The sequence below is a fragment of the Aythya fuligula genome, chromosome 1 (assembly GCF_009819795.1).
Source record: "Aythya fuligula isolate bAytFul2 chromosome 1, bAytFul2.pri, whole genome shotgun sequence".
NCBI lineage: Eukaryota > Metazoa > Chordata > Aves > Anseriformes > Anatidae > Aythya > Aythya fuligula.
Window position 1 is genome coordinate 115,029,301 of NC_045559.1, and position 64,980 is coordinate 115,094,280.

General features: G+C 42.1%; 3 protein-coding genes across 3 annotated transcripts; 1 reads left to right on the top strand and 2 right to left on the bottom strand.

The window, feature by feature from the left end:
- Window positions 1-473: 473 nt before the first annotated feature.
- On the bottom strand, window positions 474-16,945 carry TMPRSS3 (transmembrane serine protease 3). The gene is made up of 13 exons (XM_032196861.1): window positions 16,928-16,945; window positions 15,713-15,854; window positions 13,789-13,899; window positions 12,849-12,965; window positions 11,619-11,742; window positions 10,373-10,498; window positions 9,355-9,398; window positions 8,464-8,629; window positions 6,773-6,942; window positions 5,250-5,345; window positions 4,003-4,145; window positions 2,832-2,984; window positions 474-494 (listed from the first exon to the last, which is right to left on the bottom strand). Exons 1-13 carry the CDS (start codon window positions 16,943-16,945, stop codon window positions 474-476), a joined length of 1,431 nt encoding a protein of 476 aa, XP_032052752.1.
- Window positions 16,946-18,848: 1,903 nt separating this feature from the next.
- UBASH3A (ubiquitin associated and SH3 domain containing A) lies at window positions 18,849-39,360 on the top strand. Its single transcript, XM_032206506.1, has 14 exons — window positions 18,849-18,961; window positions 21,873-21,926; window positions 23,608-23,794; window positions 25,913-26,111; window positions 27,477-27,646; window positions 28,517-28,725; window positions 29,626-29,752; window positions 31,676-31,784; window positions 33,155-33,277; window positions 33,967-34,059; window positions 35,257-35,401; window positions 37,625-37,731; window positions 38,224-38,330; window positions 39,223-39,360. The coding sequence occupies exons 1-14, from the start codon at window positions 18,849-18,851 to the stop codon at window positions 39,358-39,360; spliced, it is 1,881 nt and encodes a 626-aa protein (XP_032062397.1).
- Window positions 39,361-49,462: 10,102 nt separating this feature from the next.
- On the bottom strand, window positions 49,463-56,990 carry RSPH1 (radial spoke head component 1). The gene is made up of 9 exons (XM_032196978.1): window positions 56,871-56,990; window positions 56,640-56,753; window positions 56,408-56,513; window positions 55,456-55,546; window positions 55,122-55,257; window positions 54,279-54,350; window positions 51,773-51,995; window positions 51,225-51,368; window positions 49,463-49,515 (listed from the first exon to the last, which is right to left on the bottom strand). The coding sequence occupies exons 1-9, from the start codon at window positions 56,988-56,990 to the stop codon at window positions 49,466-49,468; spliced, it is 1,056 nt and encodes a 351-aa protein (XP_032052869.1). The 3' UTR covers window positions 49,463-49,465.
- Window positions 56,991-64,980: the final 7,990 nt, after the last annotated feature.

Consider the following 64,980-nt stretch of genomic DNA (forward strand, 5'->3'; position numbering starts at 1 on the left):
TCCTGTGTGCTTTATGTCTATAAAAAATCCCTGTGCAACACAGTATGGGCCTTATACATGAATACTTTCAGGAAAAAAAAAATCTTTTTGTAGTCTGGTTCTTGGAAGGGAAGTACCAAAATAGTAACAAGCAACCTGATCTGAAGTTCCTGTAGTCTTTTACCCATGGTGCTTGCAAAACTTAATTGCAGCATTCTGGGTTATCAGTCTTAGCACTTCTTCTGTGTGAAATTAGGAGGTGACAGTAAATGCTTGTGTCCATCGTGCAGAATGAAACTGCCTCTTTCATCGAAAAGAAGATGAATGTGCAACAGTTTTCATTAAGTACAGTTACCAGTACCAAAAAGAAATGGTAAAAAGTAGCCCATGAAGGTACACAGCTCAGAACAGACATCCAGATGAGTGCAGTAGGTCCTTCTGTGGGGCTGCGTCTTGATGTGGGTGTTCAGAATCCCAGCAAGTTGCCAGTCCCTTCAGGTCTGCAGCTCTTCTCTCTAGAAAACAAAAGAAATTATGCAGCTATTCAAACATTCACGTTGCTGCCTGTTGAACCCTGGAAGGGAATGGCATTTTTTACTGTACTACAGTCACCAAAGGCACGAGGGGGCTACTGGAGCCAGTTCTGCCTTAGGACTGGCAATGCTTGTTGTTCACAAAAATACACCAGCTCCTCAAAATAGATGTGGTCTAATTCCCGTCATATAGCATTGTGAACCTGAGCGAACGCCATCAGCTTCTGTCACCACTTGGGTTCACTGACTGTCAGCATCACATGGGCTGAGACAGGAATAGATGATTCGTAAAGAAATATGGCTACGGGGGAAGGAGGAATATATTAGTGACTGTGCCAGACACTGCATGTGGGACAAGTGCATACAGGGAACTAAGAAAGCTTTGAAGGAGTATATTTTGTTTCCTCTTAGTTGTTCCATTGCTCTTTCTCTCTCTCTCTTTCTTTTTCTTCCTTCCTTCCTTCCTTCCTTCCTTCCTTCCTTCCTTCTTGCTCTCTTGATCTCTCTCTTTCTCTCTCTCTCATTTTTTCCTTTTTTTCATCTGGGCTGGGAACCTTTCACAGTATATCTCAGTAATGTATGTAGGTCACTGGCACTCCCATTAGCACTATAAACTTTTTTGCTTCCTTCCCTAGTGGTAGATCATCAGAATGGAGACAGGAGAAATTCTGCTCATAATATTGGAGAAACATCTTGTTAAATGACACGAACTAATTTTCACCACCTAGAGGAAAGCAATGAAAAACTTCCCTTTGCACTTAAGGGAAAAAGCCATTAGCAAAATATTATCATGCTCCTGAAAATCTGTGAGACATAAATGTTTTACTCGTTTTTTAAGCCAGGGAACAGAAGATCAGAAAACACAAATACCTCCTCTTTGATCATGCTCTGCATTAGATGACTGGCCCTGAAAAGTGAGTAATTATAAAGCCAATTTCCAGAAAGAAACCGTTTGATGACTAAATTCCTTATCTTGCAGTTTTGCATCCCTTAGATCAAAATGGATCACTTTCTCCTTGTTGAGTCTTAACTACAAGAGCTAATTTAGAGTGAAGAAAGGAGAAGAACTTCTGAAGAGATCAAATGAATCCCAATCCACAGTGAGCAATAGCAGTTAACAGCAGATCAGGACTGCCATTCCCTTGGTCCTGTTTTCAAAGGTATATTACCTTTACTTTCTTTTGGTTTCTTTCATTGTATTAAAAAGTGTCTGTGCTTCTGTGGTACAACTGAAAGTCCTTTTTATGGGGGATAAATAAATGTTTAATCTGAAGGATGTCTTTGTGAAAAATTGTAACGTTAACCTCTAGCTAAACAAAGATTCAGCTGTATTTTTTTTCCCTTGACTACTTCATTAGATGTGACATTTTCATACAAAATTCTTGCACTTCTCTTGCATGTGCAAAATATCAGCCATTTCTACAACCTATGGTTTGATGTGGGGGAACACAATGCCAAAGATATGGGGAGGAACAGGGGTGGGGTGGCAGGACAGGCATGAGAAATAAAAAAGAAAGAAAGAGTATCAGAGCTCTTAAAGCTTTGGGCATATTATCTTGCCTTCTCTAGCTTTGTTGTGTGGCAGATGTGCATGTGATAGCATAGACCTTTGTGTGTAATTTAGGCTGTGAAAACAGTGTGTGTCATACAGTATATAGACAGAGGACTGAACTTTAACTGTGCATGTAATCTCATGGTGGGAATTTCCTTGTCTGTGAGTGCTTGACATTAGCACTTCAGTTTGAGGAGGAAGTCTAACCTATTTCACATACGAGATGAGGGCAGGAGTGATTCCAGCATGTGGCAGCATGGCAGCACAGCTGGGGCTGAGGGCTGTGCTGCTGCTGCTGCTGGCATAGCCCCAGTGCTGTTCATTCATTCATTCATTAATTCACTCATTCATTCCAGCAAATTGGGTGCTGGAATAGCAGTGCTGGATCCTCTGCCTGTGAGGACCAGGGTGGAGGAGGATGGGACATACACTTTAATTGGTGATTAGGATGGTTTTGTCTTGAAGGTAGAATAAAATTTAAGAGCCTGTGCATAGGTGCATACCTGTAAGCTGTGAATCACCTGGGGCAGGTGAAGGTGGCTGTAATGTCCCCCCACTTCCTTCCCTCTGCTTTCCTCTCCTTCCAGCCAACACCCTTCCCCACTCTCCAGTTTATTTCTTCCCCCTCAGCTTCCACAGGACAAATTTGCTCTCAGATCACACATGGCCCTACAGCACCGGTCAGCTATGACAAATAGGAGCTGAACCCTGCATGGCACACATGGAGCAAAGCTACAGCTAGAGATGGAGACAGGGCAAAACCACACCTCCATCTGCTCGTGTATCCAGTCCAGGAAGGAGGTGGTTCGGCTGTAGACGCCTGGCTTGTTCTCTTCTGCACAGCCCACTCCAAAGCTGGTGGTCCCCACCAACTTCCAGATGCTCATATCTTCGCACGCTAAAGGGCCCCCACTATCTCCCTGGAGGACAAAGAATTAAAACAAATGTCAGTGCCCCAGAAAAGGATGGGAATATCTGTTTGGCAGGGTGAGGGGAGAGGCATAGTCCAGTAACTCAAAGTTTCCTATTTCCATTCTGCTCTGGGTCCTAGGATAAGCATATGTTACAGCAGAAATTGGTGACCTTTTAGGGACACTGTTAGATCCTATTTTTCTTTCCCCAGCTAGGATACAGTACAACAGAAACAGCATCCAAGCCACCACAACAACAGAAATTAAAAAGGGAATTCAGAAAGAGCCAAAGAGTAGGACCATACACTGAGCATGCTGCCTTTGGGCAGGTCTGCTGGCAACAGCCATGTTCTGGTATTGGGTACCTTGCTGGGGAAGTTGTGCAAACAGGTGTTTCAAAGACAACCAGTGCACCTCATGCCTTGGTTTCATCTCGTTCCTCATGTAATTGCGACTAGGTAACTCTGGGAACATGAAGTGCCCCACAGACCTTCCCCTTCATCCACAATTAGCTTGGTGATCCTGCATTACTGTGAGTAGGCATGAGTTATTGACAAGCCTCTGAGTTACTCAAACCCTTTCCTCTTCCCCCTGCCTCTACTTTTTCTAAAGTTGCACACTTTGCTTCTCTTCTGATAAATGTTTTGGCTGCTTTTCACCACAGGGTTTCTGCACCTTGCAGTTCTCCAGAGCTGTTCCCAGTGCAATTCAGTGCAGTGCAGAGGCCATAGCCAGGGCAAAGAAAGGATGGTACCACACTGTAGCACATATGAGGAATTAAAAAATATCTTAAGTAAATTTGGCTTCAGAAGTAGCCGATATGGTCCACAGAAGAAATATAAGAAGGGAATTGTAGCATATGAATGTGTGCACAATCAGTGCTATATATTCATGGTGAATGGAGTAAATGGCACAAGAACAAATGTTTGCCCAAGAAAAGCCTGGGAGTGCCTTCTGATAGCTTATCACTCATGTTTTTCCATCGTTGCTGTTAATGAGCACACTTGCAGTTTGGAAACTTTCATACCTGGCAGGTATCTACCCCTCCCTTTAGGAAACCGGCACAAAGCATTGACGGAGTTATGATCCCACCGTAGACATCCCTGTGATTGCAAATTGCGTTAGAAATCAAGGGAACACCTGCATAATTCATTGTGTCGGATGTATCACCTGTTCAAAAACAGAACAAAACCAAAAGCAAACAAACGAGAGCTCTATCTTTGAAAGTAATCTCTAATTATACACAGAAGGTGTTTTAGTATGTGAAGAACTGGCAAGCAAGAATGAAAGAAATGCAGTTAAAATGACAACATACAAGTAAGGCAACCAGATGTCTCATCACTTACAAATTCCAGTAACTAACGACTGCATAGAGCTGGAAATTATCACAGTATGTAATAAAAAACTGCAAGCCATATGTTTCTGCCTCAAACTAAATAAGCAATGACAATAGTGATCTTAAAAGCTAGTTGGGCACTCTCTTCTATTACTAGTGCATAAATTCGACATCTGCAAATATCTGATCTATTTTGTAAGTATTCACGAGAGTCTGAATGACTTCTTCCAATTTAGAACTTTTTTTATGCTGTAAACCTTGCTTTCTGTTTTCTCCCACCTTTTGCTATTATCTGTAGGTCAGGTAATATTGTTCTTGTTCTCTGAACAACGGGAACGTTTTAAATGAGACAAATGAAGAATGAATAGAAAATAATGACCTGAGAATTCAAGCACTTTCAACTGAAAGTGGTTCAATATTTATTATTGACTAACATGACCCGTGAGTCATGCTAAAAATAAAAAAAAAAATCCCTTTTTGTTGTAACATTATTCACAAATCCAATTTCTTTATCATCCAACCTGCCTGAAAATACATACGTGCTTTCACTGGAAAAAAAAAATGAATGTTTGATTCTTGCCTTCATGCTCCGCTTTCAATGCTTGAAGTTATAAACAACACAGCTAGTTTGATTGAGGTCTCAGTACAACACTCTGGATGGTGCTGCTGTCTATTTGTGGTTTTCATCCTTTTCATAGAGCATGCCCATCCATTCCTTGCGATAAGGGTTTGTACAGCACTTTTACCTCATCTGCCCCCATGTAAAAGAATGAATTCCCATTCTAGGATGACCATAAAATTTAGGAATGTCATCTTCCCCCCTCCCCCCCCCAATATTCCACAAAATTGAATGTTGAACAAGGCTCCAGGCAAATCCTCTATTTACTGTATGTGAGATGTTTTAATGTACTGAAATTAACAGCAGACATTTAAAATACCTCCTTCAACAGTTGCTCCCCATCCTGACACCCAACACATTTTCCCTTCTGGGAACTGTTCACCAAAATTAGGCAGACAAATTGGCTCTATGTGACCTATTTAAAAATAGAGAGAGAGGGAGAGAAGAGAGAACAACTTTTAAATTTAATAAAAGTTACATGACTGAGTAAAACTTTCAGGGTTTGTCTTGCCACGAACTTACTATGAAAACCATCCAGTCCCCACATAAAATAGCTTGGCAGTCCTGTAAGTTTTTTGCTTTGTGGCCAAAGTTTGAAACAATACCTACGCCAGGCCTCATTTGTTTCAAGCAGGAAGTAATAAAGAAGGTGTTGGGATGTCAGTAAAATGATGAATGAGCAAACAAGAAATACACCTTGTAATCAGTTGACAGGCACAACGGAGCCCCCATGGCATGCTGCTATGGCAGCAAAAGGTCCCTCGTGTGGTGGTACAGCACCAAAGGGAGGGAAGATACGACATTATAGTGGGTAATTCCTAGCACTTCAGTTCTCCAGAATGCAATGGTCCCAGCTTCAAGCATCAAGCCCCCACAGTGGAGCCTCCCTGGCTGCCCCTAGCCCCCAGCTCAGGTGCAGAGACTTTGCTGTTCTTGGCAGCCTCACAAACTTGACCCTGAGCAAAATTATACAACAATAGCTGAGATTTGAAATAGAATAAATCCAAGCTGAATTTTCATTTAAACTGGATGTTAGAAGGATTTCAAGAGTATTGATTAAGGAATGGACAATCTAGATGTGTCAGAGAGAGCCAGCCTCCCCTTGGTCTTGGTGGGTGATCATTTACATTCACACAATATTATTATTTATAATTTCCATTCACGAGCTGTGTCAGCTATAGGTGGCACTCTGCTGAGTGGTTTTAATTTAAATACATAATTATGTATGAATTGTTTTGACTTCTCTTTGAAATTTAAGTTTGATTTTCTGCTCTGGGTACCGCTGGACCTCCCTGTGCTCACAGGAATAGGGACAGCAAAAACATAAAAATCTCCGTGACGTCCAAAAAAAATGAGGTGGGGCATTTGTTTTAGATAGGCAAAATAATTTAGAAAGACTAAAGTTAATGTTTGCCCATTATTAAATGCCTTCAGCAAGCCAATACCAGAATGGATTGGAAATTTTCTGCAGCACTTGTGATCACGTTCTCCTTCTGTGTGCCTGGAAATGGAGCACAGAGGAGTTCCTGATGCTGGGGTCAGAGAGGGCTTTCTGCTGCCACGTGAGGCTAGCACCTGCTGGGGCAGATGAGACTTGTCCCATGGCTGGGGACGTGGGAGCACTGGGGACATGGCCATGTCGTTTCAACAGGGATCCCTGCCTTGCCACCACAACAGCACTCTTAGTACCTCTTTGCTGCTCTTCTCTCATTGCATTTAGAGGATGCACCCAGCTGGCCTGGGTCAGACCTAAGGAGTTTCCTTTTCTCTTCTAGGAAAGACCCTGCCCACTCTTAGCTAGAGAGGTGAGAAAGTCAAGTGGAAGCTCACAGAAAAAGTTACCGTTGAGAACAAGCGGTGCTGCCAGTTTCATCAGTGCTATATCATTTCCCATTGTCTTGGGTTTATAATTTCGATGGTAGATAATTTTTTCCACTGAATATGGGTGAACCTGGGTGTCCTGCTGAGTCACAAAACCAACTTGCACGCTCCATGAGCTCGGCAAGTACAGGCTGAAACAAAGAGGTAAGAGAGGGTGAGAAACCTTCAAGAAAACTCTCATTTTTTCTGCGTGTCTCCTGAGATTACAAACCACATCAATCTCTGCAGGCAAATAACTACAGTCCACTGCACTGGCTTACTGATCTACTAATATTGGCTATGTTTTGCATCTAATTTCAAAAACACAGAAAAGGTGACTAATATTAGCTTCACAGTGGCTTACTGACATGTTGTCTGTGCAACTTCTTACAAATACATGAGAGCTTTGCATTGGTATACCTTGAAGAAAACCGTCTCTCTTTCTATGTGACCCCACAGCTGCTGATGGTACGACCTGGCATGCCTCTGCTCACCCATTAGACAAACTGAATTGGCACTCATGGCAAGGTATTTTCAAGGCAGAGCCTTTCCTTCTCAAAGGTGCCTCTGTCCCCAGCTCACGAGCAGCCCCATTGTTCAGCTGCCAGCATGTGAGTAGCTCCTCTCCTCTTGGCTTCACCCCACCTATGGTATCTGTAAGTGAGTGGTGGTGCCAGGAAAAGGCCCCAGGAACATGGGCTGTATTGCCAGCTCCCATCTCCATCAGCCTTTGAACACATCACAGCCAACTGGGTTGTGGGGGACAAAGCTGGGGACAAAAGTCCTAAAATGCTTAACACCTAAGTAATTGTTTTAATGGCAGCACATGGCTCTAAACAGAATCTAGGAGTGGGATTTGTCTGTTCTGTATCCGCTCTCCACTGGATATAAAAGCACCCCAGAGGACTTGCTTGGAAGAGGGCATCCATGCTGAGGGCACCTAGAACTGGTCAGATGAATCCCATTTTAGTTGCCTAAATGGTTTCAGTGACAGTGCTCTGGGGCTTGTAAGAACTAGAAGAGCTCACCTGCATCACAGGCAGCAAACAAGACTGCAAAACCAGACAATAGCCCTCACTATAAATAAGATAAGATGATGTGTATTACTACACAGCAAAGGGTCTAAACAATTGTTTAGCATCTATTTATACCTCAAAGACCACCTCAAAGTAGCCTTTCAAAGAATACGTGGTAAAGGGCATTAAGCACACTATAACTCTTAACTACAGCTGTTTGATCCTGTCAAATTGAAAAGAGTCTTGTGATTTAGTTTGGATCTTCTGAGTACCAGAGCAGTCAAGTACAAACCTCCCAAGCTATTAATTCATATGCAATATAGAAAAGTTGCTGATCTAGATTCCTAAAGTCTGGCATTTATGTTTTTTAAGCTGGTTTCCCAGGCAGCTGGGAGTACCCAGAATATTTGAAAACTGGGCCCTTTGATTCAAATCACTTTTTGGTGAGACTCTTTTTCATAAGGATTTGCATTAGTGCAAGAAAAAGGAGAGATGGTTTAAATCTTGTGGAGTAACCCTGTGAAATAAGGATAACCCAGTCTCTCCTGCATTTTTTTAAATGAAGATAATAAAGCACAGTGCTTGAGCCCTTTTCTGTAGTGTGCCCAAAGATATACTGCAAGCAGGGTCAGTGGGACACCACGATTCAGGACTTACTCATAGACGCAGTGGGCAGCCGTGACGATCCAGCGAGGGGTGATGACGGACCCTCCGCAGAGGTGGTGCCCGTGAAACTGCAGGCTGACCTGCCAGGGCCACTGACGGGGGGAGGATGCGTTTCCTCCCACAATTCGTGGCCCATAGCTGGCCCGTGTCCCACATGCTGCCAGAAAGCAAAGGTTATGGTTTATGGGGGAAACACAGACACATTTTTTTGTCACCTTGAGCCTTCCTCCTCCCAGTTTTCCCAAGACCAGGTGGTCTTTGCAGCAGGACCATCCTCAGGCCCATCTCCATCCCCACCCCCTACCCTACAGCCCACATCTTGGTCTGGGGCTGCCCCAGAGGTCTCATCTCCACCCTCCTGTTCCTGCAGCACTGTGCCTGGCATCTGATATGGGACTATGGAGTTCACATCTTCTCTCCTGCAGACATAGTGCTCAGCTGAGCCATGAAACCAACTGCTCTGCCCATGAAATGTATAGGTGCCCAGGAACCCACATAAGCAGGCTGAAGCCTCTCATCTCCCTTGGTGATTTTTTTTGCTGCTGTTTTTTGACTTTTTGTATTGCAATTTGGGGCAGGGGGGGTTGGAAAAGAGTTGGAATTGTGGTATCAGCCCACTGACCGAACTCACAATCCTTAAATGTCTGCTTCCTATTCTGATTCTCACCAAAATGCTCCTACTGCCTAATACTCCAAATCTGCCCTGCCAGCTTATTCAGCTTCCTGAAATTCTTTGAAACATTATGTAAGAAATTCAATATTTTCTTGGGTGTGAAAAACTGATGTTATTCCCCTTTGTATACAATTCTTCCCACCTCTTGCCCTGCAGTAGATGAAGAAGGACAGATTTATTTTCTTATTTTCACTTTTGCTGATGCTTACCCAAACATTTTAAGATGATTACATTGCCAGAAGTACATTCCTCTCTAAGATGAAGAGACAGTGCAGTATTAGTTCCAGTTTAAGAATACCATTTTTTCCTATACAGTTGTATGCACTTAAATATATGTAACCCATATATTAAGAGAGACACAAAGTCATATACTCATCCAATCTACTTAAGACATTTAGCTGGAGTAAGGTAGGAGCTTAGACACCATTGGGAGTCTGCAGATCATATTTTGTCCTGCTGAAGAGTGGTTCACCCTTCTGTGAGGGGAGGCTCATCAGAATGTGATCTGTAGTCTCCTTGGATCCATAGATTGCTTCTCAGAGAAAACTAGCTAAGAAAAGCAAGCAGCTGTCAAGATAAAGAAATGCACCATAAAGGGTTCATATGCCCACTGGGAAGTATCTAGGAATATGTAAACTGAAAGAAACTGCTCTACAGTAGAGAAAGATAAGTGCCTGGTGTCTATCCATTTGCTGTAAAGGAATGATGGGACAACTAGGCTTTTCAAATAGAGCATTATAAAGCCTGTGTTTGAATGTAATGGGCCTTGGATTGGATTTTTAATTAGTATTCCAACTAAACTGCTACTGAACCATGGTCTATGATTCCTGACATCACAAATCATAGCACCACAGTATCAGAGAATATTCCGAGTTGGAAGGGACCCACAAGGATCATTGAGCCCAACTCCTGACTCTACAGAAGACCATACAAAAATCAGATCCTATGTCTGAGAGAATTATCCAACGCTTCTTGACCACTTGCCATGACCACTGACTGCCCTGAGGAGCCTGTCCCGGTGCCTGACCACCCTCTGGGTGCAGAACCTTTCCCTAACCCCCAACCTGAACTGCCTCTGTTGCAGTTTCATTTATGAAGGACTGCATGCCAGAAAAAATAGGCAACAATCTCAAACCGTTAGTAGTTCCCTTTCTATTAATTACTCTCTTCCTGTCATTACAGAAACAGCCTGGTTTTCTGCCATTCAACCAAGAAGATGAAGTGTACCTCAGGTTTGTTGCGTTGTGCAGGGACGTCACTTGATCAGCTGATAACCAGTGGCTGAGGGATACAAAATGTCTTTGAAACTGTTTTTCGACTGCAGTCACTGGCAGGTAACCTGAACTCACATAACTGCAAATAAACCATAAACACAGCTCCGTCAGACAGACTTTCAGTAATCCTTCTGAATAATTCAACACTTCTTCTAGTGAAAATCCAGCTCAGCAACCACAGTGACCGGATTCTGACACTTGGTAAAGCAATCCTACCCTCTCCAAGAAGCCCTTTCTGTAACGTGTGTGTACTATTGACATAATCAGGTGCGGAAGTCACACATACTGAGAGGCATTGAACTGATAGAGAGGGTAAATTTTAATTCTAATATTGTGGTAAAGTTCTTGTTGTAACTGCTTGGCACATTTCCTGAAACACTGCATATTGTCTCCTTTTCCTAGAGTTATATTTTTCAGGAGGAAGGATGATTTTTTCTTGTCTGTTGCACTGAGCAATTGAGACGTACCTTATCACAAAGGCAAAAAGAACATATTCAAAGAACCTTTATATTGCAAATATAATATGCAGAAATCAATGTGACACCACCATAACGCAACTCACAGCTCCAAACTCTTTCTCAGTTGTGTGAAAATTTTTTAAAGAAATGGTGCTTTTTTCCAGGAATCAGGTCAGACCATTGAAAACTATTCAGTGATTCTGTGATAACTGCCTCATCAGGTTCTTCCCTAGTGCAAGGTGGACCTAGCTTGGGCCTCAGTAAGGGAAGTGGAAAACATTTCCTAGCAGATTTAATGACACCAATTCTAAATGCAATTTTTCTGCTGAGGAAGTGAAAGAAATGGTAAATGCTCATACATTGTTCAGTGCTTTTCCAACAGGTTGTAGTTAATAGAGAGACGGGTAGGATTCAGGTACCTGCAACCCATAGGGAAGATTTAACCAAATCATTGTAGTTAGCTGTCATCTAGGATTTATAGGAGTAAATGAGGAGTAAAAGTCATTTTTGATGCACAAATATTAAGGACTATTTCCATATCAACCCAAACCTCCTCAAACATAACCAACTAACCCAACCTCCTCAACTGTGTTGTTGAATACTCAACTATTCACAAAGGCGGATTGTTAAGTCACTTTTTCTTTTATAGCCCAGACCAACACAAGGTTTCATTAGAAAGACTGCAAACCTCAGAGTTTGTTCAGAATGTCAGGAAAAGTTTCTTCTGTTTTACATTCATACCTTGAGAAACCCAGGTGTTTGCAGGTAGTATTTCCATACTCTGCTTTCCAGTCATCCGAGCAGACAGTTCGCCAGGATCCAGAGGTGAACACCTGTAGCACCGCTCTCTTGCCACTCAGCCTGACTTTGAGATGCAGAGAAAGAAAACCCTGAGTGAGCTGCAGAGGATTACCACTGGGTACACAACGTGTACACAGCCATGCAATGCACCACTGTGGCATCCACATTTCTTGGTTCATGCAGTTTTTACTACTTGTTCTTTTTATCACTTGGATCCTTTGATGGAATTTTCCTATGTTTTCTTTTTTTAAAACAACAACAGCCCCTAGGCTCCCATGGAGGTTTCTGCACCCTTCCCACTGCTGCAATGGGGCTGGAACATCTGAGCTGATGGGCAGGTAGGGGCTGGGGAGAGCAAAGATGCACGGGCTGGGAACCCAGCTCGCAGGGACTGTCTGTGCCCCACTGCCAGCAAGTATCCTTCAGGTGGCTCTTTGTGCCAGCCTGGTGGCAGGAGCTGAGCCACGATGGGGAGATAACACCACTTCAAGCCATGCTGCCTCCTCGACAGCAGGTGCAGGACTCACAATTACAAGTACACTGATGTAAAAGTCAGTTCTGCTATTCCCAAACATTGGGATCCTTTCTCTCTGGCTGTTGGAAACACCACAGTCAGGACAAGGAGGGACCATTTTAAATGCCCTGCAATGCCATAAACCATTACAAAGAGAAATTCGGGTGTGGGGAAATACATTCACGCATGCAACAGCAAATGGTACAGTACTCAGCACACAAAAGCCAGTTTCCACATCCCATAGGACAACAACAGGCTTTTGCAACCTTCACAACTGGCACAGCACAACTGTGTAACAGTGAACGCAGAGAGTGCTGTATATACATATACGCACACTGTAATGCAGTGAAGTATGCCTTGCAAACAGAGGAAGTGCTAGCGGTCAAACAACATCTAGACTTTTAACTGAGAAGTATGCTCAACATGGCAGTAGCAGTGTTCAGCAACCATCACATTTATCCTAAAAGCAGTCTGATTTCTCATAAGCTGTAAATCAATACCCCAAAGAGATCATTCCCCTTAAGTCCTGATCTAGATAATCCATCAGTCTCTATCTTCCTCTGTCTCACTGAAATTCTTTACAACACATATCTCTAAATAATATGCCAAACGCTACAGGAGGAGGTAGGTGGGATTTATAACCAAATCTGAATTACCACATCCGTACTCATCCTCTCCTTCTTTACAGTTGAAGACACCATTGCACCTGGCTGACTTCTGGATACACTTAAAGGATGACCGGCAGCGAAACTTCCCAATGCAGTTGTATTCGACTAGCAAGAATGAAAGAAAACAATGTGATGAAAACACACTTGGATATTAATTTAGCACTTCTGGCTTTCATTATCTGTAAATATTTCTGTCTTGCTGAGGAAAAGGCAGCTCCTGTTCCCTAGGAACTTCTGAAATACAACCTGAACATTGTCAGTGCTGCTAAACTCATCCATTAGTGATGAAATGCTGGATGAATCGGCCTTGCTGTCTATGCTGGCTCCTTCACAGCTCCCTTACCCCAGTTTACATTCCACTCCAGGGTATGTTTCTGTGTGCCTTGGCTCCTCACCAGCAAAGCAAGAAGACCCTCGCTCATCCCAGCTGCAGATGTGAAGGCACCGCTCTGCCACCTACATATTTGGCACCAGCCCCTGGGCAGGTCACACTTTCCAGCCACAACTGAGCTCATCCTGTTCTCTTTCCTTCATTGAGGTTGTTTGTTGTAGGGGAAAGTTTGGTAATTCTTTGAAACCAAACTTAAAGAAAGTGATTTACAGGACAAAACTATGCACATTACATTAAATTGGTTTCTCAATTCTTAGGTCACCACCTAAGACAAATCAGTGAAATTTGACTGAAGAAAGATTTCTTAGGGCAGCAGGTTCCCTTATGTCCTAAATATTACACCAACCCTCTCATGAATGGTAGATCTATTTTACTCATACATGTAAATAAAATTTAAAGCCATCAAAACAACAAGATTTTTTACTTCAGTAAGCATGCCACGGTTGCAGTTTAATTCAATTCTAAGTAGAAGGCTCATGAAAAATTAAGAATTTGAATGGTTAATCGAGAACTTAATGAATAACTAATTGTACTCACCACCCAGGCCAATGGCAACTGCTAGGATTACTAGAAGGGTTGTAACACAAACATATGGAAGGTATTTTGGGGAGATTAAAACATGGCACATTGAAGGTGGTTCGATATCTCCTAGAAACCAAACAGAGACAACAGATTCTGTGATGTTAAAACAGCTTGAGTTTGCAGTGAAGATTTATCTAACATTCAACTAGATGAAGCTGTAACTGCCCCTTTGCCCTTTGTGATTTGAATCACACTTGTACAGAGCTTGATTGGTCTGTCCTCAATGCCACCAAGAGCGTGAGCTTTCAGTTTTGGTTATCATGAGTTACATCACACTGAGAGCCTTAAAAGTATGCAAACACCTCTCTTGAAAACATGAAACCCTGAAGAAAAATGAAATTCTGACCTGCTTTGTGTAATCAAACCTGTGCGCATGGTACTGATATACTTGCTGAAGAATTCAGAACACTCAAATGGGCTAATAAACTCTTTAAGTGGAAATAGCAAAGGATGAACTGGTTTGATGAGGATGAAAGGATGAACTCTCCTTGTTATGACCTTTCCTGTGTGTGATATCTGATTCTTGCCTGTACCAAGTCATGGTCCTGGTGCTCCCTCCAGCCACAGCCCCTTTCAGATGCTGCTCTGACCACTCCGTACTACCTCATGCACCAACTTTGTTCCTCCAGAGTCCTAAAGATTCAAACATGAGCAGGCATACTGGAAAGAAGAGAGGACTAGCTAATAAATAGTATTCAAGACAGGAAGGAAGAAAGTTGCTTTTGGACTTTGAAGCAAGGTTAATTGAAAATGGTAGGAAAAAAATAGTTGCAAAAATAGGACCTCCAAATTATAAGATAGCTTGAAAAATGTGGGAAAAGGTGATATGGCCAAGGTTTTTCTATAAAGAAAAGGAGAGAACTAAGTAATGGCTCAAGGCTGAGATTGAGTTTTCAGGAAAAAATATGTTAAAAGTTAAAATAGACACCAACATCTAAAGTTAAAATAGACACCAACAGTAATTGCCGAATACATCTCATGAGCAGGTCCTGCTCGCTGTTCACCTCCATAATTGACCTCAACTTAGCAGCATTGTGAATCAGGAAGAGAACAGATTACAATGAAAATAATGAAAGGTTCACTTGTGTGTAATGTATTCTGATATTCAAAGTGCAAACTATGGGAAAATAGCACACACAGCTCTCTCATCTGTACACACAAGTACACAAAAGAGATGGCAGAACCTTTTCTTCAATTTTATTTCATGCAGCTCTTCACCCACTTATTCTTCAAGCTTTGAGTCTGAGATAAGCAGAAACTTAAAATCAGTCAAGGATGATGAGTGTCTCCCAGTGGTTATAGAATCGCAAGTAAATCCCAGCCTACCCAGCCCCTCCCAGCAGCAGCTGAATAGCTGTTTTTGACGATGGAGTTGGTACGTAGTATGCAAAAAATTTTAGATAATTGTATTAGCTATGTACTGTAAAATTAAATTGCTTCATCTTCACCCTTGATGTTCATCCTGCCTCTGTTGAAGTTACTGGGTATTTTTGCTGTGAAACCTATGGGAAGTAGCAAACACTGGTGTTATTCCTCCAAGGCCAATACATTGTATATTCGGGTTTTGTAATGGTCTTGATTTCCAAGTTGATAAAATTTCAAATAATCCACTGAAAATCATGTCAGAAAAGTGTGGGCAAATACTTTCTATGTGGCTGAAGTGTTTGAATAATCTGGCTGTGAAAAACACTTGTGCATGCAAGCAGACACAAGATGTCATCACCTGCTAATACGGTGGCAAATCTCACAGCTGGGGGAGTGAGGTTGTGTTTCTTCCTCTAAGTAATTGCTTTCTCTGAATGAGTGTGCAAGTGTAGTTTTGCAAGGCTACATTAGCTGTTCAGATTACAAAGGTAACAAAGCTATGCCGTGTCCCTACCAGATCCATCTGCACTGGGGTCAACTCTCACTTGTATGCTGAAAAATCTTTTGAAGGAAAAGTGAATTTCTGGTACTGGAGGTTCATCTTCTGCAACAGAGATGATTTCAAGACTTCCAGTAGTGGGATTTGTCTCTTGTGCCTGGATCAACAGGAGAAGAAAAGAAAAAAAAAAGACAATTTTTAAGCATTTTTTTCTATCACCCTAAAAAAATTGATGGCCTCCTCATTATAAGAAGGAACATTTAGGTTTTTTTCATGCTTTCTTTGTTAATTTTTTTTTGAATGTAAAAATACAAAGTGAATCCAGGGAGACACTTTCAAGAATGCTGTTTTTGCCCAAAATAAATCACTTCATAAAATTTTATGTACTCCATGAGAGAAGCTCTTATAATTAATTAACCAGCAAACCACTGAATTTAAATTATTTTCAAGTTCATCTAAGCACTGTAGCTAATTTAAATAACTTATACTGGAGATGTCTTCCCTTAAATTTCAATATATTCCCTGTGAGGTGCTCCTTAATCACAATCAGAAACAAGAGAAAGATGGAAAAGCACATGACACCTGTACAGCACCTGTCAGCAACCTCATGCATGGGCCTACTGAATTTTACCCGAGAAAACATTTGATCACCTACTACACACTGAAAAAATGATTAAAATGGGCTACATGAGAACTTACGGTAAATAGTTTTGAAGTTCTAATTTCTGGCTCCGGTTCTGAACACTATCAGTGACAAATGTTTTTGAACTCACAATAGTGTGATATAGGTCCAGGCTTGCTAAAGACAGTGGAGTTGGTAAGCTGTAAAAGTGCTATAGGTGCTTGCAAAGTCAGTCCCAGAAAATGTTTACAGTGACACATTTTAGGCAAAGTATATGCGTTTTGTTGGTGACACAAATCTTTAATCACCTGGAATGTCTTTTCACCTTTCAGCAAACCACTGCAATAAGGTTTCTACACTTTCATTTGATAAATTTCACTGTATATTTCAATGGACATAAATTAAGTTTTCCATATAAACCATTAGCTTTAAGGCAGAGAAAAGGACAGCTTGCTGTGCATGATTTTTAAATATTTAAAAAACTTGTCACTGGTGCATAAGTTGTTCATATGGAAGTAGAGCAACATTGAGAAGTACACTACATGAGAGCAAAACACAGATGTGTCACTTATTTAGAGGACATCACGCCCTCCCAAAGCTTCACTCACCTCTTCCTGAGAAGCCATAGTTTAAAGCAAAACTGTTTTCTCTCTTCATTATCAAAAGAAGCCGAAAGGAAGTCCCACGCTTGCTAAGCCAGTCTCCTCTGGAAAGGTCTCCCCCAGGCTGCCCATTCAGTCACTGATCAGATGCAGCATTGTGGAGGCAGCCTGTGAAACCCGACCCGGGGACGGGTATCAGGTAGCCCTGGATGGCACGGCTATGGAAAGGGGGTGATAAAAATTCAGCATGTGTTTTAATCAGTGAAAGAGTGTAAGGTAATATTGCAGTATTTGCAAACCTTTCTGTAACCTCCCAAGCAAAGAAACACCACAGAAATTAAACCACACCAGCTTGGGCTTGATCATCTTTTATCAGAAATCGTGCAGCTGAGGAGTCTGCCCACAGCCCTCAGTGGCAGGAGGCAGAAGCACCAGGTGCTTCTTCTCATCCACAAACAAGGTCCTTGGGCAGATGCTGCTCCTCTTTCACTTCTTTTACCCTTTTTTTTTTTTTTTTTTTTTTTTTTTTGTGCACTCATGGCAAAGAGAGCATTTTAAGAGGGGTTAATTAAATATTGTACAATGTTTTGGAAGTACTTTGCTAGCTGTAACTCATTCCTAAAAACGGTGTGCCCGTACTGATACTGTTATATCAACTTGTAGTCCAAGATTTAGAAAATGAAAATGTATGTTGAGATTCACAAAATACCCAAGAGAAGTCCAAATATGGCTTGAGGTATTTTACTAAATAAAGAGAGGTGACTGAGGGGAGGGTGGAGGGAAGATGGGGGAGGAGACATGAAGCAAAAGTCCACAGTAGTATACAGGAAACAGGACTCCTGAGAGGCCAGGGAATAAATGAAGGTTTTCCATGAAAACATCCAGCTCCTGGAGCTTGTCTGCAGTGAGGGAAGCCAGTCAATCCCTTTGCTGTGCATGATGGAAGCTGGCACTCCCAAAGGACAGGGCACTGCATCACCTTCCTATTAACCATTCGCCCCCAGACCATGGCATCAAAAGCCTCTCCGCATCTCTTAAGCCACTTTCACTGTAGCTGTGTAAGAAAGTAAATTAGGATGTATAGAGAAGGCTGTGTGAGGGCTTGTTCTGTGAGCCCAGCAGCTGTGGTGACTCCTTCATTCCCATCCGCCCCGGGAAGAGGCTGTACCCTCAGCAGGGACAGCCCAAGCCAGGGAAAGCTGCCTCTGGCCATTTCACCTGCTCCGACCACACTGTGAGACCCAAGGATCCACCAGCACCACTCCGTGAGGGCTCCTGTGGTGGCATCGGCACCACCAGGAAGGACAGGCTTCTGCCTGCTGCATCTCAGGACCAGACCCTGCATCTAGGTGGGACACTGGGTTCGGCTTTGCACAGTTGGCCAGCTTGTGGCCTTTGGCTGAGAACGCAAGGGGATCCACGTACAGGAGAGGCTGGTGAACATGAATGTTGAGCCCGAGGAATGAGTTCAGCCTACAAACTAACTTACATGCCACCGGACATCCCCTCTCACCTCCCTCCCTCTGCGGTAGAAGCTCAGGTGGGTTTCTTGGCTTCAGGAAGATAAATTAAAATGAAGGGCTGAGAGATCCTGTGTCAAAACCTTCAGTCAGTCCACCCTGTCTGTGGTGTTTGCCCCTGGACTGCTAGTCATGTTCTGCTAGGGCAGACGGGACCAGCCTGCAGATACTTTCTGCTCTTTTAGCTACCCTAAAACAAAAACTCATAGGTGCACATGCTACGAAAACAGGATGTCAGCTTTTGTCAGAAAAGATCACAAGAGGTTTGAGGTTTTTATCTTTTTCTTAGCTGCCTCTTTCTCTTTCTCTCTCTCTCTCTCTCGTTTTCTTACTCCTTCCTTCTCTTGCTCCCTCCTCCCCCCTCCCAATATCTGTCAGCACCGAGCACAGTCAGAGGGAGAGCGGAGATGGCGGTGGCCGAGACGCAGCTGTATGCAAAGGTGGCCAACAAGCACAGGAGCAAAAGCCCCTCTGTACTCCTCGAGTCTCTGCTGGCCAAAGGATTCCCAGCTCACATCGCGTGAGTATTGCTTTCGGCTGCCTTTGTGCAGTACAAGGTGTTTATCTTAACAACTTGAAAGCAGACAGCTTTCCATCAAGAGAGCCTGTCACTTCTCAGGGGTGATGTCTCCACATGGGGATCAGGCTTGTCTGGCTTTGAATGCCTTGTAGAGCAGCATGTGTTTTTCCTATTGCTAAAACAGCCTTCTCTGGATCCATTTTTAAAAATACTGCGCATATCAGAAGACACACACCCTTCCGCATCTTGAGGTTGAGAGACTTTGCAGTGAACTAAATCGATTTGCACTCCTGGGATGTATCCTTTCATTTTTTCCACATATCATTGTCATTACAAGGGAGCTATATGTGGATGTAACTTCTACCCAAAGTTTGCTTCAGGCCTGGCAAAAATCTCTTGCTGAGTTGTGTCACTGGAGACTGTTTTAAAAGAGTAAGCTCATGTGGCAAGATGCCACGTAAGTGTCACTTTTTCTTTCTGTCGTCAATCAGGATCTCTTTCCAAATGCATGTCCTATCTGGAAAATGTCAGGCACTATCCTTGGCAACTCTATAGAGGGGAGATAAACTGGTGGCAGCACTTACAACCAGGTTAATGAAAAAGAAAGATGTTGGTCAGTCCTCCTCCAGGCATGGCACTGGTCAGACAGGGATGTTTCGTGAGGGATTTGCAAACTTCTGAAGGGCAAGTCTGGACACCGTGGTTGCAGCCGATTGTACCTGAGACTTATCAACGCCAGCTATTCAGAAAATGAATCCTTTTATTTAAATGTTAAAGGAACCCTCATACGAGTATTTGAAAAAGAAGACCAATATCTGTGTAGCCTCCATTTTGACTCTTAATTGAAAATTAAAGTGGAACTGGCTTTATATGTGAGTGCTGTGTTGATTTTCTAGTGGATCATCTTTAGACACAATGGCACAGCTTACAAGGAAGCTGTGGGTTCTTTTTTCCTGGTTATTTCCAGTGGAATTTTAGCTGTGGAGCTGAAAATCTGGCTCATAATTTCTGTAGTAGATACAGTAAGTTTGGTCACCCCAAAGTAATAGCTAGTTTTCACTTTTTTTTTTTCCTTTTTTTTTCTTTTTTTTTTCCTTTTTTTTTTCTTTTTTTTTTTTCCTTTTTTTTTTTTTTTTCTGTATGTGGTGTTCTTCAAATCCTCTTCAAAAGACTTTCTGCTATTATTGACATGGCTTTGTGCTTTCAAGAATCAAGAAACTGTGGACAAAGTACAATGCAAGTCAACATAAATTGACAAAATGTTCAAAAGCACTTTGTTTCTTTTTTTATTTGTCTTTACTGACTTTAAGACATTCAAAATTTGGACGGCATTTTATAAAAGCTTTTAGTCTTTTTAGTTCCTGGATTCAACCATAAATGAAAGTAGTTAAAATTTTTCTTTTGTGATGTCCTGGCCCGAGAAAAATAGGGTTTTTTTGGAAATATTATGAAATCTTTCATAATGTAGCCACATGCAAAAGAAACATTTTCAGAAAGAACAAAAAAAAAAATAAAAATAGTTGAGGATCAAGCCTAGCTTCAGATCAGAAAAATGGACATCTTAGACAGAACTGAACGATGTCAGCAGTTTTCTGCTTTAAGGAAGAGCCAGCTTATTGTCCCTGTAAAGATACCATTTTTAATATAGATTTTCAAGGATTTATTCCTACTGTTTGTCTGAAAGACTTTGGAATATACAGAATTTATCTTAAGCATTATCTTTCAATTGTTCACCTTGAAAGCACAGGATGTTTAGTTACAACATAATGTTCTGCTTATAGTGAAGGCTGAATAAACCCTGCTGCAAAGTACTTACAACCAACTCATATGATGGGATACAAGGCAGGAATAGGCACAGAGGGGAGTATGAGGGAGCAAGATGTTGCTGAGCATCATGACAGGCTGTGGTCTCAGGTCACTATTTGTCTTATTACTTTTATGATTGTGCAGGCCTTATGGTAAAGAAAAGCTGAAGTCAAGCTCTGTTTGCAAAGCCAAGATCTTTCAAAAGTGCTCGTTTCTGAATGGGAGGAGCAGCACGGCATGAAGTGATAAAACACTTGCACTGAGGTGTAGCAAGTGAGTGACAAAGGCTGGCATCACCAGCAGAGCAGGAAAGGCTGTGTGTGGAACACAACAAAAACACCAAACATTTGTGTTTGATGTGATGGAGAAAGGGGAGTCAGAAGAGTAGCAGAAGTGCAGGTGCTACTTAAACACTGGGGATCCTTTGGCTTCCAGAAACTTACCATTAGGCACAAAAATGTGTTCATATGAAGAATATAGTTGTCATTTTGAAAGATCTAAGGAGAAAAGGAAATGTAAATCAAATTTGATCCCAGAGAATGACAGTTGCGTAAGTGAGAGAAAACTGAGACATTGTCCCTTATCTTAGATTGAGCTGTCGGCTCAGATCTCGCTCTTTTCTGGGCTACATAAGTCCTCACTCTAGATTTTCAAACCCCAATGTAAGCATGTTTTGCTTTAGTTGTATGTGTGGACCTGAGCCTGACATTTGAATCTGGGCTTATCATTAACAAAAACATTATCCCATGAGCAGAGCAAACACTGCTCTTACAGTATGTGGAGGGATGGCTTACCCAACACTAGGGAAATCCATGTAGTGAGTAGGACTACTGAGGAAACATCTCCAGAATACATCCTGTGGGCATTGTGTGGACAGGTTACCATTCTTCAAGGCATTAAATACTTGCAGTGGAACAGACTGTCTGGAGGGCTTCAAGAACATTAACATTTGCCAGGAGTTACCTAGTCATTATAGGTCCTGTCTGTGCTGGAAAATAGACCCAGTGACCACTGCATGTCCATTCTTCTTTATTTTCTAGAAGTCATAGGAAACAAAGCTTAATGTATTTTGTTATTCTGATGAATCTGTTTTGTTTTCTTCTAGACAAAAAGCCTTGGCTGCTACTGGTCAAAAGACAATAGAAGAAGCTGCAAAATGGTAAGCACCAGTGATTTCTAAGGTGTGCTTTCACATTAAAGCTGACTAAAAACACTTGTTCACATGCTGATTCTGTCACTCAATTTAAAGTTAGCCTCTGTTAAAAACCCTGCATATGAGGTGGGCATTTTTTGTATGTTTTTTCATTTTAATGCATGCAAAGAAAGAAATAATTTTATTTGTGCTTCTTCTGGGAAGCAAGTTTTTTTGTAGAAAGCCTGAGGTAAATCAGGAGCTGGGTAGCACAGGGCAGTCTTGGGCACAAGCAGCTATTTTTCCCACAGTGACGTTTCAGTGACTTTGTCACTGCTGCTCTTGACAGACACTTGTCCTCAGTTTAACCTCCTGCTTAATTTTGGACTTGGCTGCCAAGTTCTGCTCATTGGAAAGGGACCACAGGCTCCTTGGCTGGGGCATGCATTGGGGCATGCCAAGGAAGGCACTCAGAGATGTACCAGGGTAAATATCCATCCTGGCACAGCATGTACTCCTTGTGGGACCTCCCGGTGTGCACCCTAGGGCAACAGCTACGAAGTCATAGGGTCACCTGTCCTCTTCATCCCTAAGGAAAGGAGGAAGAAAGCAAGGAAAATGTCTGTAAAAGAGTGGCTGCAGTTACAAAGCCATGTAGTGCCAACGTGGGGTTAAATGGCAATGACTGAAGGCAAACAGACCATATTCTTCCCTTGAGAAAGTGTCATTACAAAATAAGCTGAAAGGCTGATGGTCAGAGGGAGGTGTCATTAGAGCCAAAATCACTTGTTAGCCTTGACAACCCCCCTTCAAGTTTTTTTATTTGTCTGTACCAAGACTCCTACAGAGTGGTCACTCTGTTATCAGAATGTTGATAACTCACTTTTTTGTTTTAATCCATTCTCAAGTACAAGCTAGTCTTTCCTGGGTTTTGTCTTTCTTTTTGGGGGGAGGTGGTTTTTGTTTGTTTGTTTGTTTTCAGGTTGTTTGGTTGGTTTGATTGCTTTGTTTTTGAAAGCTAGATAAAACATTTGAGAGTAATATGTTCTTCCCAAAGTTTTGTCAAGGATGCCGCCAGGCTTTCTGAAAATCGCCCCCAGTCCCAAAGCTGTGAAGTTAAACATAGAGCATGTGCAGAACAAGGTGGAGTATATCATCACCTGGGATACAAACCTCTGATCTTTGCCTATGCATTTTCTGATTTGTCTTGTTTGCTGTTATTAGGTCTGAACCAATATGACAGATCTTTTTGAGTATTTTTTTAATCTTTGAATATTTTTCATTTTGTCATCTTTCTACCCACTGCCTCTTTTCCCTCCTCCAGTCCTCTGTTTGCAATCGTGAAAAATGGGGAGAAATAATCCTAAAGACCTAAATATATATATATATTTTTTCTTCTTTTTGCTTTCACACACTGAAAGAATTGAAGGCACTTAATAAAATACAGGGTACACACACACACACACACAAAGCTGAAAAAAAAAAATAAATAAATAAAAAAACACAAAAAACAGTAAAGGCCTATACAGCTCCATTGGTTAGTATACGAGAGGAATGTTATAAGAAGCTTTCATTTTAGCTTTTCATTTGTCAGAAAGTACCAACTTTGTATTTCCTTTTTCTAGTTTCTACTATGGACGTCTTCAACCAAGGAAGGAAAAGTAAGCAGTGCATATGTTTACACTGTGTGTCATGCTTTTAATTTCAGGTTGCACTCTCACTGCAATGATCCCTCTCTGGATGACCCAATCCCTCAGGAGTATGCTCTTTACTTGTGTCCCACCGGCTGCTTCTATAACCGCCTGCAGGAGTTTTGGAAGGAGAGCAAGCGCCAGTGCGGGAAGAACAGAGCCCATGAGATTTTCCCTCACATCACTCTCTGCGACTTCTTCACGGTAAGGCATGAAAAATGTGCAGCTCCTCCTTGGAGATCTTCAAAAGCCTGGGCTTGGCCCTGGGCAGCCTGCTCTGGGTGGCCCTGCTTGGGTAGGGCTTGGAGCAGGTGGCCTCCAGAGCTCCCTGCCAGCCTCAGTCATGCTGTGCTCCTGTGATCCCATGATCTGTGATGTTAAACCTTCCTGCCTAGGGTATCTGTGTTCAGACAACTGTGCAGCAGGGACAGTGTTATCACTGGATGTAGACAACTTTAATATTAGACAATCTCAGGAAAACTCCTGCCTCCCCAGTAAGCTCCAGCCAGTAGGCCATAGCTATGGTGGGGTGAGCCAGCTTTTACACTTGCTGTTGAAGCTTGTAAAAAAGAGAGAAGCAGGATGAACAGGCTCAGAAGGAGCAAGGGGAGGTGGAGTATAGTCTGGCAGTGCAATTAAATCATTTTCTCAATAATTTTACACGGAAATTAGGCTCCTGACCTGGACTTCTGGTTGGTTACTTTCTGCTTCTGGATGCTCCTGTCCTCCTACATGGTCTTCTGAATGCTGAGTAACCCTTCAGCAAACATCTCAGCAAGGCTGCTTCACCTCTGGGAGTGAATGTGCCAGTATCAGCAATGACCAGCAAGGAGTCGCTGGTCTGGACAAACTCTGGAGCTACCTGGAATCCAGTTTTTGCATGTTGTTGATGCTGAGCATGAACATCAGCTGCATCCGAGATGCACTGAAAAAGAGATGAGATAGAGCAGCTGCACAAAATCATTATGTTAATTATATTTTCATACTAAACCAGGCTGCTAAGCACAGACAGTAAAAATACAAGTATTTTGTTGAAAAATATTAAATAGCATAGTATTCTGTGGCCATTAATCACAATTATGCACAACAAAATCCATTAATTGATAACGAATGCCATGCTTATGAAAGCTGTCAAGTTTAAAGGCCTGGCCCTGGAAGATATGATTGAAATGCATCCCTCACCTCGTGTACCTCAGCCCTGTTTCAGGTAGCATATTTCTAGGGATAAATGCACCCTCCAGTGCTATTCTCTGGTCCTCAGCTGTCAGCAAGAGCTGGCCTGGCTGCTTCACATGTAGAAAGCGAGACCCACTGACCTGGCTTCCATCTCCTCCTCCCAGCCCTGCCCCTCCTGTTTCCCAGTGCCCCACATCTCCTGCATTGCATGGGCTTGTCAGCCTCGGAGGATCACAGCACTTGCCCTGGGTGCAGGCTCCCACCCACCCCTTTCCCCCATAACCCAGCCTGCAGGTGCCCCCTCAGTGCATCCCTCCTCACCTTGCCTGAGCCTCACTGAGCACTGGGTGTGTGGCCCAGTGCTTGAGGGAGAAAGACTGTCTAAGCAGCAGGACATGGTGTTTTGTAGCTCCTTTCTTCTCTTCTGCTCATCCTCTTCAGCAGCTTGACCCAGTGCAAAAGCCGAATGGGGCAAGTAACGCTGCTATGGAGAGTAAAACAGTGTGGAAAGGAAACATCACTAATGTCTGTGCCTTTGGCTGGATGGCAAAAATTCCATTTTTGTCTATCCACTTCTTAAATTGCTTAATTGCCACTTTTTGTGGAAGTGTGGCTTTGTACAATCCTTTAATTTGCTGTGATTAGAGCATTAAAGATCATAATTACAAAGATTCCTTATTAACTTTCCCGTGTCTGTTGCTCAGCATCTGAGATGTTAAAGTTTTAACCAGAGTGATTCCAGCTAAGGACTGTAGGATACAAATTGCAGTAATAGTAGTAATACAAATTCCTGTAGTAATACAAATTCCTTCTTAGAATTGAAAAGGGAAATCATGTTCCTTGCCTCATTTCAGATCGGTTAGTGCACACATGTCAGCTGGTAAAATCTTTTGGCTCTTTTCTACCCTGCCTAGATACAAGTAAAGGTAAAAGATCATCTCCTACTATAGCACCAGGTTACTGTGCTGCCCAAGCTGCCTGATATTAACGATTTTAATACCAGGAATTTCAGGCAAGTTTGTAAGTGTGTTGTCTTTCTTGGGAAAAAATGCCTATCCTGTTTTCTGGTGTTACTGTATGAGACAGGCTACCAGAGCAGCTGTTGGTCTGGTGGGTGAAGGATGCTCCTCCTCTGTTTTCTTTCAGTGCGAAGACCAGAAAGTGGAGTTACTGTACGACATCTTAAAGCAAATCGTCAACAACTTTTCACAAAAATTTCCACAAACTATTTCCCTATCACTACATTCATCCACCAGCTACCTTGGTTTCTTTATCAGCGACAGCCACGCAAATATCCTCAAAGAGATTGCTGTGGCCTTCTCTTCAGAGGCTTCAGCCCTGGCAGGTAGGATCAACATCGGAGGGAAAATGGGTGGCTCATCACACAAATGCTTAGACATGACACTGAAACCAACTCCTGTGTCTCCGCAGCAACCTAGCAGATGTTTTACTGCAAGTTTCCTCCTACAGAGTCAAAAATAACTTGGCATGGGGAGATTGTTGTAGACTCCGAAGATACAATGCTTTTCACTAGAAGGTTTCGTTTTAGCTGAACTCAATGAGCAAGAAAAAAGAAAAATACTAAAAGCTTTTATAAATTTCTTCTTCTTTAAGAAATCTAGTGAAAGGTTTTACATGGTTTTGTTTTGGTTTACCTTTATTTTCTTGATCTACACGCTGAAGTGTTTGGCTGTGTAACTGGAGAGGACATTGATCGGCATGTCCAAGACAAGCAGGGATTTAATCCTCCCTATCTCCAGACCTCCAATACCCACCTTTTCTTCACCACCGACCAGTGTCATGATTGCGAGGGGACAGAAGAAAAAGAGAAAAAATGTGTCTGGAGGAAACAAGCCAAATCCTAATTATGCTTACTTCTCCATCTCACATGCAGCTTTGGGAAGACAGCAGACTGACTTGGGGATGTTCAACTCCCTGTAGCCAGGCTGAGAAGGAAGGCAGAAACGAAAAAGCAAAGAAATGCAGCCTGGCAGGCCTGGGTTTTCCCTAGTGCTCGCATAAGTCCTTCTCCTCCTGAAACTGAGTCACCCATCTCCTTTCAGTGGTTATGTGCCAGCTGGGGATCTCCCGCACCCCCGGATTTTTTCATCCGAAGCACAGCAAGGGCAAACAAATATTTTAAACTCATATCACCAGTTGGTGAAGTGCCTTGTACGCTAGCAGTTGTCAAGGTAACAAATTAAATAAGGAAATAGAAAAATATATTTAAAATCAGGCCTGCAGCACTAAAGAAGGGAGACCTAAAGAAAAGAAGTAAAGCCCTAGGAGCAGGCACATACTTCCAGACACTGGTGCAATGAGCACTGTAGATATTTTCCAAACAACACCGAGAAACTGCATCTTCAGTGGAGACTGAAGGGGTGCTGCCCCAGAATAGCTAGGTCTGGGAGAAGAGAGTTTGATATATCTTAGACTGGGAAAGGAAATCAAACATTTTTTGTTTTGTTTTTCTTTTTTCTCACTGCTGAAGCTAAGGGGCAAATCCAGTCCAGATTTCTGATTTATTTTGGTATTATTAAAGCCATGACATGCAACAAAACAATGATTCAGTAAAACTATGGTCTACTCTACTACTAATCACTAAGATATTTCTTGTATCATGCAAAGCATGTAGGATAAAACAAGAAGAGGAGCTTTAAATGACCTTCACTTCTATGTTGTGATGTGAAGCTGATTGCTTTATTCCTAGATTGCCATGTGAAGCCCTGCCTAAAGCAGCTCCACCTTACCTTGGCTCACAAGTTCTGTCCTCACCACCAGAAGACTTTGGAGCAACTAGCCAAATGCATTAACCCGGGGGAGACCTGCCAGTGGGTAGCAGCTCTCTATTCAAGAGACATGCGTTTTGTGCATTACCAGGTACTGTCATCAGATTCATTTAATTTTCTGAGTCTGTGGTTAGAATATTTCCTACACTTATTTTGCTTTTTTTTTTTTTTTTTCCATGAAGAAATCAGTGCATGCACAGTACAGTCCTTCAAAATGCATGGTTGTTTCAAGTACCTCTTTGGGCTGAAAAACTGTGCTCTTGAGTCTGTAGGAGATAAGTTTATGGTTACCTGCTTGACCTGCACGTCAAAAAGATCTAATTCCAAACTCCATCAGAAGAACTCATCTTACAATTAGCTAGGAGAAAACAAAATACTGGAAGTGATGACCTTTGAACATTTGCTAGGACTTGTCAGATCACAGCTCTGCAGTAAAATTTTTTTCGACAGAATTAGTTTTCTTGGTTGTTGAACCATGATGCACCAGTGAGCAGGGCACAGTTGTCCCTGATGATCTTCAGCTTAACAGACTCCCAGTTAAAAATAGTCAATATTTTTCTGGTTTTCATTTCCAAATTTAAACTACGGAATGATAAGCCGTTGGTATTTTTCAATCAGATCAGTGTTTCGTTTTATTTCAAGTCTCATATTGGGTTTTGGTCACACTCAGGAGAGCTGCAAATAATCCCCAAAATAGCTGATAAAGATTTTGTTATGTTTGCTTTCAAATAAATTTGTACTAGTTACAGGAAAAGCAATTTTATGAATACCAAGTGCCTATTTTCACACGCACTTCATATGCATTGTTATGTATCTGCTGAATTGCCACGAAAGAGCAAGCTGCAGCACAGGAAATGGTGGTGGTGGCAGTGTCCAGTGCAGGGTTGAGCGCATGTCCCCCATTTGCTGCCACCCCCTGCAACAGCCAGCTCCAGCCTGACCAAGCTCTGTCCCTCCCCAGACACTGAGGGCCCTCTTCCAGTACAAGCCCCAGAACATCGATGAGCTCATGATAAACGCCGGGGACTTCATCTACGTCGACCCAACACAGCAGTCCGATGTCAGCGAAGGCTGGGTCATCGGGACCTCACACCGGACCGGCTGCAGGGGTTTTCTTCCCGAAAACTACACTGAGAGAGCCAATGAGTCAGACACGTGGGTTAAGCATAGGTTGGTCACAATCCTCTCCACACGTGCTGGGGCTTCATGGGTGCTTCTTGCTTTATGCAAATTGTTCTCCTCCTTGCTGCCAGCTGTGGGCTGCCAGGTGAGAGCTGGAGGTGGGGTGGGATGTGGAGGGCAGAGGGGGTCCTCAGGGTCCGGTTGGGAAGATGAGATTTCTGAGTGGAAAGGAAGAGGACACGCACCCATGGAAATCCAGAGTCCATCTTCTCAAAGAATGGCCTCTCTCTGCTCTCGAATAACCTGAACATCCTAAGGAATTTTAAAAGTCCACATTCTTTAGAGTAGACTGGGCCTTCAGCATGGCTTCCAGCTTTCTTTTCTTTTCTTTTTTTTTTTTTTTTTTTCTTTCTTCTTTCACATCTTTTCAAGAGGTTGCAAAGCTAACTTGAAATGAAACCACGCGAATGTTACTCTACCACCATGCGCCCACCCTTGCCTTGTCAATTATTCAACCTGTATCAGCAGGCATCTGCCTGGCTTCCTGCACTTTGCTCTGCAGCTGACAGCGTGGCTGATGCTACTTGTAGATTAGAGATAGCTTTTCGGAGAAGGAGGTGTAGGTGCGGTCCTTGCTGAGCTCTCAGAGGCAGAGAGGAGGCGAACAGGTAGTGTTTCCTGCTTGAAGCTCACGCTTAGAAGGGTTACACCCAATACATGCCATCGCTTCATATTATTTTAGCCTCATTTTTACCAGACAGACCATAACTCAAGAGTAAAGTGGTAAACTAGAATGCATGTCTGTGAAAAATATTGAGTGGAATATGCATTGTGTCTGTCATGCCTGTGGACAAAATTGTGACTTAAAAATCCCTTCTTTTTTTTTGTGTACACCCATATGTTTTTTTATGTGTGTATTTGTGTGTGTTGCTTTTGCCTTTTTTGCAGGGAATATGCTTTCATACCAGGTTCAAAATTTGTCACCCAATCAGCAAATGAACCTAATGTAAAGCTGAATGGAGAAGTCCATAATCCTGTTACATCAAGGAATGTAACCAATATTCTTTCACTTCAGGTAGTTGTTTTTTTTTTTTTATTTCTTATCTTTCCCACATAGTTGTGCAGATATGCTATTAAGTAAAACCATTTATAAAATTTAATAGTTTCTTCCTGGTTCTCCTTAATAGTTTCATATCATGTTGTAATATATATATATATATATATAACATTGCATATTTAAAATTAAATATTAAATTAAATATGCATACACTCACACTGCACATTATAATGTATTATATACATTTTGTAGTATATACAATGTGGTATTACCCTTGCCTTCTTTCATAAAACTCTGTTGCTGCCATAGTAGCCCAGCACACGAATTCTCTGTGCACAGATGCACAGCACAGGCTGTGCAGAGGTATGGTGACGAGACTGACAAGTAAGGTGCAGGCACATCTTCCCCTGTCTTTCAAATGGTTTCATAGCAGAGTAACTAGAGCAGTATCAGGGTCGTTGTTCATTGTTACTTTTATGCCCAAATTCTACATGACACACTGGGGGGTTATGTACTCATGGATCTGAGCACATGTAAATGTTTCATCTTCTTTAATGTTTTAGGTACATAGCTAATGCAGATAACTGCACAGACCTATAGAAACAACGGCTACTTGGACAGGTTAGCACCACTGGGATTACATTTTTGTCGAGTTTCAAAGCCAATTTACCAATTTTTCCTAGGTTTCCCAAAGAGCTCCTAGTAGGAAGAGTAAAATAGAGAGGGACTCTGGCTTTTCCCTACAGCATGTTTGCTCCTATTCTGCCTTATTAGCTCTGACTGTCAGGGTGGTCAAAACTGTATTTTACATCTCAGACCTTTCCTGACATGCTGCAGAGACCCCTTTGGTCTTGCTGGTCCTGCAGAGAGTCTTCTCCCCATGCTGGGGGATAAGCCTGGGTTCCTTTGTATTAATGTCAGAGAAACTTGAGAGCACCCTGAGGGAACTTCCATCCTGGGGCCCCACAGGACAACTGTGCATAAAGCTGTAAGACAGACACTTCTGCAAGAGTCACATCCTCTCACCAGCTCTCGAGTGCTCTTGGCCCCCTTATCTATCTCAGATCTGTGGCAGAGGCACAGCTTGGCCTGAGGAACACTTTTTGCAGATGTGCACGTCTTCAGTCTAGGAGCTTCCCCAGCCTCTGAGCTCCCCCCAAACAGAAAAGCAAGACCACAAAATCTTAGTTTTAAACTCTGACCTCATGGCGGTTGATTAGTGCCGTATGGCAGAAATGCAGTAGTGTTTAGCAAAATACATATATCTCATACCACTTCATAAGAATTCCCTTCAATGCTAATGAAGATACACATCACTAACCTCAGCGTTGCAGCAGTAATGCTGCGAGGGGTTGCTGTTGAAAAGGATTTTAAGCCTTTGAGCAGTTCCTCTTTATCTTTTCATCTCTATCTATGTTCATTGTAAACTAACCCCAAAACATTTAGAATGTAATTGTAGTTCCATGCGGACTGAGGAAAAATGTGGCCTTACAGGAGATCTGGGTTCACTGCTAACTTGACCACACACCGTCAGAAAAGTGTGAAACTAGTATTTTCAGTAGGAAAAGAAACACTTAAACCACTTAGCTAATTTCTCTCTTTTGTTTATACCAACTACACGATATAAACTAGAATTATAACCCCTTACCACACTGGAATTAAAAGATTTAGCAGCACTACCTTTCACTAGTGTAAACAGAGTTAAAACCTAACATGAAGATCAGGGATATTCTTCACTTGCCTTCAACAGAGAGCCAATCAGGGTTACTATTTTCATAAAAAATATGTTTTATCAATTCCTTTCTTTCCCCTTTCTGTGCTTGTTATAAACCTCTTGGGACAGCACTGCTGTTCCTTGCTCTGTTGGGCAGCATCCAGGAACCCAAACTTTTCATGCAGGTTGTATATATAATGTTGTAATGGAAAACAATTTTTATACAGCTTTCTCAGAATGCTACTCTGCGAAGAGGTGTGCTGGTGATGCGCCACGGGGAAAGAGTTGATCAGGTCTTTGGGAAATCTTGGCTTCAACAGTGCTTAACTGCAGATGGTGAGTAAGATAATGTGAGGATCTTAGCAAATCTGAACGAAATTTACATAGCAATGGGTAAAAAATTTCAGTCTCCTAAGTGTAGATGTAAATGCTGACACAAAAGAGTGACTAACATTGTACAGTCAGGCACAACACAGCTTTGACCTTCACGTAACCAGTACTTCATAATGTCCTACTGTCCTTCAAGTTTATGTTGGATAAACACCACAGGCCAAAAAAAAAAAATACAATAGTGGTACTATTCATATGTCTCAGTGGGAGATGCACAGAAAATGAAATCTCTACCACTAGTTACTCAGCTGACCCAGGTGGTGTTTGTCAGGTCCCTTCACATTTCTGTGCTCAACTCAGTGTCAATGATCTGTTGATACAGCACATCCCTAGCCAGACTTGCAGAGGAAGAGCAAGAGCAAACCATGGTGGAAACGACACATAAACACAGAACTAAATGAAATGTTGAATTTCCTGGCTCTCTCTCTGTCTCTGTCAAAAAAATATTTGTGGTGGAGACAGCAAACCTAGAGTAGGGAAGTGTGTATTGGGAGGAAGAAGGGGAACAAGAAGGAGGGGGTGTTCAGAAGGAAGCTTTGTGTTGACAGTCTCCTTCATTATGCTGGAGATCTCTTATATTTGTGAAATTCATACTAGATAATGAGGCCAGTACCTTCCAGCTTCATAATCAATTCATTAGTTTCATTTTTCTTCAATGGAAATGTTTTTGGCAATGGCAAAAGAATATTGATAGGGGATTTTTGTTTCATTTGAGTCCCACAAGGCCAAATTCTCATGACTTTTTGTCCTCTTTTATCTCTACCCCCTTCTTTATCTCCTTCAGAGCTTGCATAAGAGGTGCTCTTTTGTTAGGACAGGTGATTTCCCAAGTCAGTGTTGTGACCTTAAAACATGTTCCCTTTAAGGTAATGGTAGTCACTGCGGGTTTTCATCAGTGAGATGCTATGTCCATACCGCTGAACTGATCCTGTATGCATTATTCAGGCCCTGACCCATGATCCCCCACTCCACTTGGCTATTAGCTCTCTCCTCAGCATGGTCTTGGTTGATGGCAGCTCCCCCTCACCCCCAGTTTCTCGGCAAGTTTTGGAGAGAGCACAGACCAGGACCTATCCTCAGTGTTCAGTGTGGGTGTAGGAGGTAGAGGGAAGGGAGATTAGCTCTTCATGCAGGTGCCCTGCTGCATCTTTTGCCCTCGTGAGCAGAGAAGGGCCCCTGGCCTGTTCTATTTGCCAGCAGAGGTGTAACTCTGGGCTGAGAATTCAAAAGAAATGGAGCCATTACAACAAAATGCAGACTGTATGTATGGCTGCTGCCTCCCTCATACCACAGCAAAATGTTCCACCTCGTTTCAGGAAAATACTACAGAGCAGACCTCAACTTTCCTCCCACCCTACCAAAACGGAAAGACAGCATGAAGCATTTTGAGCAAGATCCTCCTTTATCTTGCTGTGGTATTTTCCAGTCAAGACTTATAGGTAAGGTGGATAATATCTTAAAGTAAATGTAAGGTTTTGGGAAGCAGGCTTTTATCATCTGCCAAAGCTCACATTGGCTTTGTAGCAGAAATACTTCCTAGCAGCACTCTTTTTGGTAACATCTTCAGTTTTGCCATCTTCTTGATGGGCAACCGCTGCAAGTTCTTGTTGAATAGTAAAATAGAGAACAAGGCTGGTTGCTCATCTTGAAGATTCAGACTGCTAGTTACTGGCAAATAAATTCAAAAGAAAGAAACTGCAGTACTAGCTGTGTCCTGCTTCAAGTCTGCAAGGGACTAACGCCTTACTCAGTTGTCACTAAGTGAAGGGGCTGGCTGGAGGATGCAGCTTCATGGTCAGCAGATTGTGGTCACCTCATCACAGATAACTGCCGGATGGGTGATATGGGTTAGTCTGACTCGATTCACTCACCAGACAAAGTTGTTTCTGCTCCCTGAGCTTGCATGCCTGACTTTGACATAGAAATCTGGTGCAAGTGCTTATCTCTGATGGTTCAGGCATAAGGAGACCGCCAAATACCTAACTGCTACTTGCATGTTTGGAGTGCATCTGCTGTAATTACCCTTCCAACGCTTGGTCGCAGCTGTTTTTTGGCAGAAAACATTTTGCATCAGTTTCTCATCCATGATGATTTGTAAAAGAGCACCTCACATTGCTGTTCCTACCAGGGGAAGCTCTGCTGGACCAGGAGGTGGCAGTCAGCTACGTCTACTCATCACCTGCCCTCCGCTGTGTACAGACAGCCCATCTTGTGCTTCAGGGTAAGGCAGAAAAACTGATCGCGTGCTTTCACCACTGTGAGAAAGTCTTTGTCAAACTTCTTTGAAGTCTCTGAGATGAGCAATTAAGAAGATGTACAACTCTGTGTTTATTTATTGTCGTTTTTAATCAGGGAAGACAAGGTGTTTTTGTCTGGCTGGTAATATAGGCAGCAATAAATCTTTTGCTGGGTGTATGATCTGAAGAGCTCTATCCTATTAACTCTAACCCTCTCTCTTTAAACTGATGTTATGTGAAATGGAGGCATTTCACATAAATGGACTCTGATGTCAGTTGAAATGGAGGCATTTCACAACAGGTTGAAGTCAGCACTAGGAGCCACAAATCAAATTACCACTGGCAGCTCTTTCAGGAAACTTCCTGAGCCAAAACACAAATGTTCCCAGTGCTCTGAAGGATACCTGTTTGAATCAAGGAACATGGCATTCTCCTCAAAAAGTTTGCCTTTTCGAGCCAAATGATTTTACTTATTTAGGGACATGGTTTAGTGTAGACTTGGCAGTGCTAGGTTAATGGCTGGACTTGATCATCTTAGAGGTCTTTTCCAACCTAAATGACTCTATGATACTTCATATTTTAGAACCGCTGTCCCTCCTCTCCCATCCCCTCTGCTTCTCTCCTTTTCCCTTTTCCTCACCTCTCCCCTCCAATAGGTCTGTTAAAGGTTCACAGGTTATCATCTATACATCAATATTAGTAAGAGTGTGCATTTCTTCTGAGATCTCATGCCACTCAGTAACCTCTCTTGAGAATGATGAATAAAAGAATGCATCTTTTTACATGAGAATTAAATTTTTGACACTGTAGGATGATTTATTGCTGCAAAGAGGGTCACTGAGCAAAATGCTATATAAAAAAGGTTTTAAAAATCCTTTATAAAGTTTATTCAGATTGCAGCATTGTTAAGATCTTTTCTTCTGTTATCTTCTGTACCTTGGAGATACTTACAATAGAGCTCAGGGAATAACAACAATGTAAGAATTTTTGGTGCCTTAGCATCTGTCAGACAAGAATATGTTGACTTCACTTGAACAACACGATCTCTTTTGTTCAACAATAAGTAATTCATTTTAGTAATGAAAATATTACAGCAAACAAGGCAGAATGTGCTGCCCAAATGTAACACTTTGTGTGTACCTTTCTCTTTTTAAGGAACACTTTCTTTTTTTATTTTTCAGGGCTTAAATTAGACCAAAAAGTCAAAATCAGGGTGGAACCAGGACTATTTGAATGGACCAAGTGGGAAGCAAACAAAGCAATTCCCAACTTCATGACTCTAACAGAACTGACAGAGGCCTCCTACAAAATAGATACAAGTTACAGGTAATTGCTCCGTGTCTAGCTGATAAAGCTGCTTCTTTTTCTCCTGAGGTATCTCCTCATCTCTTCATATATTATAAACCATTATGAGCATTGCAAAAAAATGGGTCATGATGATCAATTTCAAGCCTCATGATCTGTTCTCAAAGAAAGATATGCTGTTTGGGGTCTTGTGGCCAGAGTCAACTTTGCTGCTCTAATGTGGAGTCACACAGGCAGGTAGCATGTGCACACATATAATGAGCAGGCTCACAGGCACACATCTGATGCTTGTGTATGGGATCAGCCCTGCTCTGATTTCACCTTTAATTCTACCACGGGGTTGAGAAAGGTGACTCCAACACAAGCCAGCTGTCCTCCTGGTTTTGGGGGCACGCAGGATAACAGCACTTCACTACAAGGAGTGTTCATGCCCCATTCTGTTGGGGAAGGGGGTGTTATGTTTTGACTTGCTCAAAGAGAAACACTGCTCAGAAAGGATTTTTGGGGGGGCCCCACAGCTGGGGGAGGGGGGTGATGCCACCTCTGAGTGCTCACAAACCACAGTGGAGCAGGAAATGATCAGCCTCCAGTTCAGCCCAGCTCCTCGCCCTGCTCTCACTCAGGCTGCTCCGTACGTGCAGCGCACAGCCTGCTCCAGGAAATTGCTCAGTTAATAAAAGTTTGTGTCTCGGGTTTCTCACAAGTGTAAGAAAGGAAACTTCTAGGCTCTTAATGTATATCTTGCAATTAAGTGAGCATCTTCGTTTGAAATTGCATAATGGAATAAAATTCTTCATTTTCTTGGGTCATTGTACATGCTGGTGTGTTTTACCACCAACAGACTGTTTTCCCTGTTTATTTCAATACAGAATAATTTGCCTCAAACTTCCACAGAGGAAAGGGTGCAACTGTAGAGCAGTAGAAAGTGCAGAGGAAAGCTCTGAAGCAGCGCTAACTGCAGCTTTCAGCCCCCTTGCAGCTCACTTGGGTCCAGGCAAAAACAGAGCAGATGAGCTGTAAAATTGCACACATTATGCTGCTTTCTTCCTGTCACGTGAAAGGTTCAAAATCCTTGGGTTTCAGGGGGTGGCTTTACCATACTCACCCACTGCAAGGGACAGCAATCAGTTGGGTCCAGTCCCGGGCTGTTCCCTGTCAGTGGACTTAACCTGGCCAGAATTAATATTAGTTATGATTAACAATATAGTAGGAGCCTGCCACCTGGTTTTACCACTTATTTTCTAGTTCTGCAGTTCGTGCTGACGGAATGTACTGAGGACTCACCTGTAAAAGTACACTACGATACCAAGCCCTACGACAATATGTTAATCTAATCTCACTCCTGCCTATTCACCGAATAAGGAGACTATCAAATTGGTGGGGCAGTTGTTTGTAGAAAGAAATTAACACCCTGGGAGGCCAGCAGGGCCTCTCACCACCAGGAATTTGGCCTTCCCAGCTGCCTACCCTTGGCACCACTGGCCACCACGCATCAGGGCACCGCAGGCTATTCCTCTACCTCCCAAGGACAGACACAGCTGGGGTCATGGAAGCTGCTGAGAAGCCTTGTGATGTGTCTGGGCAGGATGCATGGTGTTTATCAGGTTTCTAACATGGTGTTTTGCTTAGGCATGGTGCATTTTGGTTTACATCCTTGGAAACATACTATTTTTTTAAATCTAGCAGTGAGAGCTTTTCCTATGCATTTGTCCAGCTGATATTGGCATGCCTTGTCCATTGTTGAATTTGATTTGATTTGATTTGATTTGATTTGATTTGATTTGATTTGCTTACTAAGGAGGTTAATACTGAGGGACTATCTCTTGAAAGCATTCATGTCATCAACATCTTGGTTTGAACCCGGTCAGGATGGCTGGAGCTGGAACACTCCATGTGCCTGCAGCCACACAAGGACGGTGGTCATTACCAACAGAACTGCTCAAAGCACAAGCTTTTCTTAGGAATTAAATTTTTAACAGCATTCACTGTAAACTACAGGTTTAATTAAAGCACAGTTTTCCCTGCATCTGGTGCTTTATGCACTACAAAGTGTAGTCATAAGATTTAATGTAAGTTATTGTGGGGGAAGCTAATGCAAGCTGAGATATCAGCATGCCAGCTAAGTCAGTGGATTATCCAAGATTCTTTTAACAAAGTCTTTCTTCTCTGGTATACTCATTCAATAGTGCTAACAGTGCCCAAGTATTCATCTAGATTAACATATATTTGTGATTTTATTGTCAGAAGCAACATGCCACTCTCTTCTCTGGTACCATCAGAAAGTTATGAAGACTATGTAAGCAGAAGTTCTGCAGCTATAAAACAGATCGTCACTGCTTGCCCCAACAAAGGTAAAGGTTTCAGATCTTTGTATATTCTATTAGACACTTTCAATACCAGGAACAGGCAGAGATTTGCCAACAGAAACACATTTATCATGGGTAGTTTGTATTGCACAGAGTTCAAGGCAGACTTGTAGTTCTTGGCCTCATCTATACTAAATCAAAATACATTCAATTTATGGGATAGGGAAAAAAAAATAAACAGAAGACTGTTAAATTGCAAGAGTTTGTACTTTGCATGGTCATTCTACATCAGGATACAGCTCAGCATGAGATAACCTATTTTTTCTGGAGAGCTGTTAAGAAATGTGTTTTCTCACTAGCTGGCAGGTCTACAACAAGTTTGACTTTTTCTGAGCAGCACAATTCACCCTGCCACATTGTCAAAGATGTCTGCAAAGCCAAACAGCCCCTAAACAACTTTATAGCATCAGCATGGCAACCTGACAGTGCTTGCTGCAACCCCCTTACTGCTTCTCTTTGCTTACTGTGGTGTACCAGGTGTCATCCTCATCGTGGGCCATGGCTCCTCCTTGGCATCTTTCACCCGGCCTCTGATAGGACTCCCTGCCAAGGACAGCAGCGACTTTGCCCAGGTGGTCCGAAAGGTAAGACGCCTTTTCATTCAGCTTGAAGCTTTCTCTTTGTGCTTTTAATATGGAGATTTCTTAAGCAGCGAGGCATGTGTATAACTGCATGCCAATACCAGTAACACTAGCTTTCTCAGTACAAAGGGAATCTCATGTAGTTCTAGCATAGCACTGATGGATAAGAGAAGCACTTTGTCCTGTTGAACAGCATGTACCTAGAGGCTAACTCTTCAGAGGAGATTTTCATCCAACTCCCATGGGAAGTCAGTGCCAGGTAACACCTCCACATGAGAGGCACATGTGGAAACTTTTCCCTCTGGCACAAGCCTCCTTGATATAGAAGCAGGGCTAAGAGCCTTTCTTCTCCCTGTGGTGTTGTGAGTGTGAACTGCAGCTATATTCAGTGACTCACTCTAAGCTGTATGTTTTTTGGGTCACTGCAAGTTCACAGCTTAAGTGCTCAGCTACAGAATGAAGTGGAGGAGGGTTTTCTGCCAGCTTCACAAGTGAGGCCTGCACTTGAGACTCTGTCACAGAGGTTTTTTGTTTGTTTTATTTGTGCATTAGCACCAGTGGCAGATTTTTACACCCCCATTTTCTTTACCATCTGCCTTGGTATTACCAACAGGAGAATTCAGTTGTGAGATATATTTTTACCACCCGCTGTCAAAGCATAAGGAGTGAACACATCTTGATCTTCAAATCCAAGCATGAGTGCAGGGTGATGACACAGGCTCAGCTATTGCACCACAGGCCTCCAGTCTGTTTTCAGTTTGCTTCAGAAGCAGCAAAATGTCCCATTCTCTGTTCCCAGAATGGTCTCAGGATCTGCTCTTCTGTTCTGCTACAATGACTTCTTCGTGCCAAAGCAATGGCCATGCCGGTAACTCCTGCTTGTGTCCTTTCCTAGATCCCTTCACTGGGCATGTGTTTCTGTGAAGAGCTCAAAGAGGGGAACAAATGGCAGATGGTTAACCCCCCAGTGAAGACATTAACTCATGGAGCAAATGCAGCATTCAACTGGAGAAATGGTATCGTGGAAGACTAGAAAGCCAGCTCTGTCGTAGCAGCTGTCAAAAATGAGGTGGAGACAGCTTCTGGTTCAGCACAGTCCGTCAGTTCATCCAGAAAAGTTACAATGGGTGGAAATTGCCCTCTCTAAGTAGTCAAAGCACAGAAAACATATCTGAGTTTGGTGCCTAAATTTTGCTTTTGCTTCTGTGACTGAGAAAAGGAACCACAGAACTGGCATACAAGGGAGCAATGATTCTTCTGGTGGTGAAGAAATTACTTTTTAGCCTTTTTTGAAGGTACCATGTGCAACATTTAATACATACAGAACTACCTGGTTATAAAATCTATTGGTAAAGGCACTAAAGTAGACTCTGTTGCATTTTCTGAGACCAAAATACAGCCAGTAAGAATTGCTTTTGTTATTTGGATATTTTCAGACAAGCAGAGAAATTGGGACCAAATAAAAGCCATCTCCTACCCAAAGAGGAGATCATCTCTACCTAAAGCCACTTCGTTTCCTGTTGACTCCTCCAGTTCTGCAAGAGCACAGAAGGAGGGGACATACTATAGTGACAATTTATTTACCTCTTCTACAAAGGAGGTTCATTTTCTTCCACAACAGCTCCCCTACTCAGTGATTCCACAGTGATCCATACTGCAAAAGGGACTACAAGATTTCCTGTGGAGAAAACTGAACTGATTGTTTTACCATTGCTGGGGCAAAGAAGGATGCCCTGCATTACTGTACTGGTGACAAAACCTTGACGTGAGCAACTCTAACTTCTGAACGCTTCCTGAGATGGCACTTGCAGGACAAGAGCTTTGCTTTGTGCTGTTCTGTGCCAAAATATATAAATGGTGACACAGCTGCCAAACCGGTCGTCTGACAGGTCTCTGTAGCTCTTCTCTTGGTTGTTGGTTTGCTTAAGGAAGTGTAGCCCCAAAAATTTATGCACAAACAGGAACACGTCTTGCCACAGAGTCAGGTTTCCTTTCTACATGATCGTTTTGGGTAACTACCTCTGGGAAAGCACAAATGTTTCTTTCAAAGGGAGGAGAAAAATGGAGGTTTCACTTTCTCTCTTAGCATGACCAAAAAAAACCAGTCTCATTATCATTCTTTTTCTCCCTGCACCTTTTTGACACCTCTTTGCCTGTGTGCCTTTACCCTGAGGGCATGCAGCAAAGCCCACCCAGCATGTAGGCTGTGGGGTGTCTAACAAGCACCTTTATCTCCTGTCTCAGTCCTGCACCTGAAATGTTCTGTTTTCACTTCCCAGATCTGGCAAGGAAGCTTGGACTCCTGCTTTTCTAACAGCTGGGGGTATGACAGGGGAGCAGGGGTGGCATGGAGCAAGGACCTGGCCCTGGGCATGTCGCTCCCTGGAGCTTCCAGCTCTATTTCAACTGAGGCATCAGCTCCCACCTTGCAGTGCTCCCTTGGGGCCTTCCTCTCTGTAACTAATTGCTGCTTTTGGTGTGACTTGCTCTGATTTCACCAAGTGGTTGCAAGTCATAGCACAAATGCCACTGGAGGAGGTGCAAGACCAGAGCTACTGCCACAGACTGAAGCCCCAACATTAGGGATGGGTCCTGGAACTCTGACTGGGGCACATGTGGCACCAGGTGTGTGAGGGCATTAGTGTAGGTTTCTGGGTCAAGCTTTTGCTAGAAATACAGCCTCTGGGTGGGGACCTGGCTCTGTTTGAACAGATGGGAGCGGCTGCACATTTTATAGTTCATGCTACTGTCATCCCTCACCTCTGACAAGTTTGCTTTTGTCCCCAAAGAGATAACTGAAGGGCTGTATCCTGTATCTCAGGCTTAAACCTGTTTGCTTTTGGCCTTTCCAGCTGCTCTAACCCTGGGACAATCCCTCCTCCCTGCGGAAGAAGAAATGCAAGTAGATCACAGGCAGTGTCTTTCTTCTCCCATGGGACACGTGCCTGTGCATTGTGTAAGGGGAGAGGCCTTGCACTTGGTGGCCTGGCCACCATTGCTGGTCAGAGCCAAATAAGAGCCCGGGTGAGGATAGGGACAGGCAGGACTGACAGCGGAGCTCTCAGTTCAGCCTTGCTGCTGAAATGACACCTGGTGAGAGCAGGGCATGATGGCACGCTGCCCACCCAGGGACAGAGCCAGGAACAGCAGATCAGAGAGGCGGGTAAGAGCTGCACCCTTCTTGGACACGATGTGCCTGCTTGCTGGGTACACAATGGCATGAGAAACTTTCCCTTTCTTCTTAGAAATAAGCTTTTTTTTTTTTCTTTGTGTGTGTGTGTGTGTGTGTGTGTGTGTGTGTGTGTGTGTGTAATACCTCAGACATTAATCCTCATCTGAACTGCAGATGCCATTCTCGTTAAGAATCTGTGTCTTCCTTCAAAACGATAAAATAAAACACAGAACACCTCTCCCTTCATCCAAGAGCATCAGATGCATTTCCAGTGTGGTTCAGTGACCTGCAAAACCAGTGTCTTCTTGTTGCTTTGAACAGCTTTCCTACTCTGCAGCCACTGTGTACAGCATCACAAGCAAACACATCACTTTTTTTTTTACTCCTACCCACCTGCAGAAATATTGTTCCTGAAAGATAGTTTATCATCGCACTCTAGTCTTCTTGAGATTAAGCTCCTATCCAAAATAAGTATGTGAAGGCTGCTTGGCAGGACCTTTCTTACAGTTACAGCTGGGGATAAAGAGGAAGGATTCAACCACCTTACCCAGTCCTGGTATGCAATCAAAGGGCCCCCAGAGCACCACCACTACCCTTTGCAAACTAAACAGGCTTGCTAAGAAGATTGCTAAGACACTTAAACCAAAATCCCACAATGTTTTTGTCATTTTTTTTCCCACTAGACATGCACTCCAATGAATTTTCAATTCCAATGAATCCAACTCCAGTGAATGCAATGAATTAAACCTCAGCATATGTGGGAAAGAGGGTTTGGGTACTTAAATATTTCCCTTGTGGTGGTTTCTAATGCACACACTGCAGTGCTGAGCAGGTGAGGAGAAATACTTTGTCACAAAATACTCTTTAACTTGTGAAAACTTCTTTTTCTACCATCCAAATTAGCTGAACAGAAATAGCAAGCAATTAAAACTGTATCTCAGTAGGATCAGAGCTGAAATTATACCTTTAACATATGAGGATTCTTAGTTGCAAAAACTTAGCAGGGAGAGAGAATTCCTGATGGGATGTGTACATAATATAAATTAAATTGCTGAACACAGGTAAAATGAAGAAAATGTCCTTGGAAGCTTGGAAGTTATTTCTGAAGTAAGCAAAAGAAATGGGAAATTCCTTTTCATTTTTTTTGACATGTATGCAGCTTCAAAATTAGATATTATTTTACTCCAGTGTAATTTTCTTTAGTTGGTTCTGTTTCATTACGAAGTTATGTACTTTAATAGATACTCTTAGTACTAGTTAGAGAATTTGAATGTTTCACTTATGTCTTAAAAACTGAAAATGTAAATTCTTTCGATAAAGACCTGTAGTGAAGTTAATCTATGGTGACACCTTGTGGGAAAACAAAAACTCAAACTTACTTGCCTAATATGATCTTCAGGTGTGATTGAAGGATGTGGGGGACGTATTTTCTGATTTTTAACACTCAGTTTGTCACTCCTCCCATACTCCTTGATAGGACAATAACACAGAAATTTGTCATTTAGCAAGTTTGTGACTACTTTTAAGCAGAACAACATGAAGAGACACTTGAGTCCAGTTCTTCTGAAAAGTCAGAGAAAAAACAAATCTGTAACTCTTTTGCTCCTGATTTTTCCAAAGCCTTGTGCCAGCATTGACAATAGTACAAGGCAAATGTGTAAATCTGCTGGCTCAGAACAGTGGTTATTGCTTGATGGGGTCTTAATCTATAGCGCTTTCTTTAATGGATGATTAAAAATTAAAATGTTCACGCTTCTTTGAATTTGAGAACAGCATGAAATATTTAAACAAGCAGAAGATTGTACTGTGGTGCATAAGAAGGAGTTAGTAAATCATTGCATTTTACAGTCCAGCTTTTTGGGGAAATCTGATACTTCTTATGAAAGATTCAGAGAACACTCCGGCCGTTTGATTTTTACACCATGTTTAGGACCATTCAGCAATTTCCCTGTCTATAATCACAATGCTGAAACAATTTGTCTGTGAAGCTTGAGAAACTTTGTGATTAGTCTTGGATTCACAGCTTTTGCTGTTTCCCCCACTTCTTGCACCTTACCCTCCCGGTGGGTCTTGCAGCCTCCTCCTCTGCCTAATCCCAGGCTCCCACAGAGTCTATTTGGAAAGCAAATTCCCAGTGGCCTGCTATGTTCAAAAGTGGCTTCGGCTTCTTGTGGCTGCAAAAATTTTCCATTCCCTTGTTCTCATCCATTTCTGCAATTAGGACACTACAAACTAGTAACCCATCTGTAAGGTCATGTCTGCTGAAACAGATGTTCTCATATCTGCTTGTGATCCTGCCAATCTGTTTTCAATATTCTGACCCTTTACTTAAGCCTCTGTTTTGACCAAAGGGGGATCAACCATCAATATCATTGTCTGCATTCAACAGAGGTTGGCTGGTCTGCTTTTTAACACTAACTCTCAAATCTGTGTCCCCAGCTAAGCAGAAGCAGAACAGTGCAGATGACAAATTGAAAAGACTCTTAAAAGCTATGAATAGATCATAACACCCTGGTGCTTAGCAATCTCCCGTAACGTGAAGTCAGTAGTGCTGTGTACCTGTGCAGACATGGCCTCTGCCTACTCCTTCAGAGAAAAACTGTGCAAAACCTCCAGATGGCATCTTCCCGAGCTTCCTTTGCTTTCCTTTTGGTGGGGAAACTTGGGACACAACATCTCCTACCTCTAAGGACACAGAGAATAAAAACAAGAGCATGATGCTGAAAACATCCAGCCCAACCCTCCTGAAGGTGCCTCCTTAATGGAACTATACTTGTGTAATTAGGTGTTTGGAAAACACAGGCTTAAATCTGTAGCACTTTGGTGTTCAGATACCACTGGAGGGGAAAAGCAAATAGAGATGCTACCAACATACGTATGTTTTCTAATTCACAGCAGGGATTTCTGCTGCAAATCTGTTTATGCAAATTCACTAATTCGGTTTTGACAGAACACATTTAAAATACAAGGACATTATTTCTGTCTTTCAAAGCTCATTTGAACTTAAATTTGTTTGATGCTAAGACATCATTTCCCGGCTGTTCTGTCAGGTTTCTCTTGCCACTGGTGGGCTTGAAAGCCAAATAAAGAATATGCAGAATGGAAACTACATGCAATATAAATGATTATCAAGTACTAACTTGTTCATAATAAGCTTGCCCAAGCATCAGTCTTTCCAAAAAAAAAATAATAGCAAGCTGGATGTATTTAAGAAATGGGGTTTTACAGTCCCACAGAGCTTGTGCCAGAAGTTGTCAATTTACTCTAAGCTGTGGTGTTCAGCTGAACATCATTTGGTACACTACCTTACATCAGGATGGTGCAGAAACTGTTCAGTGTATGAGAGTAGCTGTTATTTTAGAAACCTCTGAAGAGTCATTTGTGGAAACACCTCTGCCAGTGAAAATCTCCGTGATTGTGTGGGCTGGCAAATGAATTGCAAGCAATTGCTCTCCTTCGTGAATGGAGCCACACTGTGTATGCTGGATGGGAGAATAAGGAATAGGCCTGCAAATCTCTTTTACAGCTTTGCTTCCCAGTTTATATACACAATAAAATTTTAGACTCCGCAGTCATCTGTGCTGAAATGCAAAACACCTCATTCCTTGCTGTAGTTTCAGTCTTCACTTGCCCTCATGGCTCAGCAGTGATTCGTGCAGAGATCTTTATATCCATGCCACACATGGAGAGGCATTGTCAGCTTAGAACAACGCTGATATTTTTGACCTTAGTTAATAATGGTGTTAATTAGCTCAGGCACAGCAGTGTGCTAACGTGGCTACAACTTTGTGACCCTTAGCTGTTACCTGCAAAGCACTGGGCTGTGCTTAGTGAATATAAGAGCACCTTGGTGAATATAAGAGCAATGTGTGCACTGCATTCCTTTACAGAGACTAGCCATGTCCTTCTCCATCTCTTAGGGAAACATGTTACAGCTAAACTCCTTGCTGAGCCTACTCTCTGAACAAGGCAGGTTTCCAAACACCCTTTCAAGAGTACGGGGCCTTTTGGGATGTATACGTAGGGAAGTTGTTGCAGCCTTTCAACACTTAAAAGGGGGCTTATAAGAAAGATCCCTAACGTTTGATTTCTGACATTATTTCTCATTTGGTAAAAGTCTCCAGGCCGAACATGTTTGGAAAGTACACAGCCAGTTAATAAATAAATAAATAAATAAAAATATTTGCCTTCAAAATGGAAGGGAAAAAAAAAAAGACCTCCTAGAAAAGAGAAAAGATGTGCACTTGGGTTCCACTGCATGTTAAGGCTTTTTAAGAAAGAAAAGAGCTATATAGTGCAAGGTTTTCTTCCTGCAGCCTCATAAACATAAAGAAAGCAAGGATTCATAAAATTAGGCAACAGGGATGTTTCCTACAACTTGCATGCATAGCGCTCTGGAAAATGGCTTAAATTCTCTGAGGATGATGTGGATGAAAGAAGAAAAATGCAACAGCTCAAACAGGTCCTTTTCCCCTTATCATTTGTAAATGTAAAATAGACATCTCTCTGTGCGGTTTTAAAATATTTGCACTTTTGGGTGGAAGTAGGTATGCATGAATTTAGCAAGAACTTGAGAACCCCAGGTGTCTCCTTTAGTTGCAATGAACCGTCTTGACCATCCTTTGCTCACTGAGGAAAGAGTCCCATCTCTACGGAAGATGTAAATTTGAAAGGCAAATACGAAAGGGTTTTCTGATGTTTTTTTCTAAGATACGTGGAGCACAGATATTCTAAGCACCATTTTTTTCATAAACAGTTTTGGATTTGCGAGAGCATTACTGACTTTTAACCTAAAACTCACATTGGCTAACTTGCCATTGATTTAAAGGCAAAATTTGGGCATCTAAACCAACATTAGAGGCATAGGTTAAAATGGCCTAATATTTTTAAAGAACCCTTGTGCCACCTTTGGAGAAAGTTGTTCAGACACTACAATGGTAATCTAAGGACAAAAAGCTGAAGGGAAAACTTCAAAGCCTTAAGTCCAGTGTCATATCCTTGCATTTAGCACTTTTTTTCATTATTCAGGAAGAGGTTTCAAATATGACTATTCTGATGCTATCTAAAATTGACTTCCTTCATTACTGGAAAGTGAAGAGGCAGATGGATGGATGAGAGGGGCTTGTACACCTCAGTGCAACAGCTTTTTGGGGAGATTCCTCCCTTTCCAAGACAGTTATGAAGGAACTACTGTTCACTGATTTACAAACTATCCTTAGGGTGTCTCTGTAAGTTAAAGCAAAATGAATTGTCTCCTCCTACAAAAGCACCGGTGGTTTCCAAAAGGAGTAAACCACTGGAGCACTTTCTAACACAGAGAGGCTTCCAGATGTTCTTAGCTGTCCTCGACTGTATTCTATAAAGGATGCACTTTTTGCTGTTACGCCACTGGAGGTCACTCATGTACTAACAAACAGTACAGTACTGGATGCTGAAGAGAAAAAGGTAATTTCATAAATCAAACAAGAATCTACTCATCTTGAAGATTACCTTAAAATGAAAGTGAATTAGGAGAAATTAAAGGAATGGGAGAAATATACGTTGTGAGGATATTTCCCAAATTTACAGTAGAATATAGTGAGTAAACAGCTAGTAAACTAATGATCTGTAGGCTTTTATTAAAAATAAATAAATAAATAAATAAATAAGCCAAGTTTGCTTTGATCATGCTACTGGAATAATGGAAATACAGCATTTCTCTTTGCCAAAGCACGTCTCTTTGCTACTGAAGTCACACAGGTGCAACTGGGAAAGAAAAAATAAAAAATAAAAAATAAATAGGTATGTGAGATAAGAGGGAAAAGATTGCTTGGGAAATTTCTCACTATGACATTTCTGATAGGAGAAAAAATGTGGGAAGTAATAAACTATTTTTTTTCATATAATTCATCTCCTTATCACTACTCTCTGTTAATCCATTTTTATCACTAACTTAAACTTCTGGGCATATCTTTGCTGAAGCTGTGAGGTGCAGAGAAAATGTTTTCCCTTTCTCCCCTGAACCTAAATTTTAGAATAGATTTCATGAATAAAAATAATTGTTATTTTTTTTAAATGTAAGCCCTGTAAGCCCAGTAACCCTGGTTCGACATCTCTTACTGCAACCAGGCCAAAACTAGTTATCTCACTTCCAAAGCAAACTGCTGCAGGCTGGCAGCTCTCTACATCAGGCTCCAGGCCCATCAGCATTCATACCGATATTCTCACAAGTATGAGGAAGTCAATTAAAGTCATAAAGATGCATCTGGTAACAATTAAGGCATTGTTTGCGCATTAGCAGGAAAACAATGTTTCAGAGCAGCTTCTTTCACCTGCAGAAGTAAAATATATCTATGGCATTTAGTGCTTGTACAGTATTTTGTGCAGCTCTGCCTTGCTCTGGCCTTTTGACTTTCTATATATATGATGACATTCGATTCTGGCAGCTTCCAGAAGGCTTCTTCAGCTGATACCTCCTGCTAGCTGCCTCCTGATTGACAGGTTCTTGATTTAAAAAGAGCAGCATGTTCATAGCTCGCTGCCTGCCCATAAGGGATTGCTGGGAGTCTGTCTTTTTCTTGCTGCATGGGGATGCCTGTTCAGCTGGGAGATGGGAACGCAGCAAACAAAACTGCTGGGGGAAGGCAGAAACTTTCCTGCAAACAGTGTGGGGCTGTGCAACATCAGTGTTGATGAGCTTCTGGGCCTGATCTCCAGCACCAGTGGGGAAAGTACCATTGGTGTCAGTCTAGACCTGGCTTGGGCAGCAGGATGGTGTGTCCAGGTCTTGAGTTGGTGTCTCTTGGTGGGGCTGTGGGTAATGAGTTACTCCCCTGTGGGAGGAAGCAAGAGTCAGCCTTGTGTTCTGGCAGCAATCAATGACAGCAACACACGGGATTGTACGGAAAGCATTATAGTCAGCAGAATAAAGGAAGGGACTGTTTGGCACTCGTTAGACTCTGTCTGGAATACTGCATCCAGTTTTAGATCCTGACAGTACCAGAAGACTTGAGCAAGTCCAGCTGGAGGTCATTGAGATGGTCAAGGGATGGAACAGTTAACAACATGACCTGCAAGGAGAGGCTGAGGGAACAGAGCTTGGTTAGCCAGAAGAGGATCCTTTAGGGGGACATACCAGCAGTCTTCCCATATATATGTATGTATGTAAGGTTATATATAGCCAAGGGTTGTCTTCTTTTTTAATTGAGGTACAGAGTAAGAGAATTAAGAGATGGTGATCATAAATTGGAAGACAGGAAGTTATAACTGGATATAAGTAGAAAAAAGTATTTACTCCGAGGATACCTAAGCTTTCAAATACATTGCTAAGAGGTTGTGTACCTTCCATCCTTAGAAGTTTTCTGGACTTCACTAAAAAAAAAAAAAAAAAAGATACTAGATCTGAATTTCATGTTGACCCTGCTTTGAGCAGGATTTTGGATTAAAGAACTCTTGAGTTTACTTCCAAATTAAAAGATTCTAAGGTTGCCTTCTAGCATGTTAACTAACTCCCAAGATGGACACCATCTTCTGAATTTTGGGGCAATATTGAGGTATTCATCAGGTTTGAAAGACATCTTCCTTTGAAGAAATGAACATAGATCTTCAAAAGCAATGTACTTGCCACAGGCATTAGGGGGTCTGATCTGTTGCTGAAGGCATATGTTCCATTTTAAAACTATCATGCCTAGTGTTTCAAAGGCTTGATTCTGCAAATGTGTAAGAACACAACTTTATGGACCCTGAGTAATCTCATACTGAAATCAACAACTGACTGCCTGCTGCGTGGAATAAATTGGTCTTGAGACTGCACAGTCTGAGATCATAAAAGTTTCAGAGAGATATATTCCAGACAGACCAGTGACAGAAATGTTTATTCAAAATATCTTAACTAAGGTTTTCATTAATGAAAATATTTCAGATTTACCATAACAAATGATTTACTCTGATTATTTTTTTGCCTGTCTTTGTTGTTGGTTGTATCCAATTACTCTGCTTCCTGTGATTCATCCTCCTTATCCTCTAAATTAGCAGTTCCTGTGGAAGCAAAGAAGAAAAAAAAATGGAAAACTTAAAATAATAATATAAAATACTGGAAAATAACCCTAGTAACCTAAAACATAACTTTAGGATCACGCTGTCTACCACAATCCTCCTTCCCACTGCCTTTCACTGCCAATACTTGAACTTAACTGTTATACATTGTTTGTCAGCTGCCAGACAGACTCAGTACACACAGACTGACTGCCAGCCCGTCCATATGTAACTCTGGAATAGCCAAGGAATGTCTCCTATGTAGAGAAGTAGCACAGAAACATGGAGTAAGGATGGAACTGCTGTCTGGAAAAAAATGATGGTAATGGGACAGAGAAGGCAAACCTGCAAGAAACCAGATTTTGTTACATCTGCTCCTTACAGTTTGCATATTTTCTTCAAATCATTTTCTTTTACTATAACTTAATCTTGCTAAATATAAAGACGGGGAAGAATGTATAGCCTAAATAATTATGGCTGTAGACTTGTGCTGAAAAATATGTAAACTCCGACTCTTTAATTCTAGAAATAAAGAGCTGGAAAGACCTTCAAAAACACTTATCACATTGCTATGTTTTCATGCATTACAATATGCATCTGTACTGTCTCTGAGAGGGAGGCATTTGTCCTTAAAATATACAAAAAACAATAGGGATACCAGAACTACTTTATGGTAGTAGGCCAGAAAATTTGTTAGAATCGAGTTCAGTCAAAAATGACTATTTGAGTCCAAAAGACTTTGAGACAAACCAGGTTCAATGAACTTTTGCCAAATCCAAAGCAGAGCTATTCAGGAAACCTACTTAGATTTCTGCTGGATTTGATCCAAACCCGAGGATCCTGTAAGATATCAGTCCTACATACCAGATCAGCTAGTTGGCTAGTCTGCCCTTAGTTACAGGAACTCTATGCAATTTTCAAGTGAATAGTCTTTCAGATCTCTATGGATAGTGCTTTGCTTTAATCTATTGTAAAATGGATGGATAACAAATGGAGAAATTTATCTGATGTTTTCCTGCATCAGAAGCTTGTAAATGGTAACATTTAACAAATGCAAAAAGCATGGTTGGGTGGAATCTTATCAATTAAATATGAGCAAGCATAGCTTTTATGTTGCTTTTTAATAATTTTGTACAAAAATAGGCTTCTAAAGTCCCTGGTAGAAAACCTTAGCGTCCAAATGCCAAACCAATTTGCTCTGCAATAGGAACAATCAACCAGACACTAACTTTTGGCTATCCAAATCATAATGTAGAACAATAGTTAAGACTTGTTTCTTCAGATTTTTTTTGTCTGTGTTTCCTGAGAACAGGAACACACAGTTCCAGTCACGACAAAAAAGTGGTGTGCTCGAATCCCTGAATTCTCCAGGGTCAAAAATCTGCTCTCTCAGTTTTGTACAGAAAGAAGCTTGCAAGTGCAGTCACCTCTAAACTCAGATCTCCAAGCGCTGTCAACTCTACACGTGCAGATAATGCCACACTGCAATATCACAAATTTGTACTGTTAAGGTACAAATTGAATTTGATTACTCAAAAAACATTTATATCTTTAGAGAACTGGTCTCCTTACAAAGGGTGGAGCTTCCCACGTTCTCTTCAGCCTTAAAATGGGTCTTCCAGCAGGAGCAGCATGTCCTCAGCTCATTGACATGCACCATTTCCAAACCTGATTGCTCATTGCAGAATGAGCATGCAAGCCCCATTCTTCACCTTGGTCCTCCTGAGCTTCTTTGTTTTCTTCTTCCCCTCTGCTTCCTTCATCTTCCTCCTCTGCATGCTTTTCAGGTCTAAAAACTTCACTGGATACTTCATGAGAAGGCTCGTCATCCCTACCATCAGCGGTCTCATCAGTGACTGAAATATGAAAATTAAAAATACTGAAGAAAATTAATTCTTACAAATTTGCACTCACTGTTTTCATGCAGCAACTAATAACTGACTGAAGTCTGCAGTCTTCACTCACATGAGAAAACCCACAACATTTTCTGCAATTGTTCATAATGAAGTTTGTATTACAGGCCATGTAGACTAAAATGATTCACAGGCTTCCCAAGACAGTTGTTTCTTACTATGCCATGTGAGATAAAACTGACGTATATATATATTGTGCCAGTTATGAACAGACTTGGTAGTTTCCAATACTGAATATATGGTAAATAATAGGGAAAAAACATCTCACACTACTTGAAATTAAACCTGAAAAACATGGTTCCAGGGGATAGTCAAAGCACAGTTTCCAGCTGTCTGTCAGAACAAACCTGCATTTGCTGGCATTGTCTCCTCTCCCTCTACTGCTCCTTCTGTTTCTTCCACTGCTTCACCTGCTGCTGCTGCCGCCTCTGCTGCTGCTGGGGAGGCTTCACTGGGAGGTGTTTTTTTCACACTGGGTGTCCAGAGTGTTAATTCGGTAATTTCTGTTGCTTTCCATTTCAGTACAGCAGGTAACGAGGGTTCCTCTTCTTCTTCTTCCTCCCCTTTATCCTAAAAGACAACTCTTAAAATCCAGGATCTCATCTTACGGGTATTAAGGCAGTAGCTAAGATGATGTGTGCTTATGTACTAAGATTTCTTTACGTGGGCTCAAAATGGCAATAAGACAGACTTTTAAAGCACTGACAGCTGGAGGAACTTCAGCAGTTGCACATCTTGGAAGAGAACAACACTTTGAACCTTGATGAAGTCAGTTTATCAATACTACTGATCTGTGCTTTCCAGACTTCTTTTTTAAAGGTAAAATTTTAAAGGTAAAATCCCCTTCAAACAAAATGGCTGTGAGGGGCGTATTGACCATGTCTCCCCTTCTATGCCTGTCTACAGCACAGCAGTGGCAAATTAAGACCTGATGCTCTGTCTGGTAGATGCTCCACTGTCTTTCTCATACAGGAACAGAGGGGTAAAACAGCTCTTTCTGACTTTGTCTTTGATTATGGAAGACCTTGGAATGGATCTAGGTAAATTACTGCACAAAGCTTATGGTTTTGAACTTTGAAGATAAAATTTTTCAATTAAAAAAAAAAAAAAAAAAAAGCTTTATCAAAATCTGAAGGAGCATTAGCAAAAAAATCACTACCTGTATTGTAAGCTAACTTCTCTTAACGTGTTCTTTATTTTAAATGGGCCTTGATTTGTAGTTACTTCAAGGAAAACAAAAGGCAAAATCTTACTTTAATCTTACTTTAGTGACAGCACTGCTCCTTGCTCTACATAGTCACTGCAGTATTCATATGAGAAGAGATGACTTTTCCTGAGAGTAATGATTTTCAGAAGTTGGATGCTTAACCTTAGGTTCTTAAATTCGTATTTAAACTCCCACATTAATGGCCTAGTATTCCAAAATCAGGACATCCAACGATTCCCCATTGCCTGGGAATATTAGATACACATCGCATACTCATGCCAGCTGTTGCCAGGCACCGAAATACAAATCTGATACTTGATTAGAGGCTCCGTTGCTTTTAGCCAAAAAAGCAAAACAGTCTCTGTGTTTTGCAAATCTCTATCACTAATGACTTTTATTATTATTATTTTGTCCTGTCCTGGGAATATTTTTACGTTGTTTTACATAATATTTAAAAAATAACAATTTTGAAATTATTTAACTAGGACTTAGAGAATGGTATTTATGTACAGCTACATTTCGTGGTGGAAATATAGGAAGAGGTATCATTACAGCTGTCAGAACAAGCTGGCCTAAGAAAGCACCTGGAACAGAACCAGGGCTGCACATACTGCAGAATATGTATTTCTACTAATCACTCACTGCTCTTCCACCCACCAGAGAAGAGAGATTATGTCTCCTCCAGAGGCATAGTGTATCCAGCAGTACTTCCCAAAAAGCATCATTTCTACCACAGGAATATCATTCTGGTTCTTAAAGCTAGTAGCCAAGCACTATCGATAAAAAATTAGAGGTCCAAGGTGGAGAGACAGAAAAATAAAAAGTAAATATTGCTTGGAAAAGGTGAAATATACACAACAGAAGAAACTTGAAACTTAGTGAGATTATGTTATAAAAAAATCTCTAATGCAACAATTGTTTTAAGTATGTATTGGGAACTAATGTAACAGAGGTAGAAAACTCTGAGGTAAAATGTGGCATATTTTATTGAAATCAAAACGGTAATATTAATATATTTTTCTTACTTCTACAGCTATTTTGTATCATTTCAGTAAGAAAGTTCATGCTTGAAGGAGAAGGATAAAGAGGCTGTGATACCAGTCGCCCCCTATGATTAGTAGCTGTGAATATTAAGTTTCCAACAGGACCAGGACAATGACTGGACATGTTCCAAAATGAGAATCTTCTGGAAATTACCTTTTGCAGACATAGCATCAAGCAATTCAGAAATATAATAAGAAATGATTTTCATTGTTTTCTGGTGTGCAGAACAAAATGGAATACAGGTTAAATGTACAGACAGATTTAGGTTCTTTTGTGGTCTGAAACCACAGAAACCTAAAAATTTTGGGGTAGGTCCTGACTCTTCTCAGGTTTATGGTTTAAGCAGAAAGCATTTCTGTCTGCAAGCAAGGCAAAATCACACCTTTTAGTTGTCAAAGTTTGTATAGTAGAGAAGCTAAAGAAAAATGTAAAATGAAACCTTATTTAGTACTAAAGAAAGCATAAATTTCCACCTTTTTTGACTGGTTAGATATAAGATACTTTATCATCAGTATCTATAAGGCCTTTTATTAATTACTCAGCAGTATATTCAATTTACTGAGTTCTCTGATATTCAGTATAACTTTTGTTATTTCATTTACCTCTGCTGACTGAATGTATTCACCTTGCTGTTCACATCCAATATCAAAGACATATTTTCCTTGACCTACAGGCTGCACAGAGAGATACAAAAAGGTCAACAGAACTATCAAGTCCGTAAATTCTAAGCATAAAAATGTAAAATATGCTTTACTACAAAATTCATATAATAGTCAATGACAATATTGTACAAGTACCAGAGAGACATGGACATACTAGAAAAAGTCCAACACAAGATCACCAAGATGAACAAGGGACTGGAGCACCTCTCCTGTGAGAAAAGGCTGAGAGAGCTGGGACTGTACAGGCTGGAAAAGAGGAGGCTTAAGGGGATTTTTTCAATATCTATAAATACCTGAAGAGAAGGTGCAAAGGCTCTTTTCAGTAGTGCCCAGTGCCAGGACAAGAGGCAATGGACACAAACCAGAGCACAGGAGGCTCTGCCTAAATATCAGGAAAAACTTCTTTACTGTGAGTGTGCCAAGCACTGGCACAGGCTGCCCAGAGAGCTGTGGGGGCTCCTCCTTGGAGATTTCCAAAAGCTACCTGGGCATGGCCCTGGGCAGCCTGCTCTGGGTGGCCCTGCTTGGGCAGGGAGATGGACCAGATGACCTCCCTTCCCACCTTAGCCATTCTGTGATTCTGTAATACTGTTTAAAAGCAAAATCGCAGAAACTTGGCTTCCTGATCTGCAGATCAATGCAGTTTCATCTGCTACATTTATCGTACAAGAAATACTCCACACGAACATGAGCCTACCTTGTCATTTTAAATGCAAACAGATGATATTAAGACAATTCTATGCTAACTGTTCAAATGAATAGAGAATTTTCCAGCACACTTACATTTCCATTCAAAAACTTGCCCCTATATCTGTGGTTTAGGTGAATAAGTTCAGCTTCTCCTTCCTGGTTTCCATTTACCCAACCACCAACATACTTAGATCCAGTGTCTTTATACACATATGTACCTTGCCCATGCCTAAGGAGAAAAAAAAATCTTGCTTTATATTACCAAATAAAAAGAACGTAGTATGTTGTTATACATAAGGTATTAAGGCTTAATACCAACACCATCCAGTAACACTTGATTTGCTGCAGTCATCTACACTTTGAAAATAACCATCATATTGTAATGCTACTGGGTGACTTGAAACATCACTGTAAGAATGAAACAAACCTATCATTGTTAAACCATTCTCCAGCGTAGGTGTCTCCATTTGCATAGGTATATTCTCCATAGCCATGCTTCTGGTCATTCACCCAGCTTCCTTTAATGAGAACACATCAAAACTAGAGTGAGATGTGGTATATTTCATTGTGTTATATGGTGGCCAGTTTATAAAGCTATTATACATGGGTTTAGCTAATTTCTAAGTGAGTGGAAGATGCAACTTATTAGAGAAGGAAAAGAAAGCTATGACAGCATAATGATTGGCTACTAAAAAAAAAAATCCCACTTCCTCCCACTAAACACAAAAAATCTCAAATGAAAGGAAAACATGTCTATTAAACTCTAGGCGTATCTCATTTGTCTATCAACCAAAATACATTAAATCAAAGAAGTACTGATACTCCTTGGCAGAGAAAAGTTTAATTTATCATGTATCTGACAAATGGGTGAGAACCCCAACAGACAACGAGAAAAGCCATCAGTGGATGTAACAGAGTAGACAACAGCTCCACGTGCAAGATTATCCAATAACTTTCCACCTTTTGATCTGGGTATGTGTGTAAGAGCAATTCTCATTTAGGGACTAAAAAAAAGTTTGAATGTTCTCACTTGAGATGGTTTTGTTCCTCTATTCAGATACTGTCTTTGCTCTTTGCTGCCAAGGAAAGACTTCCCCATACACAGAATTTCCAGGTTCTGTTATCTGTCTTGGAAGTTCTGCCTTGTGATTCCCTGCTCATTTACCTCCTTCTCACAATAATCCACATAAATCCCCATAAATAATTTTTTAAAAAAACACTGTTCTCAGAGCTTGTGAAAAAGAGATAAAAGGAAAATGTTACATAGCAAATTTATCTTCTTAAAATAATACACTCTTCACCATCTCCTAGTATTCTGGGGGCTGCAGAAACGTGTCTTTCAGTTACAGAAATCCTTGCAACTGCATTCTGTGTTTTACCTTCATATTTTGATCCATCTGGGTAAAAGAAAACACCGTGGCCGTGCTTTTTGTTTTGAAGATACTGTCCAATGTAGCGAGCACCATTTTTAAATCTGTACGTCCCCTGAAACATATTGGGCATAGATACAATACGTGTCAGTTCTCGCTCTTGTTTCGATAGTGACCAGACTAACAGTACTGTGGAAACGTGAGGCAAACGCTGTCTTCGGTGATTCTGCCTCCACCCTACCTGTCCGTTCCTCAAACTGTGCTCATATTCCCCATCGTACGTATCACCGTTGGGTAGCTGTGCTTTCCCACGTCCATGTCGTTCCCCGGCTGAATTGCGCTCACCATCATACTCCTGATGAAACGTGATAACATACAGGTTTGTGAGGGACAGCCCTGCCACCACACACACCGCTCAAGACCCCATGACCCCACCACCCGCCCTTTCCTTTATCTCCCGATCCTCCCGCACCCCTAAATCGGCCTCGGCCTCCTCGGCCTCGCTGTCCTCGGTCCCCTCGGACTCGGTCTCGGTCTCGGTCTCCTCGGTCTCGCTTTCCTCGGCCTCCCCCTCGGAGCTCGGGTCCGACATCTTGCGGCCGCGGCGCCGCCGTCACCCCGGCAACCGCGGCGCGGGGCGGGGGGGGGGGGGTGCGCTCCGCCGCCATGTTGCTGCCGTGGCAACGGGCGGGGGCGCGCTGCTGTCCCGGGTGCTGAGGGGCGGCGGGGCAGGGGATTGCTGAGTGAATAAAGGATTAGTTTGTCATTCCCTGCTCTGTGCTTCTTCCCTTTGCCTGGGCGGGGTGGGTTTGCCTGTTTTGTGCTTCTTTTGTTTACCTAAGGGTTGTGAAAGCGGCTGGTGAGCTCAGATCTTTCCCCGTGCATGGATCCCTGTGGGTGGATCCCACTGTAAACACACTTCCTCGGGTGAAGCCCAACAGCCTTCAGCCCCAAGATCAGAAATCCCTCAGGATTTCAGCAGCCGGCTTGGCAGGACGCTTCAGCCGGCACAGTGAGACAAAGGACCTTGGTGTGCTGGGACACGCGTGGGCTGCCCATGGCGCTGCTGCTGGTGGTCAGGCTCTGTATTTCAGGGCACTTGGGACAAACTCTCTCTTCTTTTCTATGCAAAGCACAGCAGAGCCATCTGGATGGCTTCCCATCCCAATATGAGTACAGCTAAATGAATGTAGGGAGGCAAGAACAAGGCTCTCATAGAAGGGAGTGGCTCACAAGGAAGAGGAGAGGGTTGGTACACCATGGCCACCAAAGCTCCTTGGCCAAAGGGAGTAACGTGTCACTCCATCATGGCTCGTGCCTGCTTACTACAGCTGCCAAGGACAGGTTGCCTTGCTAAATGCAAGGGGTACTTCACTTCTTTGCCAAGTGGCAGTGCTTTCTGCCTGCTCCACAGAGCTTGCAGGAGCCTGGTGGCACTGGGGGCCTGCCAGTGATAGCAGGGCTCCTGCACAGGGTGACCTCCTGAGGTCCCTCCCAATCTCAGCCATCCTGGGATTCTGTGGCACAGGCAAATCACTTCACTGTCATTTTGTGAGGTGATTTAATGGCTAAGGTTTCGCAACAGGAGCCACATGAGGGTGCGCGTGGTGAAAAGCAGCTAGCTAGCTAAGCACTGGGCAGAGGTGGCGAGGTGTCTGAGGTAGGCAGCAAAAGGAGTGGCAGGTGGTTGGCAAATGTGTTGGAGGTCACTTTATAGTGTAGGTCAAAGATTTACCACCCAAAATAGAAGAAAAACAAGACCTCTATACAAAGATATGCCATATATCCAGGTCATTTTGCTGGTTTTTACAGATAGGAATCTAAACAGCCAATATCAAGGTGTGTCTCTTTTGTAGCATGTACTTCTTCTGGTTTTAAGCTGGGCAAAGATGAAAAAGGCATCCTGTTCTTAGCTAGTAGGAACCCAGTGGGCTCCCCAGTTAGCACTCAGTCGTTAATTGGAGAGTGCTTTCTGTCTGAAATATTTAAGAGCACTGAAATTACTTTTTGTTAGCTGGCAGAGCATTATAACACAGCTATATTTTTTATTAACTCAAAATCGTGTGGTTATTTCTGTTTCATCCACTTCCCCAGCATTTGACGAGGGAAGTCTGATTTGCATAATGGCTGCAGTGTTAATAGGTAACTGCAGAGTATGTAAATTACTACTCTAATTGCTTACCTCCTGCACAATTGGATCCAAGTACACTTTCCTGAAGCACTGGTGTTTTCTCCTTTATCACTCTTGATACCTAAGTTTCTTCTTTCACCTAAGGAAGGCTAAATGCCTTTATCTACAATAAGGTAATGTCTCTAACTACAAAAGCACTTAGTCTGTGAGTGGCACGTTAGCTGTAAGCAGACACTGTGACTCAGAGCTATAAGGGAAAACATGTTTGGGATGCCTATAGAGGTGTGCCCTGCTCAACCCAATGACAGAAATAACCGGATGTGTGTTGTAGCTTCAAAGTTCACGTAGCCAAGGGGACAGCTGTGACACACACAGGAAGCAGCGACAAGCTGTCAAATACACTCCCCTTCACTGTCACTAAATGTTCTTGCTGGATGCCTGGTTTCAGAGCCGTGAAGGAGGAAAGGATCTGAGGGAAAAAAAGAGTTCACTTGGCTTGTGAACCAGACAGGAGCTCTTTCCTTATAATTTCTCTAGAAATGGCAGATAGCACAAGCATCTGCATTGCAGGATCACACAGCTGATCTCAAGCACCATTTGAAGTTTTCTACAGCTAGCTGTCCTGTGAGGACAACTACAGCTTGTACGAATGCACATAATGACAAGGAGGGTATATTTTGTAGCTTCTGTTCTTCCAGCTGCATTTTGGTGTATTTCAAAGTCAGATGAAAGTTAAGCTCTAAGTATGAAACTCTTTAAAAAAGGGCTACTACCATCCTTATTTTCTTGTTCTTTTCCCTTTTCTGTCAAAAGACTGACATAATACTGTCAATGGTCTTAAGGTCTTGCTGATCTTGGACCTCTGGAGAGGGAGCCCCAGGGAAGAAACCCCTGAGGCTGTTGCTGCCAGAGATGTTTGCAAACAGGGAGAGGCAGCAACACAGCAAAGCAAGAAGCTGTGAGGCACAGGACCCTATCAAGTGCCTCTGGCAGGAGAGGACAGCCTTGGCTTTCCCTTTAACCTGCTTTGCAGTCCTCCTTTTGAATTTAGCCAGTGCCCTATGGGGAGGAATGGCCAAAATGCACGCGTAAGGCCTTGCTGTGCTCCTGCCTGTCTTTGGACTTTATTCTCAGTTAGGAGAGGGGAGACTCTGGGCAGTGCAGGGACTTGGGGAGGAAAATTTTGTGCCAGGCCTGGCCTCAAGGGCTCAATTCCAGCATGGGCTGAGCTATGAAACCACAACGAGCGTCAGAAATGACGGTATGTGTTACCTCTGATGTGGTAAAGGCGGCGTGCTCGCAGATTCATGCTGGGCGTGCTTCGTTTTCTCTGCCCGCTGGGAGCTGCCTCTCCCACCCCCTGTCCTGCCAGGCGTCCTTTCCCCAGAGGCAAGCAACGCACTGTCAGTCTGCTTTTCTCCACCCAGCCAGGGACATGGCTCCAGGGGCTCTTCATTTCAAATCCTGCCATCAAAATAAACAGGGAGAGTGGGGGTAGCTTCCCTGGTTGCTAGTTTCAAAAGTTGCTGTCTTCGCTTTCCTGATAAACTGAGATTCTCAGGTCCATGCCTGGGGGTGCTAAGTCACTTGGAGTTGTGCTCTGGGCTAAATTACAGCTGCAAGTGACAAGTTATTTCTCTTGTTAGGGGAGGGGAGGCCCAGGCAAGATTATGGCTTTTGCCAGTTATTTAAAGAACAGAAATCTGCAGGGAAATACTTTGTTATTCCATAAAATATCTTCATTTACATCCTTCTCCTTTTAAAAGGCCAAACCACAGTCTGGTATATGGCATGGTCAGTGTCATCTACTTGCAGACTGTAACCTGGAGTTGTCAGAAAAACTTAATGAAATCAGCTCACTTCCTCCTGAAACTGAAATATAAAGCAGGTTGACTTCATCAGCCTTTCAGAGGAAAATTGTGGGGTTAGGGAATTAAAATAATATCTTAAGGGGAGTTCTTGTTTCAGAATATACATTTCAGGTCTTTTTATTATTCTGCCATACATACTGTCAGACGCAATTAAAGAATTCAGAATATTCTGAACAGAATATTTTCGTAGGTTATGGGAGCAAAGAGTGGACAAAGTAGAATTTGCTGTCATTAACTTCTATATATTTTTTTTCTCTCCAAATTAGAATGAATCCAGATTCGGAACTGTCAAAGTCCTTTGCAAAATGGGAACTTCTCTCCATACAGCTCTGTTTTAAGCCCTTTACAGGCCAAATGAAAGCTGCTGCTTAGTTTGTTTGCATGCCAAGCAAAGATAGCCTCTTTCTGTGCTTACAAGCAAGCCAGAAAAACAAGTAAATGACCTTTCTAGCCACTCGGTTCACAACTGCCTCCTCCCACCCAGTACACGTAACATTGGGATATCCTGAAAGCCAGATGATAAGGAAAGAAAAGGTTGTATGAAGGCTATTGTTGAAATACTGGCAGTACTTCTTTGTGTCCTGGCTAAATTTAACCCTTCAGCTCCCTCCTGTAAAATGGCCAAGGAAGAGCGCGCTGTTGTATTTATACCCATATTTATACTGCCTCCCATTTCTCTGACCTTACTGCTAATTTTGAAGTATGGAGTACAATCTATTTCTCAGACATATTGGAAAATTTTCAAATTTTTCTTTTTCTTTCAGGTTTTCCTTTCCAATTAAGTGCAATTGGGATGCATACCTCTGCTACTCCATTTAGGAAATTATTGCTAATGTCTTTTCCCAAGCCTTTTAAGACAGTCAGCGTTGCTACTTCTACCAAGAAAGCAGTTGGCATTCATGAGATAAAACGTAACTTTTGGTCAAGTAGAAGAATAAAGCAGTGTTAATATTAAGTTTTTCTCTGCAAATGAGTTTGTTTATTTAAGGAAACAAACAAAAAACAACCAACTAAACCAAAATGAAACCGCAAACCTAAGCCTCTTGTTTATGCACAGTTTATAATGACATAAAGATAAAGCAGCCCAATCCTTTTTTTTTTTACTTTTTTTTTTTCTTTTTTTTTTTTTTTCCCCAAACATCTGAAGTTCTAATCTGGTATCTCAGAATGAATTCAACAGAGAAGAATGAAATGATTGAGGTAGATGGGACTACTTGGCTGCCTCCTCATTCCTGTCAGCTTGGATACCTCCATATTTTATCTTCTTATTCATGACTTTCAAGGTGATTGCTTTAGTGTAGGCTCTCCTCTAGTCTGCTTTCTATTATACCATGGTATTTGTAACTGTTCTGGTATTTGATTTCTATCTCAAAATGCCACTGTCCTCCATTCTCATATGACTACTCTCCAGTGATCAAATCCACAACCAAGGGAAATGAAATCTATCAGTAGCCTACCTCCCTGGTTTAATCTGCTTACTCCTCAGTAATTGTTTCTATAGCTACTTCTTGCACATCCACTCAGCCCTCTGGCCAATTTAGGAAGGGTAGAAATAAATGTAAAGTAACAAAAGAAAGTCTCCTGTTTCCTGATGGAAGCAGAATGAATTCTTCAAGATAAGATCCTCAGAATAAATGTTTTTCTTTTGTAATGTTAGATGGTATATCTCTTGGTTTGCATATTCCATTTATAATAAAACTGCTTGATTATATGTATTAATTCGGCATTGTCAGTACATTCTTGACCATTTTTTTCTGTGAGCAGGTGGCTGAAGGTACAATAGAGCTGTTTGGTCTCTATCCAGCAATCTTACATCCTAACTACAGGGCCACAGATCATCCCCATAACAACAGGACATATGCAGTAGATTTGCCTGGGACTTCATCCAGTAGGTCTTACCCTAATAGACACCCATGTTGCTATAAATGCTTTTTTTACAGGTCCTTCTTTAGAAAATATGAGGTGATTTCACAGTTCCACTCTCCACCCTTCTGGAAAGCCCCCACAAGTGTCAAAGTAGCGTCCTACCAGCAAGACTGACCCAATTTTTCTGATTCTGAACTGACAGGCAATTCTTGGGCTTCAAATAAATGCCATATTCCTAAATGTCTCCCACAATTGCAGCAATATCTGTCTTTAGCTAGGAGTCATGGTGACAGTTTTACTGCCACCTCCATGTTCTACTGGCTACAGATTTTCTTTGTAAGCAGCCTTTAGTACCCAGGTACTGACCTGAAAGGGTCAGTTAGGGGAAAGGCTGTGCTGGCACCGTGGTCCTGTCTGCCCGTCTCTTTTCCCGAAGACAACTCCTGGTGTTTCTCACTAGCTTTGTTGCGAGCTAGATGTGGTGATAAGTACCGGTCTGGAAACCGTGTAGTCATACTATCGTGGCACCATGCCAGAGCTAAAAATTCCCATCAGCAGGCAGGACACGCTGTGCCAACTCAGCTCTACAGCTCCCAGCCCAAAGCTGGCCTACCTCCAGCCCTGTCTGAGGATGGCTGAAACGGGGCTCTACCTGTCTGCTCCCGTCCATACAGACACATCCTTCACAGCCTCTTTCTTTTTTGTCTCTTTGGGTATATATATACGTATATATATTTGTTTGCCAAAGCCTGATATAGCCAGGCTATATTTGGATTGCACCCAAGCGCTGATGTGAATTGCTTATACAATATCCCAGCTGCTCTGTTGGGAAAACAAAGATGCAAAACCAATAAAGGCAACTAAAAGCCATGATTATACCAGTCCAGGGAATTCTGCTACTTGCGTGGAATAATGTCTGAGTAAATATTACTTCCTATATAGTAAAATGCTATCTAAAACCCATTATTATGTAAAGAAGTTATGAACTTTTCAGATCCCCTAAGACAAAGAGGTCTCTTGGTGGCTATACAGATTAGCCTTTCCCATCTGTGCAACCAGGAATCATAAAATATGCTCATGAAATTTGCTGGAAAGAAAATAAATACATTAATCAGCTAAAGGATGCAATAGTTTGTATTCAGACCTCAGTTCAGCCGACGTCACCTGTGCAGCAAACAAAAGACTATGCTGACATCCATTGACTTCAAAGTGTTTTGTGAAGTCGGGACTGGAGATGTTAAAAGCACCACTCTTGTTCAGCAGAAATACAATCTAGCTGTCCACTGGGAAATTAGGTTATATTTTCAGAAAGAAGTGCCAGCAGAGGTGTAAGTAAGCATCTGTCGGTGCATATACCTTTACTTTTGTTTGGTTTGGCAGAAAAAAAGCACGCCCTTTCCTATTTCTTTTACTATGAATGTTGCCAGAGGCTTAAAAAGCCAAGCTGCTGCCACAATTGCTACCAATACAACTATTTTCTGGACCATATCCCTCATTTGTGTTTTCTTCTAGAAAGGAACTGGCAAAACTCCCTTTCTGTTCTTTTCTGCGAGGCTCTAGATCATATACGCTATTTTTAAAAATGTTTTTTGTGCCTTACTTTTTAACCACTCCCTCCAGGCCATACATTTCTGTCTGTCTCCAGCTGATGTCTGGCCCTGCTTTGCTGCTCCCCACCAGCACTCTGTTGCACAAGCAGCAGCACAAAGCTCCCGTCACCCATTACATGCATATTCTTACCCTTTTTTGTAGGCTTCTGTCAACTTTAGCTGCTAGTGACCAGTGCTGGCACAGCAGAAAGCACCTGTGCCAAGTGTAGCAGCCAGCAGGACTGGGAGAGTACCTGTATTTTAATGGGAAATGCAGTTTCTACTTTAAGTAGGAAAAATACAAGGTTTTTTATGTTGTTTGGCTTGTGCTTTTTGCAAGTTGCTTGTAATGGAAGACAGAAAGATACTTAAGCAAGGCTAAATTCTTTAAGGAATTAAAAAGAGCCAAGCCAAAATACATTTTAAAAATATGAGGATCCTGCACGATGGTGGTAGTTGCCATGATAATTCGGGGCGACTAGCCATGTACACAAACAAATGCACCATGATGGGTCTGACCTCCTCTGCTGTAAGGAGGTAAATCTTCATTTTGTGTGTGTGCTGATTGGAGTAACTGCTGCCTGGATGCCTTCCTGTTCTGGTGCAAAGGTGCAGCGACATGATTCATGCAAGCCGCTTCCTGGGGAGCATTCGCTTTCTATTTTTTTCTCTGCCGAAGAGCTGTTCCAGCAGAAATGCCAAGCATCAGCATACCCAGATGTTCTGCTCTGGCTGTAATTACCCCCTCTACACCTGATGCTCGCCTGTGCCATTCCACCTCAGGGCACAAATGCCCGCTTAGTAAGACAATGGCATTTCCATGGCACACCTGCACAGAATTAGGAGGCCTGAAGTCCTTCCTTGGTCCAGTTCATGGTGGTAAATGTGGAGGGCAACTGTAGACACAGACACCAAAACATTGGATGAAATTACGGTTTGCTTTATTGTGCACGATGGTCCATGCTGTGCTAATGCAGGACTTTTAGATGCTGAGCCGCAAGCTTTTGCTTTCATCTCTGAATCAAGATCGGCGAATTAGAAGAATTATCATCATCAAGAATGTTGGCTTTTAAAGGAGGAACTTTGCAGCATTTGGGGGAGAAGAAGGCAAGTTTTTTCCTATGT

Excerpts from the sequence above, each read along its gene's own strand:
- TMPRSS3 (XM_032196861.1), bottom strand. Across the intron at positions 9,399-10,372 it reads CACAACGCAACAAACCTGAG|AGAGGAATGTACTTCTGGCA; the intron begins GTACACTTCATC and ends TCTTCATCTTAG. Across the intron at positions 4,146-5,249 it reads GGGAGCAACTGTTGAAGGAG|GTGATACATCCGACACAATG; the intron begins GTATTTTAAATG and ends GTTTTTGAACAG.
- UBASH3A (XM_032206506.1), top strand. The coding sequence starts at position 18,849 with ATGGCGGTGGCCGAGACGCAGCTGTATGCAAAGGTGGCCAACAAGCAC. Across the intron at positions 26,112-27,476 it reads AGAGGCTTCAGCCCTGGCAG|ATTGCCATGTGAAGCCCTGC; the intron begins GTAGGATCAACA and ends CTTTATTCCTAG. Across the intron at positions 33,278-33,966 it reads TTTCCAGTCAAGACTTATAG|GGGAAGCTCTGCTGGACCAG; the intron begins GTAAGGTGGATA and ends TGTTCCTACCAG.
- RSPH1 (XM_032196978.1), bottom strand. The coding sequence starts at position 56,990 with ATGTCGGACCCGAGCTCCGAGGGGGAGGCCGAGGAAAGCGAGACCGAG. Across the intron at positions 55,258-55,455 it reads GAATGGTTTAACAATGATAG|GCATGGGCAAGGTACATATG; the intron begins GTTTGTTTCATT and ends TTTTCTCCTTAG. Across the intron at positions 51,369-51,772 it reads GACAATGCCAGCAAATGCAG|TCACTGATGAGACCGCTGAT; the intron begins GTTTGTTCTGAC and ends TTCATATTTCAG.